The following is a 72,089-nucleotide window of genomic DNA, read 5'->3' as shown; positions in this document are numbered from 1 at the left end:
TCACATGCATTTGTGCGAGCCAGCAAGGTGGTCTAGGGGGAGAGCAGAAGCTGTGAAGCCGCCCTCCTTCTCCCCGAGGTGCCCCGCCGAGCCCCCACTTGTGCTGTTACCCCTTATTGCTTTGCTTGAAATGATCACTATCACTCCTGTCTTCTTCCACCAGTCTGTGAATTTCTCAGGGGCAGGGTCTGAATTTATTCTTCTTTCAAACCCTCTCTCCTCAACCAGTGTCTGGCAAATAGAAACTCATCAATATGACTTTTTTCTTTCAAAAATATGTTTTAATATGGAAAATTTCAAATATCAATATACACAAAAGTACAGAGAATGGTATATGAGTTCCCTTATACACACTGCAGCTTTAACAACTATCAACTCATGGCCCATCATCTTTCCTCTATACTCTCCATTTCCCCACTTCCTCATCCTATTATTTTCAAGTAAACTTTAGAAGTAAACACATAGATGTGAATATTAGGGTGGGTATAAGACATTGTTAAAAAAAAGACAAGAGAAGAAGAAAATTTAACTGCTAGGTTTCTTTCACTGCTTTGAATTGCCCAGTGGGTGAGGTTGTGCAGGGAGGGTGAAGAGGAGATTTTTGTGGAGGTCTAAGGTTTTTATGGGACACTTTCCAATAATGAGAAAAACTGAGAAAGCAAAGAGGAAGGAAGAATGCTCACTGTGTGCCAAGCACTGTGCATTATTGTTTTACTTCATTCTTCCAGGAGATACAGGTATTATTAACCCATTTTAAAGACGAGGCTCAGAGAGGTTGAGTGCTGTCTCTAAGGCAAAGCTAGGATTGGAACCCAGCTCTGTGTGGCTTCAGGGTCTGTGCTGCTAACGCTCTGATAAGATGACCCCTGTGATGCAGGCCTAGCAAAATCCATCCCTGCCCTGAAGCTACTTATGAGACTTCCCTGGGCTACGAGCTCTTGTCTTCCTCTCAACTGCATGTGAAATCCAGCTCTGTGGGCTACTCCAACCCAGGAGGAGGGAGGGTTTCCATGCCCAGGATGAAAAAGGGAAATTAAGTTCCTTATTAAAAAGAAGGCCATTTCCTCCTGGTGCTTGTCCCCAGTAAGTGACAGCCAGGAGTCTGAAGAGCCTGTAAATACATTTTTGAAGGGTTAAATATTGAACTACACACCCGGAAGTTGAGATAAGCCATTTGTGGGAAAAATCCAAGAGATTGTGCTTAAATGTGTTCTTGGATAGATGAGGCTGGGCTTGACTGTGACCATGAGGGAGTAAACAAAGCCCCAAGTCCTCTGGGGGTGGGAGGGCCACGTTGTCAGAGGCAGGCACGGGCCAGCCTTGGAAGCTGAACATGAAAAGTCTCAGGGGCACATGCTGGCGAGGTCCGTCCATTCAGCGTCCAGGCAAGAAGCAAGCTTGGCAGGCAGACCTGAGCAGTGAGTTTCACTGGGCACAGCCACCCCTCTAGCGGAGGAGAGCAACGCAAGCAATTCAGCTGCGAGACGTGGCTAGTGCTTAACCATCACCCCTGCCCCGATTCCTTGCTCACGAAGTCTCTGCTGGATGATTTGGCTGCTTCTGGATTCATTTTTCAACAGGCGAAGAACAAGGTGCTCCAGCCAGTGTGAACTTTCAGTACTCTTGAAAGTTGATTTTCTCTTTATGAGTGAATCAACTGGCTTTCTCGTGACAACTTGGCTTTCCCGCTAATTTGCCTTCAGGGAGGGAATGGTCTGATCTCCCTACCACAGTGTGCTGTCTGCCTGTCATCTTTATTTCCCTTTGGACCTTGACAAATGGGATCCTGTGGCTTATACCTTGGTCTCTTGTGTGTGCCTGGTGAATGCTAGGATACCTGGGGAAGAAGACCCCGGGTGGAGAGGACCAACAGAGTCAAGTCCTGGTCTGGCGAGAGAGCCAGCAGGTGGAGAATTCATCCACCAGGCAGTGAAGGCTACCACCTAGGGTCTCTTAGGAGAGAGCAGATGAGCCTTCCCTAAGGATAGCCCCTGGACCACAGTGACACGAGGGCCTTAGCACAGGGTATCAAAATCCTTCCTGCTCGCAAGGAACAAAGTTTGGATCCCTTCACCCCTAGGCAGGCCTGATTTTCCAGTTCCATTGAGGAGCCTTCCTGCCTTACTCCCACGGGCATGTGACAAAGTGGTTCTGGAAAGCCAGGCATTGCCATGTTACTCCCTCACTCAAAACCCTTTGATGGCTCCCTACTACCTATGACATAAAGTCCAAACTCCTTGGCAAAACCAGCCCTTGTGGCAAGAGGAATAAAAAGGTTCTTGCTACACTATCTCATCAAATCAAATCCCCTTACAACTGTAAGGTGTATTGTTATTTGAAACACTGAAAATAAAAATTGTCAAATAAACTATGATACCCCATTGATGATAAGATACATATGCTTTCAGATAGGTTAAAATGTGGAAAATATTTGAGTCTTAAAATCACTGAAATATGGTATTTAATACAAAAGCTTGGAGGTATAATGGTTTTCCCTGTAAGGGGAGAGACATGATTCATTTTAGAGGAAAAGGTTGCTGTCGTGTAGGAGCACATCATGACTGACCTCATTTATTTATTATTTTGAGAAGAGCTGGCCTAATGTGCCTAGGCCTGGGTAAGTGAGAGCAAATCAGACAGACAGAGGAATTGCTCTGCATAATAAGAATAAGGTAACAGGAACCAGAGCTTTTCTTAGCTGCCAGGACAATGAGGAAGAGGAGATATGAGCCAGGTCTGTACATAGAGTGGTCTTCCCAGTGCTGTCGTCACTCTAGAAGGACCTGGGAGCTTGGAGATATATCCCTGCCTGACCCCACTCCCATGGAGGCAGATTTAAGTGGTTTGAGATCGTCTTGGGCATTGGCCCTTTCAAAAGCTTCTGAAAGATTCTAACTGGTGAGACAGAGAAGGTGGGGTGACAGGAGCCTAAGAAGATACAGCTGGCTCGTAAGAACTTTCCTTTAGTGGAGGTGGCCAAGGGAAGCTGGGGCCACCATGGCCAGTGTTTCACATAAGCCGTTTCCTATTCTGTGCTGTGTCCTTTTGCTCTCCCCAGCCAGCAGCGTAAGCTTGCCACGCCCACAGTCGTGAGAGAAGAGTCTGGAAAGGACTGAGGGATGCAGAAGCAGATGGCAGCAGCAGAGGCTGAAAGCAGCGCCGAGCCCCAGTCACAGGTGAGTTTCAGTGCCACGTGGCCCAGGAGAGTCTTGCCTCCACCAGAATCACACTGAATCCTCAGCGATATCAGGCTTCCTGCTGTTCACGGCATAGCTATTACAGCTTTTTCCATTTGCATATTGAACAAAAGGATCATTCTAGAAAGCTGGAGGACTTGGGGGACATTCAGGACCAACCCTTTGGTTACACTGAGCCTTTTATTATCTGGTTCCTGCCCACCCTGTCCAACCCTCTCTGCACCCCACCTCCACCCCACATGACTTGGAAAATACTCGTTCCTTCTTCAAGATTGAGTCTGAGGTTCATGTGCTCTGAGAAGCCTTTTCCGCACCCTTCTTTCCTCAGCCCCCATCCGCATCCCCATGGGAGTGGATTATTTCCTCCTGCTGCCACTCTGGGTCCTGTGCAGACCTCTCTCAGAGCGGCTCTGTCCTGGGCTGAATTGTGTTCCCCCAAAGTTGTGCTGGAGTTCTTAATCCTCAGTACCTCAGACTGTGACTGTATTTGGAGACAGGCTCTTTATAGAGGTAAGTGAGTTAAAATGAGGTCGTTAGGCTGGGCTCTCATCCAATATGACTGGTGTCCTTATAAAAAGGGAAAAATTTGGACACAGACATACACAGTAAGAACGCCATGCAAAGACTGGAGTCACGCTGCCACAAGCCAAGGAACTCCCAAAGCTAGCAGACAGGCCTGGGACAGAGCTTTCCCCAGTGCTTCTAGAAGGATCATGACCCTGCTGACACCTTGATCGTGGAGTTCTAGCCTCCAGGACTGTGAGACAATAAATTCCTAAGCCACTCAGTTTACGGAACTTTGTTATGATAACCCTAGAAAACTAATACAGCTTCCAAAATATCAGTGCCTTTATCTTGTTAGTTCCATTACCCCCACTAAATTACAATTCCCTCAAAAGCAGAGACTGTTTTAGTCATCTTTGTACCTCATCTAATGACACCTAGATATTTGTTGAATGAATCAGCGACTGCAGTGCCTCCTCCAGTTTCCTGAATTTACTCTCAGAAACAGGACCAGGTGGCAAAAAAACGCCCTGGGGCTTAGCCTGGTTGCTGTGATCCACCCTGCCAACAGCTGTCCGGGAGCATCCTTAGTAACCACAGGAATGATAATTACTCTGTTCCCAGCTCGGATTCAGTGGTCATCAAATTGTATACATTCTTTCGGTCAGTCAGTCACTTGATAACTTTGAAGGACTCCCATGGGCCCGGTTCTGTCCTATGAACTGGGGATATAGAGGTAAATAAGACCAGCCAGGCCCAGGATTCATGGAGTCGCTATACTCACAGGAGAGACAGATTCAGTAATTATGTAATTACAGTGATGCTAAATGCTGAGAGAAGCAGCACAGGATACCAAGAGGATCATTAACAGAAGAATCTGGCAACTTCCAGAAAGCTTCTCAGAGAGAGTGATGTTTGAGGGGTTCAGAGAAATAAGCTTGACAAAAATGGTAGTGGAAGCGTGACCTCTGTCAGAGACACAGCCCACGCGAAGGCCATTGGTTCAACAATCATTTGTGGAGCCGTTACTATGGGCCAAGCAGGTGTTCTGGGTCCTGGGCCCACAGCTGAGATAACCGCCAATACAAACCCCAGCTGTCGCGAAGCTTACATTCAAGAAGCCAGAAGGAAGGGAGCAGGAAGAATGGAAGAGGAAAAGACATGGCGGGGATCTTCAAGGACGTGAAATGCCACCGGTCTGACCCACGGAATCTGCTTTGATTGCCGCTGGGCTTCCCACCCGTAGAACAGTGCCTGGTACACGGTAAGAGCTTGATACGTGATTTGCTGTGGATGGATTAGATTCAGCGAGGAGGGTGGAGTTGAGGTGTGTGTGGTGACTCTGATACAGCCTGAGTTAACGAGCACGAACGCCGTCAAGCCCTTTCGCTTTCACTGTCCTGTTTTTCAGTGCTACTCAGTGGTAGGGTTGGTCTAATAATCCCCAAACCCTTCTGGCAATAAGGCTTTCTCAGCCTGTGAGTGGTATTGTGGCCTGTCCAGTTTGCAGCCCAGACTCACAGCTGTTGGCATTCTTCACCTAAACTAGGTTGTCTAGCTCTCAGGTGCCAGGATTGACTAGCCTAGGAACCTCGGAAGGAAAATACTGTGTCCTTTCCGTTCCAGTGGCTTCCTCCCTGGTTTAGGTCACCATGACCTCGACTTTGGGCCATTAAGTGAGGGGAGAGGCCCAATCCAGCTCCAAGGTAGATGATTCTATTGTTTAGGAAAATACTTTGACAGACGTTCTGGTTGATAGAGGCAGATTCCGTCTCCCTCCTCTCTCCTCCTGTTTCTTTTTTTAACACAAGAAAACGTTTATTGTAGGAAATAATATAAAATACACAAAATCAAATACAAAATAAAAGTGATCCAATATCCCACCAGCAAGAAATAACCAGTGTTTGCGTATTTGGACTTTTCCTCTGCAGTTATAGCTTGTAGGTGTAGGTGTATTTATATTTGCAGAAATGAGATTATGTATATAACACATATCAACTTGTAACTGACTTAACCTTAGAACTTTATTACAAGCATCTTTCCATGTTAAGAGATATTCATAATCTCGCTATTTTAAATTCTGGCCTGGAGTGCTGTTACAACCTGCCGAATTTGCCGTTTCCAATTCTTACCAACCTGTGAGCAGACTAGAATTCCTGAAGCATAATGCTGATCATGTCACTTTCCTGTTGAAACCCTTTGAAATGCTTCCCACGCCCCATGTTCTACAGATGAAGTCCAAATTATTTCACCCAAAATTTGAGACCCTCCAGAATAGGACCCTCCGCCCAACCTGCTTGTTCATTTTTACCTTCATTGTTTTTCCAGATGTACCCAATGCTCTAGTGAAAGCCTAGGGCTTCTCAAGGTCCTGACTTTCCCATGTCTGTTCAGACTGTTCCCTCGCTCCTAGAACGCCATCCCCACAAACTCTCCAGCTACTAGAACCCCTGGCCACCTTCTGGGCCTGGCTCAGATGCCACCTTCTTCAGAAAGCCTTGTTCCACTCCAATAAATATACTAGGAACGGAGCCAAGTGCTTTTTTCCTTGCGGGGGCGGGGGGCAGGGTAGGGGGATGGGAAAGATCAGTTACCACCACTTTGTCATTGCTTAAAACATACTGTTCTTCTTTGGATGTGCATGTGTGTGCACACACCAACACACACGTTATGGTAAATTGTGCAAAGGAGGGTTAGTTACCGGGCAGACTTAGGATCTAGGACTTCACTCCCACTAATGCTTTTCTCATTTCCAGAAAGTATTTGTATACATCTACACATCCACATGGGTGTATACACAGATACAAGTGTGTATGTGTCCATGTGTGCATGCATATGTATGCAGGTGTAGATATGTACATGAGTGGGTGGGTGTGTATCAAGAATCTCACAGTTGATTTTCTGGAAGCCGCCGCTTCTAAGGTACAAGCTAATCTTTGTACAGCATTTCATTAGGGAGCTTCCAGGGGGAAAGCACCTGAGTCATAGTCTTCATAAATTTGTCTGCCTCAGTCGAGAATCTGGCTTCTCCTTGGTTTTGTGCTATTAAATTGACAAATAGCTCTTAGTAAACCCACCGAGCTTCCGTAATTCAGTTTGGGGACTGTGAGGCTTGACGGCGGGGTGATGTTCTGATTGTGGGCGAGTTCATGTTTAACCAACTTGATTGCGTAGGTTAGCTCCTGGGCGAGCACTGATACTTGGGAGCCAGAGTCCCTTTCATGTCTGAGAAACTGGATTTCCTCAGCTGTGGGGATCAACCCTACAGGACTCCAGCATTTCAATGCTGCAAAGATGTCAAGGAAGAGAACGGGAGGGAGGTGGACACAGAGACTTTTCCCCAAGAGACGGTTAGATTTCCAGTAGTGCCTCTGTGCGGAACTGCCTTATTTCAGGGTTATCAGTGTGTAAACATGCACTTCCCTCCCTCCCCTGAAGCTGCCTTGCCAAGGGCTTGCCTGACCTTCATCCATTGTTGATCCTGTAAGCTCCAAGACCTACATGGAAGGATCCGTGCGCGGCACATGTGAGGATCTCCTGGTCCTCCCTGAGCCTTTGTTGTTGGTGGTGAGGTGTCATGAAGATTTTATTCTAGACTCTGGCTCCTGTCGGTTTTTTCTCTTTCCCCTCTAGTCTCTCCCTCCGTGATCTCACCCACTCCCATGGCTTTTAATGCCACCTATAAATGTGGGAGTAGTTACCATATATCTCCATTTCAGTTCTGTCTTCTGAGCTCAGACCCCTGTCTCCAACCAATGACTTGTTGGTCACCACCATCTGGATATCGGCCTGGCATCACAAACTCGACTCCTTTAAAGTGACTTTATTACCTGTCTCTTAGAGTTGCCCCTCCTCTTTGGTTTCCTATCCAGAGGATGACCAGTGCCAAACACCTAGATAATCAAGGAGGAAATCTGGGAGGTGTCACCACTGACACTGCCTCTCCCTTTCACCTCCCCTGCACCCCAATCCACTGCATGATCGGACAGTCATCAAGTCCTGCATCCCAATAACCTCCCGAAGAGTTCTCACTTCTGTCCATTGCTCTGCATTTCACTGCCAGCACCCTGTTCCCCAACACCAGACACCAGAGCCTCTTGCCTGGACTAAGCCTCAGGTCCATTCTTGCAATCTCTAATCTATTTTCCATGTCGCAGCCAGAAAGATTTTTTTAAAAACACAAATCTAATTATGTTACTCCCCTGCTTAAACATGATCAGTGATGTCCCATTTCTTTTATTAAAAAATGCCAATCTGTTGCTACGGCTCAGAGCGCCCTGCCTGACCTGGCTATGCCCTCCTCATCAATGTCCTCTGGTTTCCTTATGCCTTCCTTCTCTGACCTCTCAGGGCTCTCGCCTCACAGGCACACTCCTATCCCTTAGACCCTCCCTGCTGTCATGGCACTTCTTTCCTCTTTGTCTGGTTAATTCTCATTCATCTTTTCACTTCCAGCTTGAATATTCCTTCCATAGGAAAATCTGCAACCCCTGGGACCAGACTAGCACCCAGTGATGCTAATTGGCACAGCATCATGCTGCTTCTCTGTGCTGCTGATCACAATGACTGCCATTTGGTCAACAATTTGTTTTTTATATATATATTTTTTCACTAGTCTGTAAGCTCCATGAAGTTAGGAACTGTATCTTCTTCTTCAGTGATGTCTTTCCAGCACGTAGCACAATGCCTGACATTTAGCAAGTGTTGTATAAGTATTTGTTAAATGAACAAAAGATGTTCTAAAGCTGGATCTTTCTGATATAGTGGAACACATTAGTAATTTCTGTTAGTGTCACTCTAGTTTTGAAGGGCTCTAGCCTTCCTCATTTTGTGTGTATGCGTGTTGACTGGTTTTATATTTTTTGATGAATGCGTCATGAGCATTTGCTGTAGCTGGGTAATGCACTGGGTACCAGGAATCAAAGTTGAATTAAACTGTGATCCTGCCTTGAAGGAGTTAATTAGCAGCTCAAGTTCATGTTTTCATGGAAGGACACAGACAATGGGAGTCTTGGGAATTTCCATAGAAGCAAGGTCACCTATACCTGTTACACTCCATGAGCTCATTCACTTAAGAGTAGGCATCAGAGGAAAGGTTACGGGCCCTCGTGGCTGAGCCACTGTGGCTGTGTTCAGGTTAACTGGAGTCAGAGTACAGCCCAAGGTCAGGAGGGCTGAGTTGACTCATCCTGCAACGAGCGCAGTCAGGGGTCAGGCCAGGTAAGGTGAGCACGTTGGGGATCACCCACAGGGGAAGCGGACAGAGAGGACCACGGTGGCTCAGACTCAGTTGGTCAAATCCTTGGCTGGTGGCATCTCCCCAACAACCTCAAGGCCCACTTGCAGCTGCAGCTTCTGTGTCCATCTGTCTGATGGCTTCGCAGCAAGGGCTGAGCCAAGGTCTTCAGCAAAGGTTGAGCAAAAGCCCTCCATTCGGGCAGAGCTGGGTCTGCATCTGGCACCATTTGGGGCTACGTGATTCTAGGCAAGTTCCATGAACTTTCTGAGACTCAGTTTTCCTTTTAATGAAACGTGACAGTACTGTCTGTCGCTCAGTGGGGAGATGAAAGTATGTAGGGTGAGTGCTGCTCTGAGGTTGGTGCCTATCATTTACGTGCTCCTTTCCTCAAATTGTGCCACAGGTGTAGCTTTGGTGACCCTTCTATTGCTTTTCATTACTCTTCGGGCCCCTTATTCCCCCCACGTACTTTCTCCAGTCTTAGAGAAACCTCCACTGGAGGTGTGATGAGTAGGTTCTTTCTGTGCTATGGAGGGGCATGTGGAACCTCGTAGGTACTCAGCAAATATTTGTGAGGTCAGTGGTCGGATGGATGGAGGGATGGATGGAGAAATGAATAAAACGTGCATTTAAGGGCTTCCACTGCCACCACAGTAACCATGAGCAACAATGAAATCGTTATGGAACGCCTTTTAACTTTTAACTCAGCGCCATCATAGACGGCAGACATCCTTTAACAGTCAGCCCCTTCAGGGATGGCTTTGCACCAAGTCACCCTGTCCCAGCACTCCCCTTCCTGAAGTGACCACACCCCCAGCTCCGTTCAGTGACTGACGATGCCTGAGTATAAATGCCCATCATCTCTGCCCCACTCCTTAACTCTGGAGGCCATTCTAGTTCCAGGGCAACTCCTGGCTGCAGCTGAGGCTGACCCTGGGCCTTCTTCTGCATCTTCTGCTCCCTCTCCCTCCCTTGTTCCAGGGTTCACCCCCTAGGGCACTCCCTCACAGACAGCCTGCACCCTGAACTCCGTCTCAGAGTCCACTTTGCAGGAGTGAAGCTGCAACATACGTGGAAATTCTAGGGGCGATCAGGCACAGCTGGGCAGAAAGTCAAGCTAAATGTGATCCCTGTCCTGCAGGCCTTACAATCTAGTGGAGAAGAGAGACCTTAAATAGGGCAGATTCAATAGAGGAATCATGGTGAGATGGGAGACACTAAGGAAAAGGGTGGGATGAGGGTTTACAATAGGGACTTTGTCTCAGGATCCAGGGGGGCCTCCCCAAGCAGAGGACCTCCCCAAGCAGGGGACCTGGAAGGTGACTTTACAGAATGAATGGGGGGAGCCAGGTGGGGGACAGCCCACCCAGCAGAGGGGTCCACACGCTGTAGGAAGGAACTTGTGTTGGAGCAACTGAAAGGCCAGGGTGGCAGCAAAATTTTGATGTAAAGAAAGAGCTTTGTTTTGTGGGCTCCTTCCTTTCTTTGCCTCAACCCATCACTTCAAAGCCTCCAACTGCATGTGGACTGTTGGATGTCTGGGGCTTCTCTCTTTTTCTCTCTCTCTCCTTCTCTCTCCTCCTATCTTCTCAGACCTGCTTCTTTCCTCACATCCACCTTTTCTCCTTCAGAATTAATCTATTCTGATCCCCTTGCACTTTTCTAATGAATCCAAAAAATGAATGACAATGCGTGTTCCTTCTCAGACCATCTGGCTTCTAAGGGCCTTTCATGCAGTAACTCGCTTGCAGGTGTGTGGAAGGATTATGCAGATAGGAAACGGTAGAGGCAGAGCCTGGAGCCAAGCGGCGAAACAAAAACCTTTGCTTAAATGCCATGCCAAAGGGGGTGAAGTATGGGAGCCAGGTCCTGGCAGGAGGGAGATGGACCCAGACCAGGAAACAGGTCAATCAGAGGCCCAGTTATCGGAGCACCCGAAAGTGGAGAGTGAGGCCGAGTCAGCTGGAAGATGGTTGATTTGCGGTTGAGGTGCTTTTTATAGTCCTGCCCTGTCTCCACTTGGGAGCTGCAGTCCCAGGCCCTGCCTGTCTGCAGGTGTGAGTAATGCTAAGAGTGGCAGGCCCCGGGGAGGAAGGGAGCTTTCTGGAGCCAGGAACCATACCTGTCTACATTTTTCAAAGCTTTATCAACTTTGCAATTTAAGCAGTTTCATTTCCACTGAGATTAAAAGTAAGTGTGAGCAATTAGGTAAATGATGCCTGACTTACTACTCCCTAAGGAAGTGTGAGAGACTAATCTTAAACTTCATCCCACCCATCAAATATTTTGATCATAATTGACTTCTTGGGATCTTTCTTAAGAATTTTGAATTTTTGTTTATTTGGGTATACATATTTTTTTTTCTACTTAATATTTTTGCCAAGATTTTGTTTTGTTTTTATCTTGCAAACTTTCAGTTCAATGACCTGTTCTCACCATGATGTTTTAGGGAGGAAACGTCATCTTCCCTTTTCTTGTGCTGTAGTGGTGAGAGGCCAGGGGTCTGTTTTCTCTCTGCAGAGCCTTCTGCCTGCAGTTCTTCATGCTCATCCAGGCTTCTCTCACCTTCCAGCCTCTGCAACTCATATTCAGCCTTCAGCTTTCAGCTTAAACGCCACTTTCTCTGTTTCTTAAATGCCTCCAATGTCCTGGGTCTCTGCTGGGTGTCCCCCTTGGGGCTTCCATACCGTAAGTGGTACCTATAGGAGTAGCTTCCTCAGCCCCGCCTGTACCGCACTCTGCTGGAATCGCCATCCACTTGTTTGAGTTGTGATTATTGATGGTCTATGAAATCAACGTAGTGGGGTCGTGACCAGCATTTTTGGGTTTTGTATTATTTATTTTGGGATAATCTTTCTATGTTGTATTTGAATAGTAATACAATTATGTTTGCTATTTAACTTTGTTATTTTTATCTTATGCATATGTAATAAGAGGGAGTTTTTTGAATTTTTTTCTCTTTATTAATTTTATTTATTCATTTGTTTTGGCTGTGTTGGGTCTTCGTTGCTGCATGAGGACTTTCTCTAGTTGTGGCGAGCGGGGACTATCCTTCATTGCGGTGCGTGGGCTTCTCATTGCGGTGGCTTCTCTTGTTGTGGAGCACGGGCTCTAGGTGCGAGGGCTTCAGTAGTTGTGGCACATGGCTCAGTAGTTGTGGCTCGTGGGCTCTAGAGTGCAGGCTCAGTAGTTGTGGTGTATGGGCTTAGTTGCTCCACGGCATGTGGGATCTTCCTGGACCAGGGCTCAAACTCGTGTCCCTTGCATTGGCAGGCAGATTCTTAACCACTGCACTACCAGGGAAGCCCAAGAAGAGGGAGTTTTGTTTCATGAAACTTTGTTTCAGTTTGTGTGTGTGTGCGCACACAGGTATTGCGTGTCTGTGTGTGTGTATAATGGTGAATAAGACAGGTATAGGCCTGGAACGAGTGTTTTTCTTCAAAGTTTTAAACTGTGACCTACAGTAAGAAAACATTTTATACTGTAACATTTCTTATACAGTAAGAAAAACATTTAATAATATAAAACATTTTATACTATATACACACATACGTATAGTTTTCAAAGCATATATGATATTTGGTTTGATATGTACGACTTATATGAGGTAAATTTTTAAACTCATTTTTAACTCATATCTATATGATGAAGTGGAGACCGGGTAATTAAATGATCAGCAAAGGTCACACAGCTTCTAAGTGTTGGTGCTTAGAACTTGAATCCAGGATTCTGGTCCAATAATCTTTTTCACGTATATAATTTTATATGCCTACACCCAGAGAGTCAAAGTAGGATGAGCTCTGATATCCAATCAATATATATATATATAGAATTGTCATTCATTATATGCAATATTGTTCAAAAACCTAACTGCACAACTGTGGAATGAGAAGGTACGTGACAGTACTGGAACTTGGGAAGGCAACTCAGGGATTTAGGCAAATAGCACCTAATTTATTGTTAGAAGTCAATTTTTATGTCCACCAAGAAAAGCTCATTCTTTTGACCCCGGACTTCATTAATAGAAGCAGAATGTCTCAAAGGAGAGAAGTGATTATCTGGTACACTTCTAAGAGCATTGTATTTCATTCTGGGCAGCATACTATGAAACTAAAGACAAAAGAGATTGTTTTTAGAAGAAAATGCTCTGAGAGGTAAGAGGGCTCAGAGCCAAGCCACGCAGGAGAAGACGGGAGATGGACACTGGAGGGACAGCCTGGAGGTTGGGGGGAGAATGGGGCTCTTCAAATATGCGTCCCATGGAAGAGGGCTAGGACTTTCGTGCCACGTGACCCTGCGAGCGGGAACAGCAAGGAGATGGACTTCCGCACAGCAGAACTGTGATAGACTTTTTGGGTGTTTGCCTGTGTGGCATCTGCCTTCCTTTCTTCTGGTCACAGAACCCACGTGTTGTTCACGGGACAGTCCCTCCCCTACTCTTGGCCCTTGTGTTTTGGCCGATGACTCCGTCCCTTCATCCAGATGATCTTATGACTCTGGCCTAAGAGAATCAGCATATCCCATCCTCTCTGGCCACAATGATTGATCCAAGAATCGGCCTGTGACTCAACTCAGTTCAATGAGAAGTACATTTTGAACTTCTATGGAGTTGTTGGTGAAAAGCTGGCCCCCCCACCTTGGATTTGAGGCTGCATGGATGTGAGTATCTGAAAGTGAAGTTGGCACAAAGCTGAGCACGGCCAAGAGAAGGGGTGACACTATGCCCTACCTCATTCCTCCTGAGCCCCTAGAACCAGCTGTGCCTGATATCCCCTAGACCAGCGGTCCTCAACCATTTTGGCACTAGGGACTGGTTTCACGAAAGACAATTTTTCCACGGACAGGGGCAGAAGGGGAATGATTCTGACGGTAATGAGAGCCATGGAGAGTGGCAGATGGCCTGGGGGCTGGGGACCCCTGCCCTAGACCTTCCACTTAGGGGAGCCAGTATGCCACAATTTTGTTCCCTGGAAAGTGGACTCTGAGGCAGAGTTTAGGGTGCAGGGTGTTTATTCAGGAGTGCCAGGAGTGCCCTAGGGATGAATGCCGGAGGAAGGGAAGGGAGCAGAAGCTGCAGAGGGAGGACTCAAGCCAAATGCAGTCCTGACGACAGCTTCAGCCAAGCCCAGGAGGAGCCCTAGGTGGAGACGATTAGTCATCAGCTGTGGGTTGCCCCAGGAAAGACGGCTGCAGGGAAGCAGCCCCTGAAGGGGTTGGCAGTTAAAGGTTGTCTGCTGGCAGCTCTCCAGCAGCTGGTGCTGAAAGTCCTTCATGGTGGGAGGGGGGATCTGGGTGGCACCTCAAGGGTCTACTGCAAAATGTATTCCTTACTTATTATTTATTTGTGAATTTATTTGTTGCTAATGGCAGTTTCAGTTAGTCTTTTCTGTCACTGGCAACTGAAGAATATAATAAGGAAGCATTGTCTAAAATTCAGAGCTGCCTTGGGGGTTAGTGAGCTCCCCATTACCAGAGGTGTTCGAGCAGAGCCTGGCAGACCACTTTGAAAGGGAAGCTTCATGCACTGGAGAAATATATGAGCTGGATGACCTTTCATTCTAAGATTCCACGACTCCAGGTTCTCTGGAAAACAAGCTGAAAGAGGTTCTGGTTACTTCTACTGGGCCGACACGTGGACATCACATGGACACATCACATGGATATCCAGAGCATCTGACATCAAATCATGGCAAATCAAATTTCTCCTAGCCAATTTCCCTTCACTGGAAGCTTAGAGGAACTTGGCTTATGAAAGTTTGCTTGGTTTGCTAAGGAAAGACACTTTCTTTTTTTGTCATTAGAAGGAATCTTAAAGGAGTATCTTAACTGACTCCCCCACAGACAGACTTTTCACCTGCCACACCCCAGAAGCCAGGTGCCATGCTCAATTAATACTATCTTGGAGCCTCTCATCAAGTTTCCCTCCCTCTATTTCTGTCCATTTCTGGGTTCTTCGTATTTGTCCTTGTCTCCAGCCTCTGGCCTCTCGAGTCCATGGCTCCCTGAGTCAGCCTTCACTGGCTGCTTGTTAGGCCGTCTGTCCTTTAATGCCAAGACCTCAGCCTCGCACACCCCTCTGGCCCTCCCTGCTGTGGACACAGGTCTGAATCTCCCCACTCCTGTGTCTGGGTCCTTAAGCCCCTGAGCTCCCGGCAGCCAGCTCACGCCTGTCTGGTGGATCTTCCATTCCTTGCTTTGGCTTCCTCTGATGTGGCTGTTTCTCCAGCCCTGTGGTCCGAGCCTCAGCTGAGTGTCTGCGAATCTGGCAGGGAGGAGAGCAGGCACCCTATATGTGGAATGAGGAAAGGGCTCTAGACTCAGTGCCTGGAGAACCAGAGTTTGAGCCTCCATGGGCTGTGCCACTCACGTGGATCAGTCACTCTGTGTCTCTGAGCTCTAATTCCTTCATCTGTAAAGTGGGCCTGTCCCACCTCATAAAGTTATGTGGGAGTAATCACAGTCCTAACCACCCATGATTGAGCTTTTACCACATGCCAGACATTCAGCTTAGCAATTACTATGCTTCTTAATCCTCCCAAAACAACACTTTGAGGATGGCATTTGTATCTCAGTTTCACAGATGAGAAAATGGAGGCTCAGGGAGGTTAAGCAACCTACCCAAGGTCACACAGCAGGGCTAAAATTTGAAACCTAGTCTGTCAACTATAAAACTCTTGCCATTGACACACTTCACTATAAGATGAGGAACACAGAAATGCTTTATAGTAGTGAGAGGTCTTTTCTGCATATCAGCGTTTATTACATCTAAATCATCTATGAACATCTCTGGGTCTCAAAGGTACAAGGACTGTCTGTTAGAGATGGTGCTGACACATTTGTGGGCAAATTGCAGAGAGAACCATCTCATGGTAACAATCTTTCACAACTCTAATTTCTTCAGCCTCGGGAAATTCACACCTAGCAAATGAGGGAAAAAAAAAGACTTTGTTACTGAAGATGGACTGGGACATTTGAACCCAGAGCTTAATCCCAAGATCAACTCTGAGGCAACAAAGCTTGGCTGGGATCAAAATGATTAGCATCTTTGCACAAATATGCCTCCAGAGGCCACAGCCCTCATCCTACCATAGCACCTCTGAGGGCAGCACCGCCTGCTGGTCCGTGTGTGGGGCTGGACCCTGCCACCACCTCCATGCTGGCTGCAGCACTTGCCCAGGAACAGAAGCAGTTGCTGGGAGAACGTTTGATCCCACTCATCCAAACACTGCATTCAAAGCTGGCTGGAAAGACGAAGGGAATGTTGCTGGGAACGGGCGACTCCCAGCTGCTGTGCGTGCTATTGGCTCCCAGGCAGATGAAGCTGTGGTGGTTCTTGCACGGTCGCCGAGGCCAGAAGGTGGGTGCTGTTGCTGCTGTTACCTCTTAGACAAAGAAAAACTGATTCAAAAGCCAAATAACTCCTCTTGGGATTAATTCAGCTCAAGGTTTGAAGACTTCCCAGCTTGTCCTGTGAACCTCAAAGCCAAGAACTAAAAATTGCAAATTTAATAGGTCATTTTGTATCAAAAGGTCAATTATGAAGTGCCTAGAATTTTTCAAATACACAAATATATTCTCTGGGTTCTGCAGTGGCCCAGACAGTGTTAACGTTTTATTTCATTGGGAGTTTTTAATTTTTCCCCTAGAAGTTGTTTTTATTTGATCTACCCAAGTCTTAAGTTTCTTAGTTAAAAAAAAAAAAACAAAAAAAACTTGCCAGAGTTTTGGCAGGTTCGGCCGGTCGTGAACCACCCAGCCGAGACCACAGGGTGGCGCCAGAGAGGCAGTAACCAGCACGAGGGATCATCCTTGCAGGAGGCTCGGGACACGAAATCTTGAATCTTGTTTCCAAGGGCCACTACTTAATTTTCCCGGCGCACTGCATTCCTCATGTGTCAGCAGCCTGGCTGCTCTTGTTCCTCGCAGTGTAACGAGGTGCCCTGGGTTTATGTCCATAGCTGGTCACCCAGCTTCAGAAAGTGAGAGCGGTTCTTTCCTGCTCCAGAGACAATGCCCATTCCCCTTGGAAAGGCAAAAGGTCGGTACAAATGGGCCCCGGAAGTACTGCTCTTGCCTTGCCCCTATCACTTCCCCAGTCTGCACTGCCCCTTGCGCTTTACAGGTCTGCCTCTTCCACGTTTATGGAGGGCTTGCACAGGCCGAGGTAGAGCCTAAGTGTTTCTACACATGTCAACCCAGAACTTCCTAACCCGGCACAGAAGAGCTACAGGCGGCTCAAGCTTTGATCCCCTCATCCCTGGCTGTGAGAAGATTCATCCATTTATGCCACTAGAACTTGGGTTGTGTGCTATGTCAATACATCATACAAATACTGTGTATTTTCTCTGGCTGCTCTGATATGACAAAGTTGAGAAACACTGGCCTCGTTCGCCCTTTACAACTTACGGGGTAGCTTCTGTTAACATTTCCATTTTACATGTGAGAAAATAGGGGCCCTACAGGATTGCTTACTGCCCAAGGCCTCATAACTATCAAGCAGCCCAGCCAGAATTTGCACCCAGACAGCCGCCTCTAGAAGTTCCATGCTTTTGACCCCAGACCAGAAGTTTGCAGCCCTGGCTGCGTAATATAATCTGAGGAATTAAAAAAATACCAAAGCCAAGAGACTGTCACAGAAGAAAAGCCTAAGGAAATATGATGACTAAATGTAATGAGGTGTCCCAGGTGGGATCCTGGGACAGAAAAAGGACATTAGGGAAAAGCTGAGGAAATTTAAATGAAGGATAGACTTTAGTTAATAATAATGCATTAATATTGGTCCGTTAATTGTGACAAATGTACCATATTTATGTAAGATGTTAATAATAGGGGAAACTAGGCATGGTGTTTATAGGAGTGCTCTCTATTACCTTCATAATAATTCTGTCAATCTAAAACTGTTCTAAAATAAAAAAAGTTTACTATTAAAAAAAAAAAAACCAAACCAACAAACAAAGCCTGGGTTCCCACCTCAGAGTAATTAAATCAGAACCACTGGAGGTGAGGCCCAGGCATCCGGATTTTTTTAAAAGCTCCCCAGGAGATTAAATGTTCGCCCAGGGTTGGGAATCCCTGCACTGCCTCCCTGACATACACATGAAGCAGCTGGAGTGCAGGGGACTTGTCTTGCTGATTTTCATTTCTCTAGCACACAGCTTAGAGTCTTGTCCTGGTTAGGCATTCAGTACATGTTTGATGAATGAATGAACAACTATTTCAGCCTTTCCTCAATTCAACCCTGAGATAATCAACTCTGAAGAGAAGAGATTAAATGAAGGTCTTTAATGTTTTCAGGCAACAAGTCTATCAGTGGGTACTGATTATTTATTATAAGCAAGCTGCGGGGTACCAGCCATGGTTGGAAGTGTAATAGGTGGTGCCTGTCCTCAAGTTATATTCTATAGGGAAAGCTTGGCCCTGTGGAGTAGTGGTTAAGCAGGCAGGGTCTGGAATCCGATGATCTATGTTCAAATCCCAGTTTCTCCACCTGGTAGCTGTGTGATCCTGGGCATTTTCCTATGTTGGAAATGATGGGAGATATGAAAATGAAGCAGAAACCAATGCTGGTGCTCTATGAATTGGAAACTCAAGAGAAGAAATCGGTAAAATGGAGCATATTGAAGAGTTTTGCCTTCATTGGTTCTCCACAAGACATATTTCCTGTCGTCAAAATTCCACCTGTGCCCTAGTTGCAAATCACCTACACAAAGGATGGGAACCCATGTTGTAAATGATGTGAGCAGCAGGGTCCTGGTGGGGTCCTGACCTTGGGCAAGGAGGACAAGGGAGAAGTTGGATCTGGAGTAATGAGGAAGTGGGCTCCACCTGAGTCTGCTGGATTCTGCCAGAGCCATTGCTCCAGTCATGGGGGAGCTGGGAGAATGACCATCGCTAGTGCTGACGGAGGATGAACTCTGCACCTGGAACTTTTCTAAGTGCTTTACTTGCTAGAGATCATTAATGTCCACAACATCCACATGAAGCGGTCCTTCTGTTTTTGTCACTCCCATTTTATTGATGATGAAACTGAGGCCTAGAGTGAGGTAACTCACCCAAGCTAGTAAGCGGCAGGTCAGGATTCAACATGGGTAGTCTGGCTCACAGCGTGTGCACCTAACCACCATCCCACACCTGGCAGAGGGGACACAGCCTGGTTTTGCAACAAAAGCACCAACTTCAGAATCAGGCAGAGCGAGGATGTGATCTGGCTCTGCAACCTTGTGTGTGGCACTCATCTTTCCAGGCCTCATTTTTCTCACATCTGCAAAGTGAAAGTCACACCAGGGTTGTTCTGAGGACTAAATGAGATCATATGTTTAGCCATTGTCTTCCCCTTTCTCCCTTCTCAAGCTTCCCCTTCCTCCTTTCCCCAGTTTCCTCTACCTCTGTTTAACATCCACATTTCTTTACCTTTGCTTTTCAAAACTAGTGAAGAAAAGCAAAGATCTTCCAGGTCTTGACCTACTTTTCTAATGGAACAAGAATTAGGGATGAATTGTTAAATATATATGCATATATATTTTATATATACATGCAAATATACATGTGTCTACTTATATACCTATATACACATTATATATATATGTGTGTGTGTATGTGTGTGTGTATGGATAGATAAATAGATATAGGTATAGATACATAAACTCTTTGAAAGCCTGAGTTAAAGATCCAGCTTTATCTGTTATGAAAGTTCCTTGATTCTGGTATGGCACAGTGGATGCAGGAAAGAAAAGGCAGTCACTTACTTAGGGACATGAGCCTAAAATACAGGAAAGTGTGGCAGGAACCATACTTTCAATAGCAATGCAAAAGTGGGAGTGCTCAGCGTGGCTGAAGGAGTCAAGGCAGGCTTCTCAGAGGAGGGGACACTGCATTGGAGGGGCAGGTTTTGGTGAGGCGGAGGACACCAGCCTATGACATGGAGAAGCCCTCATAGAAGGGAACAGAAGGGGCATGCTGTGAAGTTGTTGGCCAAATGCCTCTGTGAGAGGGCCTGATGAGCTGCAGCCTGGAAATGAACATGGGCCGGGCACACTACCTGCATTATTTCCTTTGATCATTCGGACAACTTACATTAATATACCCATTTTACAGAGGAGGGAAGTGAGGTTCAGGGAGGTTAAGTCACTTGTCCTAAACCACACAGTTGAGAAACAGAAGCACCAAGATATGGCTGGTGCCACACAGTTTTCCACCTGAATGTGTAAAGGTGAGGGAGAGTGCTGACATGCAAAGAGGGGCCAGGAAAACAGGAGGCTGAGTTTTAGTGCTCAACGTCTTTTGTAGCCCACAGGGTTGTTAGGGGTTCAAGTGAGATTATGCATTTGTATATGCTTTACCTGGAAAGTGCATGGCAAATGCAGTTGGTGTCAGAACATGGGGAATGATGTATCTACCTAAGTTCCAGAAGAACATCCAGTGCAGTAGTGCAAACCAGAGGCTTCCAGTCTCCTCAAAACTGGCGAGCAGTGCATGAGCTTTGTCATCAGACAGACCTGGGTTCTAGTGGTTGCTCTGCTTTACCACTCACCAGCTGTGTGGCCCTGGGCACATCCCTTCTCTGGGCCTCAGTTCCCCTACCTGTGAAATGGAGAGATTGTGCCCAGTGTGCTCCAAGGTCTCTTCCAGCCCCTGCATGGTGTGGTTCTGGGTCTGCCCTCACCGTTTGACACAGCTGGGCTCAGATTCACCTTCAAGTTGGCCTCCAGTGGCCCCAAAGATAGCCAGACAATCTCAGGAAAGGACACATAAGTTTACCATAACTTAAAAAAAAACCAAAAACCCAAAACTTGATTGTTCTATTTGATTATAAGACTAGTCTAATGCAAAAATTCAGAAGATATTGAAAAACAAAGAAAAGTATAGAGCCTAGGAATGAAATTTAGAGGATGCAGAAAAATCAACTCTAAGGATGAACATAGAGTTCATCTAGTCTGAGACACCATTAACTTTTTGGTGTGTGTCACCAAATTTTTTTAATTAAGATAAATCAATATATGTCAGTCAGTATTTAAAATCCTGAAACTCTTCTTGTGTATAATTTTCTCTCATTAGTTTAATATAAGGGATACTCTCTATATATAGAAACCATTTTTAAAAAAAATTCTAGTTGGATTCATTTAACCAATCAAGATTTTTTTTGAAAAAGTAGTTGAACATTTTTGGTGTCAGTATCAATTGTTTCAATGTTAATGTGTTTGTCAAATAGAAAATGATAAGCCTATTAGGTTATGTAACTATTCTTTTTTTTTTAACATCTTTATTGGAGTATAATTGCTTTACAATGGTGTATTAGTTTCTGCTTTATAACAAAGTGAATCAGCTCTACATATACATATATCCCCATATCTCCTCCCTCTTGCGTCTCCCTCCCACCCTCCCTATCCCACCCCTCTAGATGGTCACAAAGCACCGAGCTGATCTCCCTGTGCTATGCGGCTGCTTCCCACTAGCTATTTTACATTTGGTAGTGTATATATGTCCATGCCACTCTCTTTACAACCTTTTAAAAAATCAGTCAAATACAAATTGTTCAGTTAAACTTGACTTTACATCTTCAGCTTTGGGAGATAGTGATGCTAATCTCAATACCTATGGATTGCTTTATGAAAAGCTCACTCTCTCTACAGCATTCTATTCACTAAGAAAAATGGACACAAGATAGCACTTTGGGGAGGGGGTTTCTGGTGCATCAAACCAGCAGAGCCAAGCTGTCAGTGTCTGTCTGGAGCCTTCTGTCAGGAGCTGGAATTCTGCAGCTGTCTTCTCTTCATGCTGTAAATCAGCGGTCCCCAACTTTTTTGGCACCAGGGACTGTTTTCATGGAATACACTTTTTCCAAGGACCAGGGTCGGGGGCGGGGGATGGTTTCGGGATGATTCAAGCGCAATTACATTTATTGTGCACTTTATTTCTATTATTATTACATCAGCTCCACCTCAGATCATCAGGTATTAGATCCCGGGGATTGGGGACCCCTGCCGTAAATGATCCAGCTCACTCAGTCTGAGCTTAGTCCCTCAGGGGAAGAAGCCATTGGTGGGTAAACCCCCAAGTGTGCACTGGAGACTGGGGTTAGGTAATGCAACAGGAGGTGTATGAGCATTTGCTTACCCAAGCTCTCGTTCTTAGTTCTACCTGTATGAGTCAGGAGAAGCCAGGTTCTGCTGTGATAACAAGCCCCCCAAATCTCAGTGGCTTAATACAAGAACAATTTATTTCTCACTTAATGCTATCATTGATAGGCAGGTGGACTCTGCTTATTTTAGTCTCTCTGTGATGCAGGCAGACAGACGCTTCACTGCAACATGTGCTTCTAAGAAATGTGGCAAATTCTTAAAGCTTCCATCTTGGAAGTGCTGTAGGCAACTCTCACTCGCGTTTTACTGAATAAAGCAAGTCACATGGCTACACTTCAGATGGGGGCAGGGAAGTGGACTCCTGCCATCTGATGGCCATTTTAGCACTAAACCAACTGTGTAAACTTGGGCAATTCAGTTATGCTCTGGCAGCCTCAGCTTCAGTGTCGGTAGGATAGGGGATATATTCACTCATTCATCATTCATTCATAGGAACACAAACACTGGAGCCAGCTTACCTGGCTTCATTCTCAGCTAAATTATATACTACCCGTATAATCTTAGGTATTTTATTTAGTATCTCTGGACCTCAGTTTCCTTATCTGTAAAATGGGGATAACAGTACCCAGCTCAAAGAGTGGTTGTATGGGTATAATGCATGTATTACATAAGTTACATAGAACAGGTTGTGCTAGGAATAGTTTCTGACATATGAGCTGTGCTTGTTAGTTTTATTATTCACGTGCTGTTTATTCAATGAATGTTTATTCAGAGTCTTCTCCAGTTATCTTTGAACACTCTTGTGAGGACTGAAGGAAAAAACAGATGTAAATTCACAATGCCAATGATGGCGTACCCACAGGAAAGCCTAATGGGAAGAGGTGGCATTTTTGTAGGACTTTGATTTACTTTTGCTTCCATTTATTGAGCACCTAGTATGTGCTAGGCTGTACACTAAATGCTTTCATAGCAACCCTAAGAGGCAGGCTTATAGGTGAGGAAATTGGGGCTTCCAGAGGCTAGGCAACCTGTCCCAGGTCCCACAGATGGGGAGTGGTGGGGCCTTTCCAGGAGCTGGAGCCAGGGTACATCAGCCTTGTACGATATCTTTGCTCTTTCTCCTGAGCCTACTGTGAAGCATCATCGGCTCATCGTTTAACCTGCTGGTTTCTCTACTAGACTGGAAGGTTCTCAAAAGCAGAGGTGTTCCCCTTAATTCTTGGTGTTCTTATGTTGCCCAGCACCATACCAACCACACCATGAGGTGGCCATAAGAAGCAGGAGGAGAAAGAGGAGAGAGAATTAAGCCAAAGATCAGGGTGTTGGATTTAAATCCCCTCAGCTGGCTGATGATCTTCAGGATGTCACTTCTCTTGAGGCTCTCATTTCTTAACTGTTTACATTAGTTCCACAGGCCTTTCCATCCATAAAGGCTTCATGAGCCCCAGTCTTCAAACACTTAACAACTTAATAGATACTTGTTGACTTGACAAGAAGACGTGACCACACTTTAAAGGCTATTATCAATTTTAGGTCATGTGTATTTCTTTAACACACTTCAAAGTCAGAGAAGAAGAGATATTATCTAAGACATCACACATCTTTCTTCACCTGAGCACAAATTTTCCACTGGCCTCAGGTTCTGCCAAAAAAGGGGGTGAGTGGTAGGGAGAGGAAAGGAACACGGCCAAGACCGTGGAGCCCATGAGCCTTCCTGCAATGTGTCCAGAAGGAATTTCTCAAAGGCAGGGCTTCGCTGAGTAAGAGTGCAGACCCAGCCTGACCTCTGGAGGAAAGGTCCCCTTGAGACAGTGTCACAGGGTCACGCACTCCCAGCTTGCCAGGGCTGCAAAACACATGCGCTGTGAACACGGTGGGCTGTGGCTACACCAGTCCTTCCTGCAGATACCAGCCTGCAGAAAACACACTTTGGGAGCCACTGGTCAGGGGAACGTGGTACGTGCCGCTCAGCCTGGGAGCAGTCACGGTGGCACAGCAAGCAGACTCTTTCAGAGGGGGAGCAGTGAGGAATCGGCTAGACTCACGGCCACCCCAGATGCCAGGGCCCCACTCATATTTTTGCCCTTCCTTCACTCACATATAAGAGCTACTGCTGCCAAGCAGCTACTCGCTGTGGGGACTGCTCAGCACCGTGTAGACATTAATTTTTTTAATCTCACATCAGCCCTTTAAAAGTGGCACCATTCCCCCCATTCTGCAGAGAAGACCCCAAAGCTCAGAAAGGCTGCATCATTGGCCATTGTCACACTGGAAGGACTCTAACCGGAACCCATCCTCCAAGTCCATCCCTGAGGTTTCTTTCTTTCTTTTTTTTTTTTTAATTATTTTTTTTTCTTATTAGTCATCCATTTCATACACATCAGTGTATAAATGTCAATCCCAATCTCCCAATTCATCCCACCATCACCGCCCTCCCCACCCCCCCGCCACTGTCCCCGCTTGGTGTCCATTCGTTTGTTCTCTATATCTGTGTCTCTATTTCTGCCCTGCAAACCGGTTCATCTGTGCCATTTTTCTAGGTTCCACATACATGCGTTAACATACGATATTTGTTTTTCTCTTTCTGACTTCCTTCACTCTGTATGACAGTCTCTAAGTCCTTCCACGTCTCTACAAATGACCCAGTTTCGTTCGTTTTTATGGCTGAGTAATATTCAATTGTATATATGTACCACATCTTCTTTATCCATTCATCTGTCGATGGGCATTTAGGTTGCTTCCATGACCTGGCTATTGTAAATAGTGCTGCAATGAACATTGGGGTGCATATGTCTTTTGGAATTATGGTTTTCTCAGGGCATATGCCCAGTAGTGGGATTGCTGGGTCATATGGTAATTCTATTTTTAGTTCTTTAAGGACCCTCCATACTGTTGTCCATAGTGGCTGTATCAATTTACATTCCCACCAACAGTGCAAGAGGGCTCCCTTTTCTCCACCCTCTCCAGCATTTGTTGTTTGTAGATTTTCTGATGATGCCCATTCTAACTGGTGTGAGGTGATACCTCATTGTAGTTTTGATTTGCATTTCTCTAATAATTAGTGATGTTGAGCAGCTTTTCATGTGCTTCTTGGCCATCTGTATGTCTTCTTTGGAGAAATGTCTATTCAGGTCTTCTGCCCATTTTTGGATTGGGTTGTTTGACTTTTAATATTGAGCTGCATGAGCTGTTTATATATTTTGGAGATTAATCCTTTGTCCAATGATTCATTTGCAAATATTTTCTCCCATTCTGAGGGTCGTCTTTGTGTCTTGTTTATGGTTTCCTTTACTGTGCAAAAGCTTTTAAGTTTCATTAGGTCCCATTTGTTTATTTTTGTTTTTATTTCCATTACTCTAGGAGGCGAATCAAAAAGTATCTCACCGTGATTTATGTCAAAGAGTGTTCTGCCTATGTTTTCCTTGAAGAGTTTTATAGTGTCTGGTCTTACCTTTAGGTCTCTAATCAATTTTGAGCTTATTTTTGTGTATGGTGTTATGGAGTGTTCTAATTTCATTCTTTTACATGTAGCTGTCCAGTTTTCCCAGCACCACTTACTGAAGAGACTGCCTTTTCTCCATTGTATATCCTTGCCTCCTTTGTCATAGGTTACTTGACCATAGCTGCTTGGGTTTATCTCTGGGCGTTCTATCCTGTTCCATTGATCTATATTTCTGTTTTTGTGCCAGTACCATATTGTCTTGATTACTGTAGCTTTGTAGTATAGTCTGAAGTCAGGGAGTCTGATTCCTCCAGCTCCATTTTTTTCCCCACAAGATTACTTTGACTATTTGGGGTCTTTTGTGTCTCCATACAAATTTTAAGATTTTTTGTGAACTTCTGTAAAAACTGCCACTGGTAATTTGATAGGGATTGCATTGAATCTGTAGATGGCTTTGGGTAGTATAGTCATTTTCACAATATTGATTCTTCCAATCCAAGAAGATGGTGTATCTCTCCGTCTGTTGGTATCATCTTTAATTTCTTTCATCAGTGTCTTATAGTTTTCTACATACAGGTCTTTTGTCTCCCTAGGTAGGTTTATTCCTAGGTACTTTATTCTTTTTGTTGCAATGGTAAATGCAAGTGTTTCCTTAATTTCTCTTTCATATTTTTCATCATTAGTATATAGGAATGCAAGAGATTTCTGTGCATTAATTTTGTATCCTGCAACTTTACCAAATTCATTGATTAGCTCTAGTAGTTTTCTGGTGACGTCTTTAGGATTCTCTATGTATAGTATCATGTCATCTGCAAACAGTGACAGTTTTATTCTTCTTTTCCAATTTGTATTCCTTTTATTTCTTTTTCTTCTCTGATTGCCCTGGCTAGGACTTCCAAAACTATGTTGAATAATAGTGGCGAGAGTGGACATCCTTGTCTTGTTCCTGATCTTAGAAGAAATGTTTTCAGTTTTTCACCATTGAGAATGATGTTTGCTGTTGGTTTGTCGTATATGGCCTTTATTATGTTCAAGTAGGTTCCCTCTGTGCCCACTTTCTGTAGAGTTTTTATCATAAATGGGTGTTGAATTTTGTCAAAAGCTTTTTCTGCATCTATTGAGATGATCATATGTTTTTTATCCTTCAGTTTGTTAATATGGTGTATCACATTGATTTGTGTATATTGAAGAATCATTGCATCTCTGGGATAAATCCCACTTGATCATGGTGTATGATCCTTTTAATGTGTTGTTGGATTCTGTTTGCTAGTATTTTGTTGAGGATTTTTGCATCTATATTCATCAGTGATATTGGTCTGTAATTTTCTCTTTTTGTAGTATCTTTTTCTGGTTTTGGTATCAGGGTAATGGTGGCCTCATAGAATGAGTTTTGGAGTTTTCCTTCCTCTGCAATTTTTTGGAAGAATTTGAGAAGGATGGGTGTTAGCTCTTCTCTAAATGTTTGATAGAATTCACCTGTGAAGCCATCTGGTCCTGGACTTTTGTTTGTTGGAAGATTTTTAATCACAGTTTTAATTCCATTACTTGTGATTGGTCTGTTCATATTTTCTATTTCTTCCTGGTTCAGTCTGGGAAGATTATACCTTTCTAAGAATTTGTCCGTTTCTTCCAGGTTGTCCATTTTATTGGCAGAGAGTTGCTTGTAGTAGTCCCTTAGGATGCTTTGTATTTCTGCCGTGTCTGTTGTAACTTCTCCTTTTTCATTTCTAATTTTATTGATTTGAGTCCTCTCCCTCCTTTTCTTGATGAGTCTGGCTAATGGTTTATCAATTTTGTTTATCTTCTCAAAGAACCAGCTTTTAGTTTTATATATATCTTTGCTATTGTTTTCTTTGTTTCTATTTCATTTATTTCTGCTCTGATCTTTATGATTTCTTTCCTTCTTTTAACTTTGGGTTTTGTTTCTTCTTCTTTCTCTAGTTCCTTTAGGTGTAAGGTTAGATTGTTTATTTGAGATTTTTCTTGTTTCTTGAGGTAGGCTTGTATAGCTTTAAACTTCCCTCTTAGAACTGCTTTTGCTGCATCCCATAGGCTTTGGATCATCGTGTTTTCATTGTCATTTGTCTCTAGGTATTTTTTGATTTCCTCTTTGATTTCTTCAGTGATCTCTTGGTTATTTAATAATGTATTGTTTAGCCTCCATGTGTTTGTGTTTTTTACGTTTTTTCCCCTGTTATTGATTTCTTATCTCATAGAATTGTGGTCAGAAAAGATGCTTGATATGATTTCAGTTTTCTTAAATTTACTGAGGCTTGATTTGTGACCCAAGATGTGATCTATCCTGGAGAATGTTCCATGCGCACTTGAGAAGAAAGTGTAATCTGCTGTTTTTGGATGGAATGTCCTATAAATATCAATTAAATCAATATGGTCTATTGTGTCATTTAAAGCTTGTGTTTCCTTATTAATTTTCTGTTTAGATGATCTGTCCGTTGGTGTAAGTGAGGTGTTAAAGTCCCCCACTATTATTATGTTACTGTCGATTTCCTCTTTTATGGCTCTTAGCATTTGCCTTATGTATTGAGGTGCTCCTATGTTGGGTGCATATATATTTACAATTGTTATATCTTCTTCTTGGATTGATCCCTTGATCATTACGTAGTGTCCTTCCTTGTCTCTTGTAACATTCTTTATCTTAAAGTCTATTTTATCTGATATGAGTATTCCTACTCCAGCTTTCTTTTGATTTCCATTGGCATGGAATATCTTTTTGCATCCCCTCACTTTCAGTCTGTATGTGTCCCTAGGTGTGAAGTGGGTCTCTTGTAGACAGCATATATATGAGTCTTGTTTTTGTATCCATTCAGCAAGCCTGTGTGTTTTGGTTGGAGCATTTAATCCATTCACACTTAAGGTAATTATCTATATATATGTTCCTATGACCATCTTCTTAATTGTTTTGGGTTTGTTTTTGTAGGTCCTTTTCTTCTCTTGTGTTTCCCGCTTAGAGAAGTTCCTTTAGCATTTGTTGTAGAGCTGGTTTGGTGGTGCTGAATTCTCTTAGCTTTTGCTTGTCTCTAAAGCTTTTGGTTTCTCCATCGAATCTGAATGAGATCCTTGCCGGGTAGAGTAATCTTGGTTGTAGGTTCTTCCCTCTCATCTCTTTAAATATATCATGCCACTCCCTTCTGGCTTGTAGAGTTTCTGCTGAGAAATCAGCTGTTAACCTTATGGGAGTTCCCTTGTATGTTATTTGTCATTTTTCCCTTGCTGCTTTCAGTAATTTTTCTTTGTCTTTAATTTTTGCCAGTTTGTTTACTATGTGTCTCAGCGTGTTTCTCCCTGAGTTTATCCTGTATGGGACTCTCTGCGCTTCCTGGACTTGGGTGGCTATTTCCTTTCCCATGTTAGGGAAGTTTTTGACTATAATCTCTTCAAATATTTTCTTGGATCCTTCCTCTCTCTCTTCTCCTTCTGGGACCCCTATTATGCGAATGTTGTTGCATTTAATGTTGTCCCAGAGGTCTCTTAGGCTGTCCTCATTTCTTTTCATTCTTTTTTCTTTATTCTGTTCTTCAGCAGTGAATTACACCATTCTGTCTTCCAAGTCACTTATCCGTTCTTCTGCCTTAGTTATTCTGCTGTTAGTTCCTTCTAGTGTATTTTGCATTTCAGTTATTGTATTGTTCATCTCTGTTTGTTTGTTCTTTAATTCTTCTAGATCTTTGTTAAACATTTTTTGTATCTTCTCGATCTTTGCCTCCATTTTTTTCTGAGGTCCTGGATCACCTTCACTATCATTATTCTGAAGTCTTTTTTCTGGAAGATTGCCTATCTTCATTTCATTTAGTTGTTTTTCTGGGGTTTTATCTTGTTCCTTCATCTAGTACATAGCCCTCTGCCTTTTCATCTTGTGTATCTTTCTGTGAATGTGGTTTTTGTTCCACAGGCTGCAGGATCATAGTTCTTCTTGCTTCTCCCTGAGGCTTCTTATAGATCAGAAGTTGCCTCTAGACCTAGCCTTTCTCACCCGGGCAGCAGTGCTCCTTCTTCTGTCCTTCTGCCCATCCCCCCACAGGTAGGCTGGAGGACCCTGGGCTGCCTGTGACTTCCTGCCTGGCTGGGTGAAGACACGTGTACAGCAACTTGACTTCCTGGGAGACTTTGATGGCCCTCGTTTTCCATGGGCTGATTCATTGCAGCTTATCCTGGTGTTCTTAGCTGAAACGTCAGAGGAAAGTGCCTGGAAAGTCCACCAAGTTTTACCGGCAAAAACTTTGTTGAAGACAATTCAACTGCATTCCTTAGGTTTGTCAGACCTCACCTTGCCCTGGGATGATGAGAAAGTCTGGGAAGGTATGAGGGTGAAAATGAGCCCTGGAATTAGGAAGGGCTTTCGGTGCCAGCCCAGGGAGCCGGCAGCTCCTGAAAACACACCCCAGCTGGCTCTGAGGGCCCAAAGACAGTGAGCCTGTGTCCGGTACTGTCCATCCCGTGGAGAGCTTGCCAGTCCCTGCACCACGCCATCCATCCACCTTGTCTGCTAGTAACCGGCGCCTCATCTATGCAAGGAACTGAGTTAGGCACCAGTGACAGTAAAGAGCGCAGAGGTTAAGAGGGTGTTAGTCAGATCTGGACTCAAAGTTTGGATATGATGCTTATTGGCTCTGTGACCTAGGGCAGGTTATTTGAACTCTCTGAGCCTTGTTTTCCTATTTGTCATTTATCAGACCTCATGAGTTTGTTGTGAGGATTAAATGAGACAATATATATGCTCAGCATAGTGCCTGACATATCATAAGACTCAAGTAATTGTAGCTATTTTATTATTACTAAGTATAAAACAATCATGTCAGACCTTAGTGAATTCAGTTCAGTTCCACAACATTCACAGAGCACCTGGTTTGTGTCAGGAACCGTGTTTGGCTCTGGGGAGGTGAAAAGAGAGAAACTATCCCTGCATTCCAGGGGCTCACAGGAGACAGTCTATCAGTAAGTCATAACAATACCATGAGGGAACTATCGCAGCAGAGATACACAAGGGATGTTCAGAGGGTAGAGACAGAAGAAGGGTCAGTACAGGTTTCTGGAGAAGGTGAGGCCTGAGCTGGGCGCCGAGAGTAGGAGTTTGCCAGGTGAAGAGATGGAGGGCTCACAGGCCAGGGCAGTGGGCTGGGGCGTTCCAGAAGAGGGGACAGCTTGAGCAAAGGCTTAGGCAGTACTCAAGCTGTAGTGTGAATGGCCTCAAGGGAGGTGGAATGATCTAGGGCAAAAGAACTCAGGGCTTGATGTAGAGGTTCTGGGTTCAAGATCCATGTCCTTCCTTTCCTATTAACATTTGGCAAGTCCTATCCCTCAGAGTCTTAATTTCCTCATCAGTAAAGTAAAGTAGAGGTTACACTAGCTACTTAACAGGGCTGGCTCCAGTCACAAATGCTGCCATGTTTACACAGTGACAGCTTTGTTTGCAGCTGTGTCTCTTGCACTCTAGCAGTACAAGAGACACAGTTGAGTACCCCAAGACCTTTGACCACTCAAAAGGACATCATACTAGCTTACTTAGCAGCGTGCTCGGCGTGCACCAGGCACTGTGGCAAACACTGTATGAGTCTTATTCAGTTAGACTTCACGCGGGAGAAACTAAGCACAACCATCCTATGTTAGGTGTGCCCAGGGCTGACTGACGGGGTTCCCAGCACTTGGAAAACCCAGGGCAAACCTGGATGAGTTGGTCACTCAACAAATGGGAGCAAAGGGATTTACCCAAATATAATTCTGCGGCAGGCTCGTGGCCAAGCTGGAATTTGAATCCAGGCCTCTTTGCCCTTAGTACCCAAGTTTTGAACCAATGCATTATTACTTAAACTGATAAATGATGTCCTTTCAAAAAAGAGTGATTGCCGAACTCTGACACATTCCCAAACAGACGGATTAATCTTCCCTGTCGCTAAACTTAACTAATTCTCCTTCCGCACAATGGGCCTGGCATTCAATCTTGGGATATGACGCCCATATTTTGAATACTTCAAATATTGTCCTGCGAATAGACTGTAAACAGAGAGGCGAGTGGGGGAGGGGAAGGAGAGAAAAGGGGGGGAAGGGATGAGGCTACAGCCACCAGCACCTGTCCTCCTGGGACCACAGCCGAGTGCATCTCAGGCTCTCTACCCCTGTCACCTTGTTCCTCTCCAAAGCTGGAGGCACCAGATTCAAATACTTGGCAAGGCTCGCCCTGTGAGCCCTACAGCTGGACGGCAGCTGTGAAATGAGAGTCCGGGAGGGACACCAAGCCGAGCAGGGAGCAGAAGCCATCAGGACCTTTGCTTTCTTTTCCAAAGCACATTTGAAACCAGCAGCGCACTGGTGCAAGGCTGGGGCCCAGAGTGCAGGATGAACTGGATGCCTTATGGGTGACACACAGGAGTTATGACACGAGGGCAAAGTATTATTTACTCCCTGGGAACAGGTGCTGCCCGGGACTCTCAGTCCTCTTTTGCCTGACTACTCTGCCTACGTGTCCCGGACCTCCTCAGAGGCAGCTCTTCCCAACGCCCCACGCAGCCGCAGCCCTCAGCACTGCCTGGTTCTCGGGCCCTGGCAGTGTGCAGCTCACAGGCGCCTGGAGGATGTTGGCTGTGGACTGGCTCCTGCCTGGGACATGTGCTTGCTGGAACCAGCTCGTTTTACATAAGCTGTTGGTGCAGATGTCAGGGGATAACAACTTTTAGGTTCCGGGTAACCTGCAGCCGCCCTGTCTGTGCCCACACAGAAGCATCAGAAGGCAGCAAAGGGAAAGTCGCGGAAGAACAAAGGAGAAAATAATACTTGCACCCAAGTGTCTTTGTGGACTGGCAAATTCACCTCTGGAATATGTCCTAGACTGAACCAACTTCAACTTTTTTATGAGAGGGGAAACAAATAATCACGCAGGCAAACTCCAACTACCACCAGCTGGCTTTTCCTCCCCTGATTATGTGTTATTTCCTTAAAGCTCTGGATGGTAAACATGCAAGACTCTTCTGTTGATTCACAAAACAATAGAGAAGGCGGTTAATATTTCTTTGCACAGTTTATACAGAAGGGAAGTGAGTGAACAGAAGGCCTGGAGCTCTTGTTTGGCTCATGAACTGGACCACATGCTGTGTTCACCCCATGCTCCTCTTCGCAAACCCCATGACCTTCAAAACACATCAGTGCCAACTGTGAACCAGCTCCTTGGCCCAGGGATGCAGAGAAAGAAAAGTGCTCCCAAACTGGAAGTGGAGGGAAGACAAATATACAGATAATCACAACACATGGCCCAGAGTCAGGGGGCCATGAGTGAGGGAAAACATACGCTGCGGATAGAAGAGGATAAGATTGCACGTGGTTGAGGAGCTCTAGAGAAGACGGCCACATGATGTCCTAGTTCAGACACTCATCCTCTCTCCTGGGCCACAGAAATGTGTCCTCAACAGCATTCTGCTTCCAGGCTTTCCCCCACTCCAACGCACCTTGCATTTTGCTGCCAGGGTGTCTTTCTAACTTAAAAATTGGACACAGTCCTTCTTTCATTTAAAACCCTTTATTAGCCTCCATCACTCTAGGATAAGGGCTGATTATCATCATTTAGCCTCCATCTACCTCCCCAGCCTCATCTCTCAAACTCATCTTTTCAAACCATTTTTACTCCAGCAGTACTGAACCTTATGTCATTTGCCCTTCCTTAGATTGCCGACCTGAATTGAACTCCTATTCATCCTTCAAAACCCACCTTCCATATGACCTCCTCATAGTATTAATCATGCTGTCTTCTGTGCTGTCTTGTTCTTATTATAATTATGTGACTTGTAATGCTTTATTTTCCTGCTAATATCTATCAAAAGACTGGAGCCTCTAAGGCTCAGACTCATATATAGTTCAAGGCTGTATCCCTGTCATCTAACATGATGCCTGGCTCAACACATGCTGGTACCTTTCCTTTCCACCAAAAGAAAGTTGATACCCTACTTGGAGCTGGCCATAACTAACGTCCTCAGTGCCTATGTTCTCCCTTACTGGGACTTTCCTCTGCAGTCCTCACCACTCTCTTTCCAAAGCCTTATGCTCTCTCATCCTCACCACCCTCCTTTCCCTGCCAGGTCTCAGGGGAAGATAACTAAAATTCTTCTAATGATTTAATTTGATTTGTTCTGTCTCCATCTTACATCTTGTCCCTCATTAGAGAGGTATTAAAGGACTCCTCAATCTGGTGGGCCAAAGAAGAAGGCCAAAAAAAAAAAAAAAAGGATTAATATTGATTGATCTTCTGTGTCTCTCAGGTACTAGCTCCTTTGGTCCCACAACAACCCAGTGGTCAGGGTACTTTTACCTCCATTTTACAGGTTAAGGTACTAAAGCTCAGAAACAGCAAGTGACTGTTCCCAGGTCACTTACCTGATAAGTGACAGAGCCAGGATTTCAACTCAGATTGCCTGATCCCAAAGGGCTTGCCCCTTTCAGTTTTATGTGGAGGAGGAGTTTGTGGAGCTGGGGTATCTGATGTTTCCCAGTCACTCTCAGACACAAAAATGGAAAGCCACTGTCCTGATTATTTCTCCACCCTGCAGATCCAAGAGGCCCCTGTCTGGTTCAGCCAGCCCATGTTGATCTTCTCATTTTCTGACCTCCCGTCTCTCACTGTGCTGTCCAGTTAGAAATGCATTCTGTATTGCACTGGTCTCCAGCTGTTTCTTGTGTAAACATCTTTTCATCCCATCCAAAGACTGGAAACATGGCTTATGTTCCCCAGCCGAAATCTAGGACAATGCCAGACACAGGGCAAGAAACCAACCAGTATATGTTTCATTCCACAGATGTATTGATTGATAGATGCAGAGCCCTCAGTTCCACCTTCAACTCCTTTTGTGATCTTGGACAAGTCACTTGCCTTTCTTTGGACTTCAGTTTCCTCATTTCTAAAGCAAGGAGGTTGGACTAGAAAAATCTCTTATAATAATATCTAACACTTTATAGAGCTCGCTATGTGCCAGGCATTGTTCTAAGTGCTTTCTATCTACTAGCTCATTTAATCCTCAAAACAGCCTAGGAGACAGACACTCTCATGATCTCATTTTATAGATACAGGAAACCAAAGCACAGAGAGGTTAAGCAATTTTCCCAAGGCCACACAACCAGTAAGTGGCAAAGCCTGGACTCAAAGCCAAGCAATCTAGTTCCAGAGTCCATGCTCTAACCATCACACCATACTTCCTCTCTTAGATTTCCTTTTAAAATGTAAATGTCTCTCTTATTTGTTTCACAGCCATTTACTGAGCCTCTACTCTGTAACAGTCACAGGTACACATTGTGATGGGCACCAGAATACAAAATTCAATAAGGCCTTGATACTGCCCTTGGGGTCCTCATGGTATGATAAGGAGAGGTAGCCGAGTAACCCTGAGCCACCTAGCTGTTCTTCTGGAGATCTGAGCTGGCTATGGTACAGGCACATCTGTCATGTGCCCCCCAAATTAGTCCTAAATTAGGTTTTTCAGTACTGTGTTTTATTTTCTCACGGATTTACATTATAACTCAGAGATCTTTATCAGGAAGAGGGATTAAGCACTGCTAACATGTGGATGCCTTGTACAGTGGTTTGTTGGACCCAGGTGCTGAGGCCTCATTCAAGAGCCCCTCCTAATGGAGTTTCCAGATTCTCCTGTCACCTCATCCCCCAGTGTTCCCTTCCACAGGACTCCCCCGGTCCAGACTGAAGACTCTCTCGCCCTCCTGGCCTTGGTCTTTGTCCATCGAGGTTCCACTCATCCTTCCTGGCTCATCATAGAATCTACCTCTGTAAAGCCTCTCTTGATTCCCCTAATCAGATGTAATCACTCCTTCCTCACCTTTCTGTGCAGAGTTCAAGTTCCTCACAGGCAAGAACATGTTTTATAGGCAATTTTCCAAAGCATGCAATACAACAATTCCTGGTACAGAGTAGAAACTCTGAGGCATAGTAGAAGGTACAATTAAATTGGCTGCAAAGTCCTAATTTCTAGCCTCTTCTAATACTTGTGTGACATACGGCAAGTCATTAACTTTTTTTTTTCACGTTTATTTCTTCTGATCACTTAAGAATACAGAAAAGTATAAAGAAGGTCTAAATTACCCATAGTTCCCACCATCCAATGATAACCACTATTGTTATTTTGGTATATTTCCTTCTTATCTCTTCTCTATGCATGTAACACACATGGAAATAAATATATTGTAAATATCATTTTGTAACCTTTTCACTTAATATTTTAGGAACATTTTCTTGATAAAAATCTTTTCTACAGAAGAATTTTTAAAAAATGTATTGAGGTATAATTTACATATAATAAATGCACCCACTTTAAGTGTATGATTTGATGCATTTGGGCAACTGCGTGCACTCATGTAACTATAACCACAGTCAAGATTTAGAACATCTTCATCATTCCTGAAAGTTCCGGAATACCCCCTTTGAAGTCAGTCCCCACATTCCCCCCAAGCCCAGGCAACCACTGATCTGCTTCTACAGACTAATTTTAATGACCACATAATAGTCCATCATATGGTATTCCCTAATTTGGCCATTTCCTGATTGTTGGACATAAGGATGGTGTCTAGTTTTCCTCTGCAACAGATTATAACTCAGTGAATAATCTTTGGTCACACCTCTGATTATTTCCTTGGGATAAATGCTCAGACCTGAAATCGTTGAATCAAAGAGTATGTGCAGTTTTAAGACTTATGATAAATATTTGATCAGGTTGCTTTTAATCTAGCTGAGGCTCAGTTTCCTCATTTGTAAAAAAGGGATTAAAAATTCCAACCTCAAGGAGCTGTCAGGATTACATGAGGTAAGGTATAAGACACTTTGAGTAACTGGTAAACTAATCTACAAATATGTGGGGAGCTGAGTAAGAGAGAGCTAAATGGATTTCAGTCAGATGGATCTGGATTTGAATCCTGACTCTGCCTTTTTTCTAGCTGTTGACCTTGTGTTAGCTATTTAACCTCAACAGCCCTCAGTGTTCTCACTTTTCAAATGGGAGTAAACGGTTACATTCTCCCAGGGTTGTTATGAAGGTTAAGTGAAGTACTCCCTGTAAGAGCTTAGAATAATTCCTCGCTTGTAGCTGCTCAATAATTTTCAGTGATTAGTTCCAGTCAGGGTTCTTTGTTACAAATAAATAGGTACCAACTCTGGTTAACTTAAAGAGAATAGGAAGCTATTGAAAGGATTTGGGGTAGTTCACAGGATCGACAGGAAGGCTGGAGAACCAGGCGTGGAAAATGGGCAGGAACTAAGGTAGACAGGGCAGCTGAGAACACAGCCCAGGCCTGGACCCAGGAACTGTCTGGTTGTGAGACTCACTGTGAGGCTGTGATCACCTCGAGACTTCCCCCTGTCTTTATATTCCTTGCTCCAGATTTAAAGTTCCAGATGGAGACATCCAAATGGCTGAGTCCAGTGTACAGGCCAGAGCTCTGGCTGCCAGGGAATGGGATAAAAAGATGCCTGTTTTCTTTCAGCTTCTGTTGAAGGAGGAAGGTCTCTGCTTCTTCCCTAAACCCACAGAATGAGAGAATTCCCTAACATAAGAAGGAGGCTCAGGTGCTACATAGCTGAAAATGACAAGAATTCACTACACTATTATTTTATTTTACTTGTTTTTGCTTTTATTTGAGGTAGACCCTGAAGTTACAGCTTTTCATACTGTTTGAAAGACATGTGAAAGACATGTAGACGCTGAGACTGTAGTATCAGTGTCACTTTTTATAGTACAGCTATTTTGCCTTTAAATAGCACCAATTTGTGCATTATTATTTTAGGTGGGTTTACTTTCTAAAGGCATTATTTGAAATACTCTGCTAGCATTTCTAGATTGTTATTTGCACAGTTATTTATTTATTTATTCTTTAAGGATTAGATTTATTTATTTAGTTAGTTTTGGCTGCATTGGGTCTTCGTTGCTGCGCGCAGGTTTTCTCTAGTTGCAGCGAGCGGGGAGTGCGCGGGCTTCTCATTGTGGTGGCTTCTCTTGTTGCAGAGCATGGGCTCTAGGCGCACAGGCTTCAGTAGTTGTGGCTCGTGACCTCTAGAGTGCAGGCTCAGTAGTTGTGGCCCACAGGCTTAATTTCTCCATGGCATGTGGGATCATCCTGGACCAGGGCTCGAACCCGTGTCCTCTGCATTGGCAGGCGGATTCTTAACCACTGTGCCACCAGGGAAGTCCCACTATTATTTTTAATATTATGATGACTGAATAAATATCTAGTGAATTGCATTTATTCTATAAACATATGCTAAATGCTGCAGGGCAAGCATTATTTTAAAGAAACTTCTTGATGGATACAGCAAATCTGCACATTTGGATTGTGTCATACTGGGTTTTCTTCCCATGGGAACAGTTCTGCCCAAACTTCTAGTGGTTTTGAGGTGTGTGTGGGGAGGTGTGGGTGTGTGTGCCAGAGGGAGTGGGAATAGAGAGGACAGAGGAAGAAGGTAGAATCTGTTTTTACTAAAGATGAACACTCTTGATCAAATCTTCAAATCCCATTATTTACTTCCTTTTGGTTTGATATGATACAATTTTTCACTAAAAGTGGAGAAGTTCAGTCACCTAAGATGAGGTAGACAGTCCAGTTGGCCATAGGTAAGTACAACCTGGGGGGTGGTCTGAATTCAGTGGGGATCAATTGAACATTGGCTGATTCCTATTATTTATCTTTTTTAAGTTACGATTCATTGAGCCCTCAATGGGGATTGCCTTTTAAATTCACACAATCACCCTGTGATGAGAGAACTGAGGCTCAGAGGATAAAGATAATTTTTTCAAGGTCACACAGCTAGTGAGTGAAAATTTGGGGATTTGAAGCCAGTTCTGCCTGCTGTTAAATCCACAGCTCTTAGCTATAAGTCTAGCAAAGCAAACAGTGTGCACATGACTGAGGATCTGGGGACAGGGCCACTGTGTAAACGCACATGCTGGCTGGGTGGACGCAGCATGAGGAGAGAGAGCAGAGCTGAGTTGTCTGGGAGGTGAATTCTCCAGCAGTCCGCTCAGGCATCAGAGCAAGTTCCCAGGAAATATTTTTAAAATTTGTTTTTGCCTTAAAACCTTTTTATTGTAAAAGATTAAATGAATATATACATATATATAAAATATCCCTGCCTCTCCTCTCCCATCCTTTCAGGTAACTAATATTACCAGTTTTTATGTATTCTTCCAGATTCTTTCCATGCATTCATAAATCTGAGTAACTATTCATATATCCTTTTACTTATAACATGAATGGTATCATACTATGTACATTATTCTACCATCTAATTTGTTCACTTAATGTCTTGGAGATCTTTCCAAGTATATATAACTTGGAAAGTATATGTGAAGTATATAAAAGTATATATACTTTTCCAGTATATATAACTCTACCTCATTTTTAACAGTTGCATAATTGCTATAGGGTGGCCATTTTATGAATATAGCATAATTTACTTAACACTGTCTATTAATAAAGATTTGGGAGGCTTCCAGTTCTTTTGGCTATTATAAACAATGCTGCAATGATTCACAAATGGTTTTTCTGCTTCTGAAAACATATTCAGACTGGTAGCGTGTATTAGTGCAATCTGTTTCCCTGATTTGTAACCTCATAGAGAAGATGGCAAGTTTAACTCAGATCAGACCCTCCTCTGAGAAGCTTCTCTGACCAGCCCCCATTCCTTGAGATACGCACTTCTTCCTTGTGTCATTTTATGCATTTCAATCATTGTGCTTATCATTCTGAGGTATAGTTGTTTATACACTTGCGCTTTTTCTACCAGATTGTGAGCTCCTTAAAAGCAGGGACTATATTTTCTGCATCTCCAGCCCGGCACCTGGGACATGGAAGGATCAATAAATATTTGTTAAACTGAGTTGAATCTATGTGCCTAACACTCAACTAGCCCCTCCAGGAATGTAAAGGCTTGGTTACTCTCTGTCTTGTACCAAACCATAGGTATGATATACATATAACATATATACTCTCATTGAGAAACTAAACTATCCTGTGAAATACTTGAATTTACCAGTGATTAGGAAAGACATGGATGGGGTCCTTTTTTGTCTCAGTCTGAAGAAGAATTGCTATTTACTCTCTGTATTAGTTTCCTAGGGCTGCTGTAACAGAGTACCATAGCCTGGGTGGCTGAAACACCAGAAATTTATCTCACAGTTCTAGAGGCTAGAAGTTCAAAATCAAGGTATTGCAGGCTTGACTCCTTCTGAGGACAGAAGAATCTGTTCCAGGTCTCTCTCCTTGGCTTGTAGATGACTGTCTTCTATGTCTTTTCACATTTTCTTCCCTCAAGGCCTTTCTGTGTCCAAAATTTCCCTTCTTAGAAGGACACTAGACATACTGGATTAGTACCCACCTTAATGACCTCATTTTAACTTGATTACCTCTGTAAAGATCCCATCTCCAAATAAGGTCACATTCTGAGGTACTAAGGGTTAGGACTTCAGCATATAAATTTGGCGGGGGGGCGGGGAGATAAAATTCAACCCATAACACTCTAATTTTGAAAATTATTTAAAAAATCATATCAAGGAACTATGATCAGCAGGAATCTTCTGGGACTATAAAAATTAATTTAAAAAATACCAAAACGATCTTTGAGTCTGTGATTTACAGATGACAGAGGCTGGTGAAATGTTCCCTTCCCAGCAGGGATTTGCGAGTCGAGTTGGGTCACTCCTCCCCCCATTCTGGGCCCACAGCATCTGGAGCCCAAGTTCTCTCCACCCTCAAAAGCGGGAAGTATTCTACTCACAGCTAATTACACTGTCTGCCCTTCCCCACGTCTTGAAAATATTTCTTTGATGATATCAAATCTGTGCTCCTGTGACTGATAAAAGCTTTCGGTTTCACTTTGGTCCTCCAGGTATTTTTTCAGCTCAGGAGAAATCCAACAGACTAGCTGTGTGTCATCTATTCACGCGCTTTATTTAGGATGAGGCTCTATGGTCGAGCCTAGCTTTGGGTCTAAGGGGAACTCCTGCCTGGGTGTAGGTTATGGGCCCCTCCTCAGTGGCCCTGTACTCCCTGGGTTTCTCTTGACACAGCTTCAATGCAGATGTAATCATGTCTCCATTCATTTGCCTCTCCCATTGGACTGTCTTGTTCACTGTGTCCCCTTAACAGCTGACACTGGGCAGCTGATCTCTCTGGACTAGTCAGCAAATTCCAAACTGCTTGTGTGGGAACCCCACCACCTGAGACAGTGCATGGCTTGGGCAAATGGCCATTTGAGGGGAAAGGGACCCAGAGAGCAAGTTTGGTAGAATGGGAGTCGGAGAAAGGGCTGCACATGACGGTGTGTGATTGGGAGATTGAGGAGGGGAAGGATGGGAGAAATGGTCCCAGAAGTCTCCCAAAGGAGGTCAGTGGATCCATCCACCTACCCATCCATCTACCCATCCATCCATCCATCCATCCATCCAACAACTGTTGCTAAGCACCTCCTATGTGGCAGACAGTATACTGGGCACAAGGAATGATACAGTGAATAAAACAAAGCCCCTGCCTTCATGGAGCTTACTTTTTTATGTGGACACAAACAAAACTCAAATAAAGTAATGCCCAGATGTGGTGTCTGGCACTATACTGTAAGTGCTTCATGATGAAACCCAAAGAGGGCAAGGGGTGGGCTCTTTCAGATAGAGTCCAAAAGAAAAGCTTCTGAGGCAAGAATGGGCCAGCATGTTAAAGCAACAGGAGGAGGCCAGCGAGGTGGGAATAAAGCAAGTCAGCAACGAATGATGACAGCTTAAAGAGCTGACTCTTCTAGGGTTTTTTAAAATTTTCTTAAGCTGACATTTATTAAGAGCTTACAATGTGTTAAACTATAAGGACTTTAAATATATTAACTCATTTATTTCTCACACAAAAAATTAGATAGGTATTATTATCATCCCTAGTTTATGAATGAAAAAACTGAGGCACAGAGAGATGAAACAGCTTGCCCAAGCACACAGCTAGTAAGTGATGGAGCGCATGTTCACACTCGACGCACGCCGCTTAACCACCACGTTCTTCGTGAATCACAGCCTCAACTTCGGTTAGAGCACCAATCTCCCCACTACTCCCTCAGCTGCTCCTCTCCTAGCTCTGCAAGGAGCAGCTAGTATTCCTTCATTCACTCAAAATAGTGGAGGTGTCTGCTAACCTCACTACGTAGATGCAGGGGTGCTGGGAACACGGCAGGAAACAGTGAAGAGGAATGGCAGGAAAGTGGAGAGGTGATGAATGAGTGGCTAGTGCCGCAAAGGAGAGAAGCACAGGATGTTATGAGGACACAGAGGAGGACTACATATCCATGTTTGGGCGAGTCAGGAGTTGCAGAAGCCTTCCTAGAGAAAGGAGACCTGGAGCCAGGTCATGCCCAGGGGACAGGGCATGAAAAGCCTTTCTCTCACCTTCTCTCTCCTGGAGAGAACCTTATATGCAGCAAACCCCACCGTTGACATGCCCTGTCAGTACGTACCACTTGCCAAAAAATCCACCTTTAACTGTCCACTAATCACTAGTGTTCTCCTTCCCAAAACATGTCTTCTTTCCTCCTACCCCCATACCCTTCCCCACCTCCCACCTCCTGCTGGGATCTCAAGTGTTGAAGCGGCTAAAAAGTGGCCCCTCTCCCCAAAGCAGAGGAACCCTGGGGAGCTACGGAAGTTTGACGGATGCATCATGCTTCGGTCACCCACGGAGAGAGGATTTTGGTTGTGGCAGCATCTTTTACAACCCCCAGAAGTCACAACGTGAAGGCAGCTGTGGCAGGGTGAAGAGGGGGTTGGGAAAGCCATGCCTACTCATCAGGCTGGTCCTGGACAGGAGACAAGCAGGCAGGAACCACGAGGCCTTGGAAGCACAAGAAAGGGAAAACTGACAGCAGGGTCCAGGAAAACCCCCTCAGCCTGGCCAGCCCTGAGGCTTTCTCTGCCGACCATAAATCCTGGGGTGCTGCACCCCACAAAGCCTGGCCCTTTCTTTCTTTCTCAGAGAGGGGAAAGAAAGTAAGGAAGTGGGTAGCTCTTAGAAGACTGTTATGATTTCAAAGTAAAAAGGAGTTGTTTTTGATGTCTGCCCAGAGATAGAGCCAGGTCCCAGGGGACTGCATTTGCGGTTCCAGTAAAAGGAGCAATGTTGACACGGAATTTTTGGATTGGCCTTGTTAAAAACAAGCTGCCAGACCAAATGGGAAATGGAGTTCAGCAGAGAAGTATGTGCTGACTCCCTTCCCCCACCAAACTTGGCTTCCAGCACCAATCAGCATACAACTTAGGTCCTCTGACCAAAGTTCTAGCATCAGGGAATTTCGCTGGCCAGTCCCCGGGTTCACAGGACATGCAGTTTGCTCCTGAGGGGCTATTTTGCAGCAGGGTCAGCCCGTGCCCATGGCCTGTCACTTCTCAAACTTCCTGTTCTTTAGTGGAAGAAAAAAATGCTAGGCAGAGAGATGATTGGAACCAGACCAGCTGCCCTAAGTAGGTGTCCCAGAATCCACAGATCTCTAAAGAAGCTTCAGACTTCTAGTTCCTATTTACGATGTCCCAGGATGGGGTACCTGCCACTTTTTGCAGTCTGCTTCCATGGTTAAAAGGCAAGCCAGGTACCTATGCATCAATCATTGAAGATGGAAGATCGATTCCATTCCTACTTTACCACCTGTGAGCTCTGTGACCTTGGATAACTTGCTTAACCTCTCTGTGCCTTGGTTCCTTCAGCTGTTGAATAGAGATAAAAATCTATCTTATAAGGTTCCTGTGAAGATTAAATAAAAACATGCATGTAAAATGCTAAGGCATGGTGTTCATACATGGAAGCACTCAATAAATTGTACTGGTTGTTATTATTTCTATTAGTAATATCAGTCAAAAATATGTTCTTAATTAAGATTCTTTTGAATATAGTAAGAACTAAAGTCTAGCTCAAGTAAAAGGTAGTGATGGGAGAGGTAGGGTGGTAGATGCAAATTATAAGGATACAAAGGATCTCATGGAATACAGGGCAGGAGGTATATATAGTTGAGCTTCATGTCAATTGGAATCAGGAATTGAAAACCTGGCACTAAGATCTTTTATTCTTTATCCTAGTGGATCTTACAGACCAGTGCTGTCCAATAGAGCTGTCTGCGACAATAGAAAGGTTCTATATTTGTGTAATTCAACTGAGAAACTGAATCTTTAATTTCTAATGTTATTTAAAGAAATTAATTTAAATTTAAACAAATTAACTTAAATCAATTAAAATTATTATTTAACTAGAATTGAGGGACTTCCCTGGTGGCACAGTGGTTAAGAATCCACCCACCAATGCAGGGGACACGGGTTCAAGTCCTGGTCTGGGAAGATCCCACATGCCACGGAGCAACTAAGCCCGTGAGCCACAACTACTGAGCCCACGTGCTACAACTACTGAAACCTGCACACCTAGAGCCCGTGCTTCACAACAACAGAAGCTCCCGCAGTGAGAAGCCCGCACACCACAACGAAGAGTAGCCCCCGATCACCGCAGCTAGAGAAAAGCCCACACGCAGCAGCGAAGACCCAACGCAGCCAAATAAATAAACAAACAAATAAATAAAATTGAATAGCCATATGCAGCTACAGTACTGTACAGCACGGTTCTTGACTTTGCTTCCCTCCCTCTTTCTCCCTCCCTCTCTCCCTCTCTGTCTCTCTCTCTCTCAGATGTGCATGGGCACAAATACTCTACCCTGGCTTCCTCTTCATCCTTTACACGTGGCCAACCACAGTTACTAGCTCTACTTTTACTGCCTCACCTCTCAGCCCAGGGCCCACTTTTGACTATCAAGCCTCTGTTTTTTGGTTTTACATCCTAGGAGAGTAATTTGATTGCCTTCATTCATCTTGTCATGCCAGGTTGCAAGATAAAGGCTGCTCTATGTTGGAAATTCTTTTGGGTCAAAGGTTCACTCCTGACCATCAGGTCATGGAATCTTCTCAGCAGGGGCAGGGTGGAGCTCCCCAGGAGGGGCTGTGTCGGGTAGGCGGCTCTAGTGCCCTGTGCCTTTTATGTGAGAATGGCAGTGATCCAATGGTTGGTGTTGATGCCTTGGCCTGGCCCAGGAACTGCATAGCTAGGGCAGGAAGTATGACCATGCCTTTCCTGGGCTTCTGTGGTGATTCAGGCCCTTGTTTGCGAGGAAAGCCCAAAGATTCTGTGTTAACTAGTGAATCTGGGAGGAAGCAGATAAAGTGTGAGCCATGCTCTGCCTGGGCTTCACACCCAAACCTGGGGTGCTTCTAGGATGGCTAGAGAATGACACACCACTGAAGACTTGAAAACACCAGGTTTAGAAAGAATGTTTTTGTTTTCCTGCAGATTCCTGGAGGCACAGAGACACAGCTTAACACTGGGGAGAGAGAACAATGGCAGACTTGGGAACTCTGTGTCATTGTGAACTCTTGGCTTCACCCTGTTGATTGAGCTTGACAAGGCTTCTCGGTCAAGCAACTGACCAGGGCCAGCAAACAGCTGCTATGTCTGGGCTTTGTTTTTAGGCCTTTTAATTGCTTTGTCTGATTCTTTGAATAAATGGAATCAATGGGTTGTTTAACTTATTAATCAAACATCAAATATTATTAAAGAGACAGCTACATGCCCCAAACTGAACTTGGCTTTGTGGAAGGATATAAAGCTAAAATCCTCATTGAAAACTGGGGTATAACTCCCACCTCTCCCAGTCATCGTGAGGAAATGAAGATTGTGATGACAGACAGCATAGAAGTGGAGCTAGAACAGGAGCGGGCTATGGCTTTTCATCCCTGCTTCCACTCCTGCCAAAGTCTGCCCTCCACACAGCAGCCGGGACCATTGGTCATGTAGGTTCATTGAGGTTACTCTGCTGCTAAAACCCTCTGATGACTCCCCATTGTACTTAGAATAAAATCCAAACTCTAACTTGCAAGCCCCCTGCTCTGGCCCCCACCCACCTCCCTGACCCCATCTCCTGTGACTCTTCCCTGGACTCACCACACCCTGGCCACACGGGCCTCTAACTGTACCTTCACACTAAGCCCCTTCTCACCTTAGGGCCTTTGCACGGGCAGGTCCCTTTTTTCCTAGAATTTTTTTGCATGGCTGGCTCATCTTGTTATTCACAACACATCCTCAGAGAGGTCTTTATGATCTCCCAGTTTAAAGTATCTCCCATCACACTTGATCATACTTGTCTTGCTTTTTTTTTTTTTTGCGGTATTTGGGCCTCCCACTGTTGTGGCCTCTCCCGTTGCGGAGCACAGGCTCCGGACATGCAGGCTCAGCAGCCATGGCTCACGGGCCCAGCCGCTCCGTGGCATGTGGGATCTTCCCAGACCGGGGCACGAACCCGTGTCCCTTGCATCAGCAGGCAGACTCTCAACCACTGCGCCACCAGGGAAGCCCGTCTTGCTTTCTTTTCATCGTAGTATTTACCATTCGCTACCTGACATTCTCCGGTTGTTGTTGGCTGAATTTCTGTCTTCCCCAGTCAGAATAGCCTCTTCAATAAAAGAAGTCGTTCAAGTGGGACTTTGTCTCGTTTGCCTTATATATTTGCAACTCCTAGTTCTGCGCAAAGCACAGCTGGGTCCTCAGTTATTGTTTGGTGAATAAATAATTGACTTAGTGAGAGAAGTGATTGGTAGTACCGAGTAGAAGTTTTGCAAAGATCCAGGGTTGTATGTTGTATTTAATTGTACGGTCTAGGTTTCTTCCCTCCCTCCCTCCCTCCCTCCCTCCCTCCCTCCCTTCCTTCCTTCCTTCTTGCCTTCCTTCCTTCCTCCCTCCCTCCCTCCCTTCCTTCCTTCCTTCCTTCTTTCCTTCCTTCCTTTCTTCCTCCCTCCCTCCCTCCCTTCCTTCCTTTCAGCAAAACTAGGGGATTAACTTTCTTGGCTGCAGGTTTTGGATGTTTCTGGGCTTCAGTTTCCTCTGCTGGTGGTGGTGATTACCCTATCACCTTCCTAATTCACTTTTCAAAAATGCTTGAAAAGACTAATTCTGGATTATGTCCAAATCCATGGGTAGCCCCAGACTCTCTCTTGAATATCTAGTAGCCCCTGGAACTTCAGCATTTGGATGTTTGCAGGTTCCTGCAACCAAGATCAGCATCTTCTGTGTTCCTCCTCGAAACCACTCCTCCTCCTTTGTTCCCTGTATCCATGAACGGCCCAGTCATCCTTCCAGGGAAATAGCCAGAAATCTGGTCCTAATTCTCAATACCCATTTCCCACTCTACCTTCGTGTTGAGTCAGATTCTACCTCCTGTCATTTGAATCTGTCCAAATCTGCCTTCGTGTCTCCACCCCCGGTACCCCACCACAGTTCAGGCCCCTTTTATTTCTTGCTTTAATTACTGAAACAGTCTCCTTGCCTCCATCCTGTCTGACTCCAATCCATTCTCCATACTGCAAACACATCAATTAAAATTTGAATCACAGGGACTTCTCTGGTGGTGCAGTGGTTAAGAATCTGCCTGCTAATGCAGGGGACATGAGTTTGACCCCTGGTCCGGGAAGATCCCACATGCTGCAGAGCAACTAAGCCCATGCGCCACAATTACTGAGCCTGAGCTCTAGAGCCCGTGAGCCACAACTACTGAGCCCACGAGCCGCAACTACTGAGCCCGCACACCTAGAGCCCATGCTCCACAACAAGAGAAGCCACTGCAATGAGAAGCCCGTGCACCGCAATGAAGAGTAGCCCCCACTCGCCGCAGCTAGAGAAAGCCCACACGCAGCAATGAAGACCCAGCGCAACCAAAAATAAATACATAAAATAAATAAAATTTTCAAAAAAAATAATAAATAAATAAGATCAGTGAGTGCTAGTCCACAGGGGGAAAAAAAATCGAATCACATCAACTTTCCTTCCGTGGCTCTCTGTTGTCCCTGATTGATAACTGAAACTCCTCAGTAAGACCTATGAGGGCATAACGTTATTACTTCATTAGCCTTGCTTCTTGCATCCTCCCTCTCCCACTCCAACCTCAACCACTTTCTGTTCGCCAAACACTATGTGTCTCTCATCTTCAGTGCTGTGTCTATGTTGTTTTTTCTGCCCAGAATATTCTTGCCTTTCTTTTTGCCTGATTGCCTAATAGTTCGTTCAGTTTTGTATACATATCAGCACTTCAGGTCTCCAGGTCTGAGCTAGGTGTCCCTCCTTAGAACACCGTAAGTAACTGCTACTACTAGAACTCCTACTGTTAATATGAATGAAATTAAGATGAGTATTAGTTAGAATATGACAGCTGCCTGGAGCTTAAACAAGATAGAAGTGTATCTCTTTCTCATTATTAGACTGGAGGTTGGGGACTGGGCAACAGGTCATGTCTCCTTCTATTTTGTTGTTTCACCATCCTCAGGGTGGTGACCCTTGTTGGCATGGTCCCAGTTGGCTCACCACCACACCTGACATTCCAGCTATCCAGCCAGTATGGTGGTTGCTATAGACTGAATCTTTGTGTCCTCCCAAATTTGTATGTTGAAACCTAATCCACAATGTGATGGCATTTAGAGATGGGGCTTTTGGGAGGTGATTAGGTCATGAAGGTAGAGCCCTCGTGATGGGATTAGTGCCTTTATAAGCATAAAAATGAGAGCGCTTTCTCTCTACCACCACCCCCCCACTCTCTCCTATCCCCACTTACCTTGCTATGTAAGGATAAAATGAGCAGATGGTTGACCGCCTGTAAACCAGGAAGAGGGTCTTCACCAAGAACCTGACCATGCTGGCTTCCTGATTTCATGCTTCCAGGCTCCAGAGCTGTGAGAAATAAAGACATTGTTAACCCACCCAGCCCTTGGCATTCTCTTATGGCAGCCAGAGCTGAGTACAAGGGGGAGAGAGCAAGCCCCTTCTCCCCCTGGCTCTAAGGGCATCACCTGGGGATAATTATACAATTAGAACAGAGAGGAGGAGGACAGATAGGATAACTTGCCAATATTTATAGAGTGCTGGGCTAAGTCTCTGCCTTTTCTCATTTGACCCTGTCAGCTACCTTATGAGGGTAAATAATGTTATTATCCTCCCTCCTGTTTTTAAGCAAATGATGTTTTATCAACACGCCGACTTTGCAAATCTGAGGAATAATATGAAGGCCCAGTGAGCCTGGTACACCATGTGATGACAGTTCTTTCTCAGAAAAGTTTTCATGGGATGTGCACATGACTTTTATGATTGTCAACAAACACAGCAAGGAATTCCAGCACTTTCTGTTCTTGTGTAGCTATAACTTAAAATTCAGTTTATAATTTAAATTTTAGTTTTTGGATAATTTAGTTATATGTGCAGGTAGTTAATGAGTCAAAAAGTTCTGCATGCTTTGATACAAGAGACGGTAATTACCTCCTGTTCCCCTCTCTTTCCCCAAACCCACACAGTGCAGTTTCCCATGGTTCAGAGGCAACCACTTTGAACACCTCAGCTGACTTTTTTGTTATTCCCCTCCATATCTCTCTATAACATGCTTATGTTGCTAATTGGTGATTTCTCTGTTTTAGGCATTATTTATTGGCTTTCCACCATGGGAAGATGAGGATTTATCTGACATCAACCCACCACCCCACGTGCAACACACGTACACACACTTTTCCCCATTTTCCTATCTTCCCAGTATAGGTATAACTTAATCTGAGCCAGATCAGCATTTTCACAACTGTGTCATCTAGCACACTAGATGTTTTACTTTTCCTGCACAATTTTTAATTTCCCATGGAGTCATTTTCCTGTTTATTTAAGCTTGCTTAATTTTCTGTGTACTTAGCTCTAATTCAACCTCAAACTTGTCTGCAGTTGCATAAATCTTTTCTGAAAAATTTCAAATACATTTGGGATTCTATCAGTGTTATCTTTTTGAAGCAATCCCTCTGGGTGCCTTCTGACCGGCTGTGACCTGGACAGGTAGCCCCTGGGCCTAGTATACAGCTGTCATCCCAGGATCCTTCACTGTCATCCTGGGCCTTCCTTGTGCCTCTCTCTTAGGTTAAAACTCCTTATTTCTGTGTCCTGTGCTTACCTCTTTCTTAATGTTTCATTTTGTGGTGTGGGAAAGAGGACATGGGCGTTTTTTTTGTTTGCTTTAACCACATACGCACAAACTTTCCGTCTTTCACAGGAATTCTTAGCCTCATGTCAGAGATGAAGCAATTGAAATTCAGGAATATTAAGCAACTTGGAAATGGTCCAGTCAGTCTAGGAGGGTATCTCCCCTGTGAGAGCACCTGTCACGCTGTTTTCTTATCTATAATATTTTCCCTTCTGAACCGCGGGCTCCCTTAAGGCAAGAACCGAATCTGTCTTGTTCTTTTTTTTTTTTTTTGGTGGTACGCGGGCCTCTCACTGCTGTGGCCTCTCCCGTTGCGGAGCACAGGCTCTGGGCGCGCAGGCTCAGCAGCCATGGCTCACGGGCCCAGCCGCTCCGTGGCATGTGGGATCTTCCCGGACTGGGGCACGAACCCGTGTCCCCTGCATTGGCAGGCGGACTCCCAACCACTGTGCCACCAGGGAAGCCCTGTCTTGTTCTTTTTTGCATCTCATGCGGCATGCCCATCCCAGGCACTCAGCTAATGTTTCTTAAGTGAATTCCTGATGTCTGATTTTGGAGGACATCATTTATTATACCCCAGCAATATGCATTTTGTTTCTAATATCTCAAACCCAAATTATCCGTACTTGATGTAATTATTTCCCACCTCCCCCACTTTGTGCTGGTTCTCATCTCATCTCAGATAGATGTGTTGTCTGTACCTGAAAGAGCTCAAGAAAATTCCAAGGGAAGGTCTTGCTCGTGCTTTGTTCCTGAATCACAGAACCCTCTTCCAAAGTTTATTTGTGTGAGATATACAATAGTATAATTACAAAATATTTTTTTACTGAGAGAACAACTTAAATGAAGGCAATGCTGTATTTATGACATATTTCTTTTTCCTGTTTTTAGGGTACCTCATGGAAACTTGATAGAACAAAGGATTTATTTTTGTTAGGTTAAATCTGTGTATCAGGCACTGTTTGCTTGCTGCCCATTAAGTCTGAAAATCTCAACTCGGGGTGGGGGGGAACCACTCTTTGATTAATAAAAACAATTCGTAACAGATCCCTTCAGCCTGGTGACTCTGTATTATGTTAAAACGTAATATAACAAACACGGCCCCAGTGCCCTCCCCAGAACCCACACCTACCACAGCTAAAAATAGCCCTTGGTCTTTCCCTGCAGCTCAAAAACAGGAACAGCAAAACTTGTTTGCCTTATTATGTGTTCTGTACAGGGATCCAAGCCCTTTCACGTCCTGGCTTTTACACATGTGAGCAAATGCTAAATCAGCCGGTTACAAGTCGGACAGGTCCAACAATAGGAAGTGAATTTTGCAAAACATGGCTTCCCGGGTCCTTAAACAATGCCCTGCTCACCCTCGGTTCCCGGATGAGAATAATAAACAGAGCCACCAGCTAGAGAAGGCCGCTCTGAACTTTGGCTAGGTTCTGTGGGCAGGGAGACAGGTGCTCTACGTGTATTAACGCTTTTAATCCTTACCATCCATGAGGCTAACTCCTATTATTATCCCCATTTTATAGATAAAAGAACCAAGGCCTTAGGTGACAAGGGAACTTGCCTGCTCACCCAATTTGATATAGGAGTGGTATCCACACCCAGCTGGGTTTGACTAATGAGATGAAGCCAAGGGACCTCACCTGTGCTCCCATAATGCCACGGCCACTTGGAAATAGGGAAGGATGAAGGAATGTCTTTCCTACCCAGCCTAACTCTAACTGCTATTGGCCCATGAAAATAAAGGCAGAAACTATACACTCTTGGAATCAGGTGGGACTATGTAGATCATCTATCCTTGAATACCTTTCATTCTATAGCAGATCTGACTAGTTCCCACCCAACTCCATGGGAAAATCACAGGCTTTGGAATTAGCTAGGACTGGTTTCACCTCTTAGCTCTCCCATCCACTAATTCTGTAATATTAGACAACACTGATACTGATAATAATGAATAGGTAATGAGTGTACTTCATGTGCCAGACACTGACTAAACTCTTCTCAATGCATTATCTTCTGTAATACTCATGACAACCTGTGAAGCATGTCATTGTCATCATTTTGCACTTGAGGACCCTGAGACTTGAGGAGATAAAGTAAGGGGGCCAGGTTAGTGTGGTAGTCAAAAGCATAAGCTATGGAATTAAACATCCTTGGTTCAGCTCCTGCTTCCTTCTGTGTGACTTTGGGCCAGTTACTTAACCTCTCTGAACCTGTTTTTCCATAAGTAAATGGGGTACATAATGATATGTACCTCAAGGCATTCTTGTGAGAATGAGAGAAACTTTTGTGATAGGTACTAAATAATTGTTCCTTGAAACTTTTCCACTTTCTAGAAGAGCCCAATCCTTTTAGCTCTAATTATTTGAAAAGCGTTTTTTTTTAACATTCAAAAAATACCGTTTTTCCCCTATTACACTGAGAATCTAAGTTTGATGCAGGAACACAGGAAAACAATAAACTAAATTTTTTTTTTTTTTTTTTTTTTTCGGTACGCGGGCCTCTCACTGTTGTGGCCTCTCCCGTTGCGGAGCACAGGCTCTGGACGCACAGGCTCAGCAGCCATGGCTCACGGGCCTAGCCGCTCCACGGCATGTGGGATCTTCCCGGACTGGGGCACGAACCCGTGTCCCCTGCATTGGCAGGCGGACTCTCAACCACTGTGCCACCAGGGAAGCCCTAAAAATATTTTTAAATCTGAAACATAGTAACAATTGACAATATTTTCTTACATATTGTTTTTCTTACAAAATGATAGTTACCATACCATTGTGCCATTATTTGCACTGCCATTATATGCACTGATTTTTAATTATATTATAAGTAGTATATTTTCTTATTGCAATAAATATTCTTCTATGTATTTTTATTGAGGTATAATTGACATACAACATTATATTAGTTTCAGGTGTACAACATAATGATTCTATATTTGTATATATTGTGGAATGATCACCACAATAAATGTCTAGTTAACATCTGTCACCATACATAGTTACAGAATATTTTTTCCTTGTAATGAGAACTTTTAGGATTTACTTTCTTAGCCACTTTCAAATATGCAATACAGTATTATTAACTGTAGTCACTGGGCTATACATTATATCCCCATGACATTTATATCATAATTAGAAGTGGTACCATTTGACTCCCATTTTACCAACCCCTGACCCACACCTCTGGCAACCACCAATCTGTCCTCTGTATCTATGAGCTTTCATTTTGGGTTTTTGTTCTTAGATTCCACATATAAGGAAGATAATATAATATTTGTCTTTCTGTCTGACTTATTTCACTTAACATAATGCCCTCCAAGTCCATCCATGTTGTCACAAATGGCAAGATTTTATTCTTTTTAATGGCTGAATTATATATATATATATATATATATATATATATATGCCACATTTTCCTTATCCATGCATCCATCAATGTACACTTAGGGTATCTTGGCTATTGTAAATAATGCTGCAATGAACATGGGGGTGCATATATCTTTCCAAGTCACTGTTTTCATTTTCTTTAGATAAATACCCAGAAGTGGAATTACTGTATCGTATAGTAGTTCTATTTTTAATAATTTGAGGAAACTCCATACCATTTTCCATAGAGGCTGCACCAATTTACATTCCCACTAACAGTGTACAAGCCTTCTCTTTTCTCCACATCCTCATAGACACTTGTTATTCCGTATCTTTTTGATGATAGCCATTCTAACAGGTGTGAGGTGATATATCACTGTGTTTTTTATTTGCATTTCCCTGATGATTACTAGTGTTGAACACTTTTGCCACATACCTGTTGACCATCTGTACCTCTTTGGAAAAATGTCTATTTAGATCCTCTGCCCATTTTTAATTGGACTGTTTGGTTTTCTTGCTATTGAATTGTATGAGTTCTTTATATATTTTGGATATTAACACCTTATCAGACATATGCTCTGCAAATTTTTTCTCCCATTCAGTAGGTGTACTTTTCATTTTGTTTATGGTTTCCTTTGATATGCAGAAGCTTTTCAGTTTTATGTGGCCCACTTGTTTATTTTTGCTTTTAATGCCTTTGCTTTGGGTGTCAAACCCCAATTATCATTGCCAAGACCAATGTCAAAGGGCTTACCTATTTTGTTTTCTTTCAGGAGTTTTATGGTTTCAGGTCTTACATTCCAGCCTTTAATCCATTTTGAGTTAATTTTTGTGTATCGTGTAAGATAGTGGTCTGGTTTCATCCATTTGCATATAGCTGCCCAGTTTTCCCAACACCATTTATTGAGGAAACTGCCCTTTCCCCATTGTATGTTCTTAGCTCCCTTGTTGTAAATTAATTGACCATATATGCATGGATTTACTTCTGGGCTTGTTTCTGTTTCATTGACCTAAATGTCTGTTTTCATGCCAACACCATACTTTTTTGATTATTATAGCTTTGTAATATAGTTTGAAGTCAGGGCACATGATACCTCCAGCTTTGTTCTTCTTTCTCAAGATTGCTTTGGCAATTCAGGGTCTTTTGTGGTACCATGCAAATTTTAGAATTGTTTGTTCTGTCTCTGGAAAATGCCATTGGAATTTTGATAGGGATTGCAATGAATTGTAGATTGCTTTGGGTAGTATGGCCATTTTAACATATTAATTCTTTCAATCCATGAGCATGGAATATCTTTTCATTTATTTGTGTCTTTTTCAATTTATTTCAAAATGTCATAGTTTTTAGTGTACAGGTCTTTCACTTCCTTGTTTAAATTTATACTTAGGTGTTTTATTCTTTTTGATGCAATTGTAAATTGGATTGTTTTCTTAATTTCTCCTTCTGATAGTTCTCCTTCTGAAGTGGTGTATAGAAACACAACAAATTTCCATATATTGATTTTATTAGTTTTAACAAGTTTTTGGTGGAGTCTTTGTGGTTTTCTACATAGTATCATGTCATCTGCAAATAGTGACAGTTTTACTTCTTCCTTTCCAATTTGAATGCCTTTTATTTCTTATTTTTGCCAAATTGCTCTGGCTAGGACTTCCAGTACTATGTTGAATAAAAGTGGCGAGAGTGAGCATCCTTGTCTTGTTCCTGATCTTAGAGGAAAAGCTTTCAGCTTTTCACTGTTGAGTATGGTGTTAGCTGTGGGCTTATCATATATGGTCTTTATTATATTGAGGTACATTCCCTCAGTACCCACTTTGTTGAGAGTTTTTAATCATGAACGAATGGTGAGTTTTGTCAAATGCTTTTTTTGCATCTATTGAGATGGTCATATGATTTTTATCCTTCATTTTGTTAATGTGGTATATCAAGTTGATTAATTTATCTATTTTGAACCATATTTTCATCCCTGGAATAAATCCCACTTAGTCATGGTTATGATCTTTTTAATGTACTGTTGAATTTGTTTTGCTAATATTTTGTTGAGGATTTTTGTGCCTATGGTCATCTGGAATACTGGCCCGTAATTTTCTTTTCTTGTGGTGTCCTTAACTGGTTTTTTTATCAGGGTAATACTGGCCTCATAAAATGAGTTTGGAAGTGTTCCCTCCTCTTCTATGTTTTGCAGTAGTTTTAGGATTGGTAAGGTGAATGTTTGGTAGAATTCACCAGTAAAGCTGTCTAGTCCTGGACTTTTGTTTGTTGGGAGGTTTTCAATTACTTATTTGCAGGCCTTTTCATATTTTACCTGAAAATTTTTCTCTTGATTGCTCATGCTTCCTTCTCACAGTACATCTAGCTACAGGTGCAGATTCTGGACTTTGGAATGTAAAACACATAGTTTATAACTCATTCATTCAACCAGTGCAGGTACTCTTCTAGGTTAGTGAACAGGAAAAGGTGTAGATTACAGTCTAGAGTGTGTGTGACAGGGGTGAGGAGAGGGAAGTAGACAGACACTAGATAAGCAAACAAATAAATATAAAAATGTCAAGTGGTGTTATTTTTTCCTTCACCAGCTATGATAAAAATATAACAAGATAGTGTGAGAGAAATGACATGTATATGGTGGTGGGGTGGTTCTTTAGGTTGGATGATGCGGAAATCCTCTCTGAGGATGCTACAGTTCAGCTGAGACTTGAGAAGGATCCGTGCATACAGAGATCTAGAGAAAGAACATTCTAGGCAGAGTAGAGCTAGAGTTAAGGTTCTAAGACTGGAACAACCTTCCAAGTCCAGAGCACAAAGGTCACCAAGTAGTGCAGAGTGAGCAAAGGGGAGAGTGGGTGGGGAACAGGTCATGGAGGACTCTGTGAGCTGGAACAGGAAGTATTGCTTTCATTGTAAGTCAGATGGGAAGACATTGGAAGATTTAAGGAGCAAAGAGACATATTATGCTTTACTTTTCAGAAAGATAATTTGGCAGAAGTGTGGAGAATAGGTTATAGGGGAGGGGCAAGAGAAGAGGCAGAGAGCATAATTAGGAATGTTTTTGCTGTAGTCAAGTTCAAAGATAATTGCAGACTTGGTTGGGGATGGTAATAGTAGAGGGAACAAGAAGTGAATGGATACTGGAAATATTTTGGAGAAGAAAGTGAAGAGCACTGGCTCATGAGAATGAAGGAGGGGGAGGAAATCAAGATAACTCCTAGGTTTCTGGTTTGAGTAACTAAGTGGGTGGCGGTATCATTTACCATGGTTGAGAAGCCTGGTGAAGCTCAGGGTGGCAGGCGATAAAGAGTCGTGCTCTGACCACATCAAATTTGAAAGGTCTATTTGTTATCCACATGGAGGTGTCAAAAAAGCAGCTGGATATGAGTCTCAGAATCAGCTGAGAGGTTGGTTCTAGAGACAGAGATTCAGGAAACATAGTCTTAAATTGGTATTTGAACTATGGGGTTGAATTAGGTCGCCAAAGGGGAGAATGAATATAGAAAAGAGCTCCAGTATTTAAAATCAAAGAGGAGAAAGCCAGCAAAGGAAATGAAGAAGGAGATGCCAGTGAAGTGGGGGTAAAACCAGGAAAATCTGGTGTCACAGAAACCAAAAGAAAAAGCATTTCCAGGAAGGAGGGCCTGGTAAACTGTGAAATGTTGCTGCAGAGTTCTAGTAAGAATGGCAAAGTGACCATTGGGTTGGTCATCCAGAGGTCACCAGCCACTTTGCCAAGAGCCATCTCAACCAAGGTGGAGAGATAGAACCTCAGAAGGAATGGGTGGCGTAGAGCATTTGAAGTAGGAGAGAGGAGACAGCAGCTGTAGAGAACCACGTCTAAGATGTTTTGCAGTAAAGGACAATAGAGCTTTAGACCATAGTTGGAGGGGAACGGGGAGCTCAGAAAAGTTTGTTGTTGTGCTTTTCCTTTTATTTTTTGAGAACCTTGATTTTTGACCCTCTGTGGAGGGGAGGAAGGGCAAGTGGAGTGAGCCAGTAGAAAGAGAGAAAGTGATGCAGGAAAGAGAGGAGATACTTACAGAAGTGCTGTCCAAGAGAAGGCGAGAGGGGATTCCACATGGGCATGAGGGGAGGGATTGCCTGACCTGAGATGGGAGTTCCAAGTTGGAACTTGGCAGGTGAGGCTGTGGGAGGGAGTTTGCAGGGAAGTGAAAGAACCATGAATCTAAGCTGAGCGAGATGAGGGTGAGGTGACTAATGAGAAAGTTCTGAAGTAAATAATCATTGAAGGTCTTTATGACCTTCAGGACTTACAGGACTGGAGGATCAGATAAAGTGAGCTAGAAGCACAGAGACTAGGATATTTGAGGTTGAAATTTCAGAGGTGGTACAGTGAGGGGGGTTTGCAACATGAAAGGATAGCACCAAGAAAGAGGGTAGATAGGTAGGATGGAGGAAAGGGTCATTAGCATGAGTTGGCTGAAGAACAAGCAGCCAAGGTATTAGATGGATAAACCATTGGAATTCTGAAGTAACCAAGGATGGCTGCAATTGAAGGAAATGAGAAGACGCTAAAAGTCATTAGTAGAAAGGGTGAAACAGGATGGACCGGAGAGGGCGGCAGTCCAGAAGAGGTGGGGCAAAGTCTAATGAAATAAGCTTCCAGGGAAGAAGGGTTGAAGGAGAAGGGGATAAAATGATTTGGAAGTGGCCATGGGAAGCAAGGCACATACCCATCCCATCTCCGGGTTGTGTGGCATGGGCAGGGTATGAGAGAAAGAAAAAAGCCAACTACTTTCAAGTAGCAGCAATGGAAGCAAAGTTTTCAGGCAAATTCAGGCACTAGACAGGGCCAGAGGTGAGAGAAGCCTTCTGAGAAGGGATTAAGGAAATAGGAGGGGAGGCTGCTGAAAGGACGGGAAGGGTGGCAACTGGTCAGATTAATAGATGTGCAGAGCGCCATGGAGATAAGGGTTAGGGTGTTGGTGGTTGACTTAGAAGGGGCCTTCACCTTCTGGAAGTGACTGAGGTGAACAAGGAGGTGGGAGATTGTGGGAGCAGTGTTGATGATCTTATAAAAATCTGGTTTTGTAGCAGGAAATTTAGTGAAATCTATTCATTTCACTTCTCTGATTAAAACCCTTTAAGGGCTCTCATCGCCCTTAGGATCAAGTTCTGGCTCCTCAGCACTAAAAGCAAAGTCCTGCCTCCCCAGCCTTACCTCTGAGTCTGCTGCAGCACTGGACTGAACCTGACCGAACCCGACTGACTTGTTTTTTCTGCTCTTCTGAACTCTTAGGCAGCAAGATACTGTGGTTCTGCACAAAGACTCTAGTTCTAGACAATCTGGGCTCAAATCCTGGCTCCACCTCTTCCTAGCCCTGTGACCTTGGACAAGTTATTTAACTGCTCTGTGCCTTCATTTTCTCATCTGCAAGATGGAGCAAATAATAGTACCTACCTTAGTGGGTTGTATACATGCAAAAACACTTAGATCTCTGTCACATGGATTAGTTGTAATAACTATTTCCTCTGCATGTGATTCCCTTGGCCTGGAGAGCTCACACCATCCTTGCTGCCCCCATCCCCACTCTTTCCTCTCCCTTCATCCACCTTCCAGGGTCACCTAAGAAATCCTTTCTTTTCCTTGCCTCCCTTGGGGGGTCACAGGCTCTGTCGCTGTACTCCTATGGCTGCCTGTTCCACCATGACACCACTGTGCCCTTGTCTGATGAACCTTGCTGACTTGCACGCCAGTCTCTTCTTGGGGCCCACCATTCTGCCTGGCACACACAGGGTGCTCATGAATGTTGGTGGAGGGATGGAACGAACGATGGCTCCTCCAGAGCAATAGGTAGCGGGCCTCATGTTGAAGGGGTGCAGGGTTCGCAGACATTTGTGGTGCATGAGTGACAGGACATCTCAGCTCAGATCTGCAAGGGTACATCTGGGGTAAGCCCGTCCCCTATATACCTGCTTGTGTAGGGAGACTTCTGGGACTTTCATTGCTCTCTCTCTCTCTCTTTTTAAAATTGTATTTTAGTTTTTTTTAAAAAAGATGCTGCCTCCCTCCCACCCCCACGCCCCCCGCTCCCCAGTTTTGAAAATCACTGATTTTTTTGCTCTTTAAACTCTCCTCCAGCTCAAAAGTTTATCATTAGTTCAGTAGCACCCAGCCTTTGAGTACTGGGGACCCTGAGGGATAGCATTTGTTCCTTTAGGATCTATGGATTCTGATATCGACGAGAAGTTTTTATGAAGTCAGTAACACAATCGAAAGGAAACGTATTTATCTATATGCATACAAAATATGGTAAATGCTTGGGAGAAACATATTGGTTTTTTTAGCCCCTGGACAATGCTCTGTGTGTGTGTGTGTGTGTGTGTCTGTGTGTGTGTATTCACAGCCCACCTGCAACACCCTGAGATGGGCTGGGAATCTGGAGCCAGGCCTACCCCGAGTTAATACAGACTGAAGCTCTGTGTTCACCAAAGGGGGAATAAAGGCCCACAGCTAATTCCAGAGGCCTGGCCGTGCGAATGTCGGCTGCCTTTAAACATTTAGCTCAGATTGAGCAACTCACCCTGACCTCTGATGCTGTGGACGTGCTGCCTGCCACCCTGTCAGCAGCTTGTTGCAACAGGCATGGAAGAGACCAGAAGCACTGCAGCCAAAGTGCAGATAGGCATTGTCTGAGCTAGGGTCAGGGCTCTGTTACTCAGAGGGAGAGCTTGAAGATGAAGCATCCGGGATGAGGCCTAACAGTCTCCTACTACCAGGCCCAAGCCAGTCTGTTGGTTTAACAACCGTCTGTTTCTTTTCGTAAATATCAGCTGGCCCCAGTGATCAGAGGCAGACGGGGTGGGATCGGGGGCATACACTTGATCCCCCTTACCTTGCTACCAAGGGGTATGCTATTATGAAAGCAAGTCTGAGACCAAATTCTGCCAGACTTGTATTTATTAGCAAGTTAGGCACAATCAATTCTTCTAAGAGGTAGGAGGGGTGAATCCCACAAGCACGCTGCATGGCACAATGCTGCCAAACTTGCTGATTCTTCTACTTTGTTCTGCAAGCAAGTTGGACTGTATAGTCTTTCTAGATAAGCTACTTGAAGCACTGCTCTTTCTCCAACAATGAATAATTATCTTTGACATTCCTGATGCTAATTAAGAAACCCCTGATATAGATTTCTGAATTTGAAAAGCTTAAGCAGTCTCCACTAGAGTGTGGATTTCTAAGTAGGACACTGAATATTATCTAACCACTTGGAGGGTATAGATTAAAGTTAGAATACACACATGGATTCCACTTTTTACAAGAACATATTTTTAAGCAATTGTCAGACATACAAATGATACAATCACAAAGATGAAAGGGCCCGAGAGACTCTCTAGTCTAGTTGGTTTTGTTCATTTCTCATCCATTCATATAACAGATCTGGAGTAACTCTTCTGCACCAGGCACTGTTCTGGGCACTTGGGTTAGAGTGGTGAACAGGAAATAAAGTCACTGACATCATGGAGCTTACATCCCAGTGGGAGAGACTAATAATAAACAAAGTAGAAATACGTCATCTAACGTCTGGTGGTAATAACGCCTATGAAGGGAAATAAAGCAGCATGGGGCTAGAACAGCTCCGTCCAATAGAAATATAATGAAAGTCACATGTTTACAATTTGCAATTTCAAATTTCCTAGTAGTCACATTTAAAAGAGTAAAGAGAAACAGGTGATATTCATTTTTTTTTTTTTTTTTGCGGTACACGGCCCTCTCACTGCTGTGGCCTCTCCCATTGCGGAGCACAGGCTCCGGATGCGCAGGCTCAGCGGCCATGGCTCACGGGCCCAGCTGCTCCGCGGCACGCGGGATCCTCCCGGACCGGGGCACGAACCTGTGTCCCCTGCATCGGCAGGCGAACTCTCAACCACTGCGCCACCAGGGAAGCCCTGATATTCATTTTTAATGATATATTTTATTTAACCTAGTACAGTATGTTCAAAATATTATAATTTCAGCATGTAGTAAATATGAAAGTTATTAATGAGATTCTTAAATTCTATTTTTTAAACAGCCTTTGAATCCAGTGTGTATTTTACACTTCCGGCTCATCTCAGTTTGGACCAACCACATTTCAAGTGCTCACTAGGCACAGGTGGTTATGGTATTGGACAGCACAGGGAGTGAATGGACAGTGGCCTTATTTTAGACAGGGCGGCCAGAGACAGCCTCTTCCCTTAGGAGGTGACATTCAGATGCAGATGGGAAATGAAGTGAAGGAGCAAGCCATGTGGATATCTGGAGAGGAGAAATACGAAGAACAAAGGCCATGAGTTAGGGAATAAATTTGGCCTGACAGACAAACGATAAGGAGCCATGTAACTTAGCTGGCATGTGCCTTTTCCCTTTCCCTTTCCTTTCTCCTCCTTGTAATGCAGATACAGAGCCTGGAGGCGCGGCAGCCATCTCTCAACCCTGAGGACAAGCATAGGCTATGAAGTTAGACTGCACAAGTCAAATCCCATGTCTGCTACTGCTTAACTGTTTCATTGCTTCTCCAGCTACCTCTGGCAAAGGAGCAGTTGTTTTTCCTCAGTCCATAGTAGATCAATGCTTTTGTAAAATTGAATGAAATGAAGCACACTTGGCCCTCTGTATTTGTGGGTTCTGCATCTGTAGATTCAACCAACTGTGAATCAAATATACTTGAAAAAAAATTCCAGAAATTTCCGAAAAGCAAAACTTGAATTTACAACATGCCAGCAAGTATTTACATAGCATTTACATTGTATTTACAACTACTTACATAGCATTTACATGTATTAGGTGTCTAGAAATGATTTATGGGAGGATGTGTGTAGGTTATATGCAAATACTACACCATTTTATATAAGGCACTTGAGCAACTGTGGATTTTGGTATCTTTGGGGGTCCTAGAGCCAATTCTCCTCAAATACTGAGGGGAATTCATTACAAATGAGATGAAATAAAAAGAAATGAATATATGAAATACAAGACCAACTTTTAAAAAGTATTTTATTCAGCAGACATAAAATTGCTCTTTATAGATTGATACAATACACTAATACTCTATTTCTGTACTAATTTTGTAGCTGATCACTGATAAGCAGTTAGGGCCAAGGACAATCCTTTGAGTAGCCTTGAGTTATAGGACCAGAAATAAGTTTATTAGCCCATCAAAGCCTCAGTCTCCTCATCTGAAAAATGGAGTTATAACAGTTCCTCCTTCATAGGCTATTTTTGGTATGGATTGAATAAAATAACCCCTGTGAAAGCTAGCCCAGCAATGTCAATAAATATTAGCTATTACTAGTTATCACACGTTTGTCTCTCTAGCTGGCTGCAAGCTCCCTGAGGACAAGGACAACCATGGCCTGACTTTATAATCCAGCGCTCTGAGGTGCCTGCAGAGTAGATATTCAACAAATCACTGTTGAATTCTTGAGAAGTGCTTTGAAATCCTCAGCTGAAAGACATTTGGAAATAACCCCTACAGTTTTCTTTCATTCGTTTATTCATTCACTCATCCATCCATTCATTCACACTGTTCCAATGTAGCATAATGAAATGGATGGCAGCTTTGGACAGACCTAAGTTTATTTTTTTTAATTAATTATTTAATTTATTTATCTTTTTTGGATATATATTTTAAAAAATGAGTAATTACTAATTTATGGTAACAAAACAAGGTGAAATAAAATATTGGTAACAATATCAAGATGGAAGGGGAGTGATTAAATATAAGCATTTTAAGTTTTTTTAATATTGAGAAGTTAGAAATATTAATAAACTTTAGACACTGTTAAGTAAGCATGTTAAAATTTTAAAGATAACCATTAAAACAAAAAGTGCATAATTTCCTATCTAGTAAAGAGATAAAAATAATTTTTAAAACTATTTAGTCAATCTAAAAGAATAGATGTGTAGGTGTTGATGTGGAGAGGACTTAGACTGAAAGCAGGGAAACTGGTTAGGATTCTTTTTTTTTTGGCCATTTCTTTAGCTTTTTAAAAATTTATTTATTTATTTATTTTTGGCTGCGTTGGGTCATTATTGCTGCACGTGGGCTTTCTCTAGTTGCGGCAAGCGGGGGCTACTCTTCATTGTGCACGGGCTTCTCATTGCAGTGGCTTCTTTTGTTGTGGAGCACGGGCTCTAGGCACACAGGCTTTAGTAGTTGCGGCACGTGAGCTCAGTAGTGGTGCTCACGGGCTCTACAGTGCAGGCTCAGTAGTTGTGGCGCTTGGGCTTAGTTGCTCCACTGCATGTGGGATCTTCCCGGACCAGGCTTCGAACCCGTGTTCCCTGCATTGGCAGGCAGATTCTTAACCACTGCGCTACCAGGGAAGTTCCCAGACCTAAGTTTAAGTCTAGTTTCTTCCACCTACTAGTTTGGGCAAGTCACTTTACCTCTCTGAACTTCAGTTTGCACACCTAAAAAGCGAATATAATAACACCCTATTGAGTTGCTGTAAAGATTAAATGAGATCATATATGCAAAACACCAGGGCTCTGTAAACGAAATCTATTGTTCCTGCTCTGCAGAGAGAGACAGTGCAGCGTCAGTGCAGACGGCTGTGCTGTGTGCTGACCGGGGCACTAGGCCTGGCAGTTCTGGCTCGGTGAGTGTTGCTGAAACTTTTATTGGCAGCACTGAAAGATGCCAGCAGCTGGTAGCAACCTGGCACCAGTGTCTGGCAGAGACATAAAAATGGGACCTCACCCCGTCAGGCCCTGTTCTTGGCCTACCCTGTCTGGAGGCTAGTTCCAAACCCTCCCTAGGCCTGTGGGCTGCAGATGGTGAGAGGTGTCTGCTTTGTAATTGGCAATTGCCCCCAAAGTCCTCTCTGCTTTAAAAAAAACAACCAAACAACCACCAACAATAAACCTCTCTGTGTGGCCTGCCACACCGGATGAAAGTCTTGCAGTGCTCGTCACTTCTTTAGGGCTAAAAGTATAGAAACTCTGTCTTAAAATGCAGTCTGAGGGAGATCCTAAGGTATCTGGGCCCTTAACCTCTTCATTTCAGATAATTGATGTGCTAGACTCTATCTCATCTACTCCTCCCAGGTAGATTCCCAGGCTTGTTTCTTTTTTCTTTCTTTCTTTTTAAAATTGTGGTAAGACACACATAAAATAAAATTTACCATCTTGACCATTTTTACGTGTACAGACCAGTAGTGTTAAGGACACTCACACTGTAGATGTCCAGGACTCTTCATCTTGCAAAACGGAACCTCTGTACCCACTAAACAATGCCCCATCCTCTGTCCCCTGCCCCTGGCAACCACTCTTCTACTGTCTGTCTCTATGAATTTGACTACTTTATGTACCTTATATAAATGGGATTATATGGTATTAGTTTTTTGTGACTGGCTTATTTCAATTAGCATAGTGTACTGAGTTTTCATCCATGTTGTGGTGTGTGTCAGAATTTCTTTCCTTTTTAAGGCTGAATAATATTCCATTGTATGTATAGACCACATTTTGTTTATCCACTCATCTTTGATGGATGCTTGGGTTGCTTTTACCTCTTGGCTCTTGTGAATAATGCTGCTATGAACATAGGTGTACAGATATCTTTTTGAGAGCCTGCTTTCAATTCTTTTGGGTATATACTCAGAAGTGGAAATGCTGGATCATATGGTCATTCTATTTTTAATTTTTTGAGGAAATGCCAAACTGTTTTCCATAGTGGCTGCACCATTCCCACTGGCAGTGCACAAAATTTCCAAGTTCTCCACATCCTTGCCAATACTTGTTCTTTTTCTTTTTCCTTTTTTAATAGTAGCCATCCCAAAGAATGTGAGGTAGTATCTCATTTGCTTGCGATTTGCTGGGGTTTTTTTTTGTTTTTTAAAAAAATTATTTATTTATTTATTTTTGGCTGTGTTGGGTCTTCGGTTCTGTGCAAGGGCTTTCTCTAGTTGTGGCAAGCGGGGGCCACTCTTCATCGCGGTGCACGGGCCTCTCACTGTCGTGGCCTCTCTTGTTCTGGAGCACAGGCTCTAGACGCGCAGGCTCAGTAATTGTGGCTCACGGGCCTAGTTGCTCCGCGGCATGTGGGATCTTCCCAGACCAGGGCTCGAACCCATGTCCCCTGCATTAGCAGGCAGATTCTCAACAACTGCGCCACCAGGGAAGCCCCTGGTTTGTTTTTTTAAATTACCATTATGCAAACAGGAAACTGAGGCTTCGAAATACGAGGTAACTTTCCTAAGGTTGTTCAGCTAATGGGTAGAGACTAGCCTGCACCACATAATGTTCTTGCGCCCTGCTGCACCTGAGCACCCAGCTCTCCAGACAGCCCTCGCACCCCTCCCCCCATCCTACACATGTCCACCTAATATCTGTCAGCATGGTGGAGTGGGTGAGCGTGCCTGTATGCTCTGATTCGTGGCTCTGCCCCTCCCTAGCTGTAGAATTGCTAGCAAGTCAGCAATCCTTCTATGCCACATTACTCTATATGTGCAAAAAGTACCTGATAAGAGTACCAGTTCATAAGGATCCTGCAGGAGAACTTCAGGGAATACTGCCTGCCCCGAGCCCAGGTGTAGAAGGTAGCACCAGGCCCAGGAGGTTCAACCAGGAACCCCAGTCAGGGTCACTGCCCTCCTGCAGGTCACTGGCCAGTGGGGGAGATAGCCATTAACTAAATATTTACACAGACCTGTGCTCTGCAGCAATGGTGATAAGTGAGTGCCCAGAAGGAGAGGGACCAGTGGGAACCAGTCCTTTTCACAGTCAAAGGACAAACTCTTCCCCCATTTCCAAGCCTGCCAGGCTCCCATTTACATAACAGGTGAAACTCTGGGTAACACATCATGCAGCTGAAGGGGAAAGGTTACAAGGTTTGCTCCAGCATTTACACTTAAAAATTCTTGGGTAATTTGGGGTATTCTAAAGTAATCATCCCCTTTAATTCTTAGGGTGGAATCAATTGTCTTTTTCTTTCAGGCAGATATACCTGTGAGCCGGTTTTAGGATTTTTTTTAATTTAAAAAAGTTCTCAAGTGATGCCTTTTAAGAGTAGAAGCAAGGCACTGGGGGAAGATTTGAGAGTTTATGGAGGTTATTGTCTGATACACACATCCGCTCTGTGAGGGCAGAGTCGTCTCTGTGGCTCATCATTGTACACCCAGGATATACAATGCCCATTCTCCCTGGCCCGTAATAGATAATTCAACAAGTTTTTGTTGAATGAAAGAGTTAACTCCAACCAATATTTCAAGCAGCTATTATGTTCCAGGCACCACTATTATTAACTTTAATTTTTAAAAATGCACTTATTTGGGTCCAGCATGAACAAATCTAAGCCTCGCAACTCTGAGGTAGGAAGTATTATCCTCATTTGGGCAAGGGAAGAACCAGAGCCTCGAGGGTATTGAGTGTTTTGCCAAAATGCTCGTATCTAGTAAATGGCAATAGGGATTGAACCCACACCCCCTGATGCCCCTCACAGAACTCACTTGACCTCTGTGCATCATTAACGCCTGTTCAGGCAGATCAGCCCATGTTGAGGAAAAAAAGGGATGAGAGTTGTACCTTTTCCTGGTCTCAGTCAGTTTAGAGAGGTGCACACATTTTTGCCTCTACACATGAAGAGTCACAGAATTCTAGGGCTGAAGGAAAATGTGAACGGTACAGATGAACCGGTTTGCAAGGCAGAAATAGAGACGCAGATGTAGAGAACAAACGTATGGAGTGGTGGGGAGGTGGGGGTGGGATGATTTAGGAGATTGGGATTGACACGTATACACTAATATGTATAAAATAGGTAACTAATAAGAAACTGCTGTATAAAAAAAGTAAATAAAATTCAAAAAAAAAAGAAAAGAAAGGAAAGTGCAGAAAGTTCTTCTCTCAGTGCTGAAGGCTTGGGTGGAATTTGCAGAAGCCCCTCCCAGGAGCTATAACCAGCTCTCTGGTGAGTACAGGGGTGGAGCCCACCCTGGCCAGCCTGCCTGCGGTCATTGCTGGCCTTGCTAATTAGATCTCCTTTCATCTACTGAGCTCCAAGAGCTTTTACCCACATTAACTTGTTAATCTTAGCCCCATCCTTCTGATGCGGATGACAAGCGTAATTAGGTCTAGTCAGGAGACAAAACAGAGCCAGGAGACAGCGGCAGAGCCAGAAGAAAAACACTGGGTCGCTTACTCCTCCCCTCTGGCTCACTGTCTCTCCTGCTGACAGAAGTGTTTTCAGTTTGCCTTGAATTGGCTTCTGCCCTGCTTTTCTGTATCCCAATTCTGAAAATAAAGCTTAGTCGGTTTGGATCTTAACGCACAAGTTTGGATGTGCAAAAATATCACATTTAAGTTCATCTCAGTCTAACTCGGGCCCTCCATCCCTCTGGGCTGATGGAAGGCTCGATCTCAGCTTGTGTTGGTGCTGACTGCACCCCACATCCTTCAGAAGCAGTATAAGTTCTAGGGCTCACAACCGGAAAGAAAACTTCCTAGCAGTCCCTGTCTACAGTCTTGGATCTACCCTGGCTGCGGCTGAGACATCCGTGATCTATGCCTTGAGGTGCCAGTGCTCTGTTGCATGAGAATTTAGGCCTGGTCTGCCATGTCAGCTGCCCAATGGCCACTCCCTGTGGTACTGCAAGGAAATGGGCTTGGGTCCCCCTTGGTGGCACCCTCAGATCTCTATCACCTCTTCACCTCAGAGAATCTGCCTCTGCCACTTAAGACCCTCCCAGCTCTCCTCCCCTGCTAGGACGCTCTGCACAATCTAACAAAAGCCAGGGAGAGAAAGTGTCTCCTAGCCGCTTTGGTTGAACAGATGTCCCTGTGGCAGGGGATGCATGGGTCAGGTTGGGAAGACAAGGGGACACAGACCTAGATTTCTCATTCTCTTTTATCTTACAACAGAAAACACAAAAAGGTTTAACATGCCTTAAGTTTTGCCACCCTCAAAGCAATGTCCCCAGAGAGGAAACAAGGTGTATTAGTTTGCTCGGGCTGCTGGCACAGAAGACTGGGGGGCCTAAATAAAAGAATTCATTTTCTCACAGTTCTGGAAGTCCAAGATCAAGGTGTCAGCATGTTTGGTTTCTTCTGAGGTCTCTCTCCTTGGCTTGTGCATGACTGCCTTGCTGTGTCCTCACAGGGTCTTTCCTGTGCATGCATGTCCCTGATGTCCCTTTCTGTGTCCAGGTTTCTACTTCTTATAAGGACATCCGTCATATTGGATTAGGGCCCACCCTAATGGTCACATTTTAGCTAAATCACCTCTTTAAAGACCTTATCTCCAAATACAGTCACATTCTCTAGGTACTAGAGGTCGTTGGGACCTCAGCATATGAATTTGGGGCAGTGGGAGGGACACAGTTCATCCCTTAACACGAGCGTTAGTGGTGTTTTTTTAAAAAAATTTCCAGTCTACCTTCTTTGCCCTCTGTCAGGCAATCACCTCCTATCAGGCATTAAAATCTACAGACCTGGATTCAAATCCCTGCTTCAATGTTTCCCAGCTCTGTGGCTTTAGGCAAGTTATTTAGTGTAGCTGGACCTCAGTGTCCCCATCTATAAAATGGAGATAATAATAGTATCAACCTTGGAAAGTGTTTCAGGGATGAAATGAGATAATAAAACACACAGCATAGTGACTGAAACATAGTAAGTTCTCCGTAAGGAAAGCTATCCCCCATCCATCCCTCCCTGATGAATCCTAACTCTAAGTCTCAGCACAGAAGCCACTTTCTCCAGGAAGTCCTCCCTGATGCTCCAAGCTCGGGTTGGGAGCATCTCCTTGATAGTTCTCTGATCATAACACTTACACGCTGGGTTGTAAAGGTCAGCTGCAGTGCTTGTATTCCTCGGTGCAGGGACTCTGCATGAAGCAGGTCCCCAGTCTCAACTGTCTTCCTCACAGATGCCTGTCAGAGGCTGGCATCTTGGTTTTTATCAGCTGCTGGGTGCTAAGAACATGTGATAGGAAAGAAGCAAAGGAGGGCTGGATGGATATGGGGGAGTGAGGCTACCTTAGAGCAGTGTTCTCCACCCCCACACAATTGACCTTTTGGGCAGATAATTCTTGTTGTGGAGGACTGCCCTGTGCATTGTAGGAGGGTGGGCAGCATCCCTGGCCTCTACCCACTGGATGCCAGTAGAACCCCGACTCTCAGAGTTTGATGACCAAACATGTCTCCAGACACGCCTAATGTCCCCTCGGTGGGGAGGAGGGCAGATGAAAACATAGCTCCGTTTGAAAACCACTGCTTTAGAGAACTCAGGCTTAGATCGGTGGTCCTCAAGCCACTGCATTGGAATCTTGGAAACACAAATCGCTGGGCCTCTGCTAGGGTTGGAATGTGTCTCCCCAAAGTTCATATGTTGAAACCTAACCCTCTTGGTATCAGGAGGTGGGGCCTTTGGGAGGCAATTAGGTCATGAGGGCAGAGCCATCATGAATGGGATTCGTGCTTTCATAAAAGAGACCCCAGAGAGCTCCCTTGCCACTTCCATTACATGAGGATGCAGTGAAATGTCTGTGGCCCTCACCCCACCATGCTGGCGCCCTGATCTCAGACTTCCAGCCTCCAGAACTAAGAAATAAATTCCTGTTGTTTATAAGCCACCCAGGCTGTGGTATTTTGCTCTAGCAGCCTGAACGAACTAAGACAGCCACATCCCCAGAACTTCTGACTCAAAATGTCTGGGGTGGGGCCCCAGAATTTGCATTTCCAATGAGGTGCTACTGATGCTGCTGGCCTGGGGCCACTTGGGAACCACTGCCCTAGAGATGGCCAAGCGTTGGTCTCCAGAGCACTAAGGAACGTGTGCTGAGCACCTTCTGGCCTGTGATTAGAGCTGGCGGGAGCGGAGGGGGGGGGCGGGGGGGAAGAGAAATCCTCAGACTTGGGCCCTTGGGGGACACATTTACATAAGACACACCTCAGGCTGCAGGCAGCACAGGGACTGCAGGGATGGAGGGAGGGAAAAAGAGCTTCCGAAACTCAGGTCAGCCTGAGTTTCAGGAAAACAGCGGCTGTGCGCTGCTGGGCGAAGGCAGAGGGGTAGAAGGGGCTCCTGCCCCATCCACAGCCCCATGCCCACCCATCTTACCCCATGGTGAGTCCAGCATTCACCAGCATTATTTAATACAGATTTAGTGAGCACCAGCCAGGTGGCAGGCACTCTTTGGGTGTGGAAATACGTGAAGGACACGATAGAAGAAAAATCCTTGCCCTCATGGAGCTTACTTCTGATGTGGTGAGATAGAAAATAATGATACCGAGCAAATTGTGCAACATGTTAAAAAGTAGTACGGTCTATGGAAACAACAAATCAGAGCAAATGCGGCTGGGAGTGGGAAGCGGGAAGGTGGCCAGCAGCGGGGTGCTGGGAAATGTCTAATACCTGGCTTTCCGGGTGGAAAAAGTCCTGATTTGTAGCGATGGCCAATTTCAATGGTGTAAATATTCTTGTCATGGCAGATTGCATGCTATGAATGTGACATCATTAAACACGAAATTGGGAAGAAGTGTACAGCAGTACAATATTATACACAATTTCTACCAAACCAATATAGTAGATATAAATACCTTTGAGTAGAGATAATAGTAAAATAGTTAATAAGTGATGAGTCCTCTATACAAAATAGATGAACAACAAGGGCCTCTGTATGGCACAGGCAACTATATTCAATATAATGGAAAAGAATCTGAAAAAGAATATATATATATGTACATATATGTAAAGAATACTGTTTGTTGGCATAAACGAGCCAAAAGATATTAAGAAGTGATGAGTTTGGATATTTTAAATCTTGATTTCTAATACAATTCATTTAATTATACATTTACATAATTTAATTCTCATTAATCACCGTGTATACTAACCAGCTTGCAAGTTTCCTGAACATTTAAGTCAGCTCTTCTGAGCTGGTACTTGCCGGCTCCAGCATGCCGCTGGTGATTTGGGAAGGCCTGGTAGAGAACGTGACATTTGAGCAGAAACCTGAAGGAGGTGAGGGAGAAGGTGTGTGGATATCTGAGGATGAGCACTCTGCTTCCTTCCCGGGAAAAGTAGCATCTTGGGCCTGGCGTGTCCACACAGCCTCGTCCCTGCACTTGCTGCTTCCAGAGTATCTCTGTGCTCACTGCTATCCAGTGACAATCTTCCAGGCCAAGCTCACAGACGACTTCCTGGGTAAAGTTCCTTATTTCTCCCAGGCCTCCTTACATCCTTTTTGGAAACACAAGAGGCTCTGAAGGTGGTATGAATAAATCAATGTCCACAAGCAAACAAATGATTTCCCTCCATTTAAACCCAGTTGTTTTAGCTCATTTCATTATTATTCTGCCCATGTGTATCTATCTCCCTGTGGAGCCCTTTTTCAGATGTATGCAAGTGCCAGGCTCAGAGTTGATGTTTCATAAGGGCTTAGCTATTGAGTGGATCAACGCTGATCTTAATCTGGGGTGGTTTAAGGCATGAGTGGGTTTTAGTGATGGCCCTTCTGTTGGGTGAAGTCCACAGGCAGGGCCCCTTGTGCTGTGGTAACACCGGTAGGCTGACCGTCCCTCGCTCTCCGCACAGGTGAGGTACAGGAGAGCCCCGTCAAGCCAGCCATAGCCACAACCACAGTGATTCGCAGCAGCAGACATCGCCTAGAGGGCCATGGGCTTGGGGCTTTATTTAGGTAACGTTACTTCATCCTCACAGCAACCCGGCAGGTGGGAGTTCTTATCCCTATTTTACCTATGAGGAAAATGAGGCTGGAAGAGGGTCACCTGGGTAGTAAGTGGCAAAACTTTCACTTTGCTGCATAGGTTGAGTAAGAACCGGTTCCAGGTAGCAAGGAGGTCAGCCATGTCAAATATTAACTGTAATAATACCAGGCAGCAGGGCTAAGTGCTCATTAGAACTGCCAGCCACACTTGGGCACAGGGGGGAAGAAACCTGTGATTCTATCTGAGGCATGTGGCCAGGCAGCCCCTCAACCGTAGAAGCTTCAGCCCTGAGCTGAGACCTCTGGGTGGGAGAGTTGTGAGGGGGTTTGGGCCCTCTCGTTGGGAACAGAGGCCTCAGTGGAGCCTCAGGAGAGAGGATTTTCATGAAGCTGGCCTAGGATCTCCCCCAAGCTCTGTGGGCCCGTGCCATGTATTCATTTATTGATTCACCAAAACAAGCTTGGATAATATTTTTTCAATCTTATTTTTTTTCCCCCTTTCCTGGTATTTCCCCCTTGAGTCAATAGACTGGTCTGGGTCCATGCCTGGGAGGGTGAGTGGG

Source organism: Monodon monoceros, unplaced genomic scaffold, assembly GCF_005190385.1.
Source record: "Monodon monoceros isolate NGI ecotype Baffin Bay Population unplaced genomic scaffold, NGI_Narwhal_1 Super_Scaffold_18, whole genome shotgun sequence".
NCBI classification, from domain to species: Eukaryota; Metazoa; Chordata; class Mammalia; order Artiodactyla; family Monodontidae; genus Monodon; species Monodon monoceros.
The sequence above is the reverse complement of the archived record's forward strand: the minus strand, read 5'-3'. Positions refer to the sequence as shown.